We start from the raw sequence: 72,089 nt of genomic DNA, 5'->3' as shown, positions 1-72,089 counted from the left end.
CTTCTCTATAAAACACAAAATATTCTTTAGTGTGTACACAATTTATTCTGTTGTGTGTATTTTGTTTGTAAAACCCTTTTAAAAATAAAAAAACTAAGTTTTTTAAAATAATATATTTTCTCAAGTTCAATAGTTATCACTGAATCTATTTTTCAAGTTACAAGTTTGATATCTTTCTCAACATTCTAACATTCTGTCTAAACTGATTCAAAGTGTCTATGTCTAGATCAGCTACTCCACTTTTTAAACAAGAGAGTTTTTTAACCGGTTTTTAAAAATTGATGCACCTAGTCAAAATCAGAATTGAGTCCACATTTTAAATTTTAGACTTGACTTTAATTTATATGTCATATTTCTACACAAATTCATTTTCAGTTTGGCTCACAACATGGATGGCAATAATGAGCATTTCAATAACAATATCAATAACGTAACAATGTCATTCAAAATAATAAGTAATGGTTGAACTTCCTGTCATCACTACTTTGAATAACTCCACTAGCCTGCACTGAGCAGCTGAAATAGTGGTGAAAACTTAAGATTTTCTTTCCACCCTCAAATGGGCTCTAGACCATGATGAATTAGATTTATCATGAGCGTCCTTCCACCATGGCCCCACTCATTACATTCCCTCCAGCTCTGTGGTAAACCATAGAATCATATGAGCTCTAGTAGGAGGGTGAGGGTGTTTGGAATTGATTATGTTAACTAGCATGTCATCTCCAAATTCCAGAAATTAATCAGGTAATTGACAGAACTGTAGGAATAGTAACAAAAATCCCCAGCACCATCAGAAAACCACTTGGATCCACTGGACTTCAGAGGTGGATCATCCTAATACAGTGGTTCTCAACCTTTTTTGCTCCATTCCCCCCTTTCACCATTGTTCAGAATATAATTCCCCCCTTCCCAAGATAGTCTCTCATAGCGTGTTGACGTTTCGCAAGTGACGGTGGTGTTTCTTGTGAGAGAAAAATTTCTTAGTTTATATTATAACAGAATTTCTTGGAGCACTTTCTGGTCTTTAAATAATAATTTAATTTTGCAAATGAAAATAATGCTGCATGTTCAAGAATCGATTTTAATCTGTGACATTCAATAAACTTTATTGAATGTCGCAGATTAAATTAAAAACAAACTACAATTTTACAGATTGGACATAATCTACAGGACATCACACTTTTCTGAATAGCGGTCCTAATTCCCCCCCGGAACCCTAAAATCCCCCCCTGGGGGGGAATTCCCCCCTTGTTGAGAACCCATGTCCTAATATGCTTCTCACACCTGCAAGTAAAGTCACCGTAATGACAAGGGGTGCACAAGCCTCCCATGCCCTGCTACTGTCAGGTTTACACCCATACCTGAGGTGGAAGGAGGAGATCTGTCCTGGTGGTGCATGGTGCAGCAGCCAACCTAACTCACGTCTATTGCACTGCCGCCAACATTAGAAAACCAGGACATTGGCAAAGTGCAAAACAAGAAACAGCAATGGAGAACAACCAAAGGGTGCGAGGATGAAAATTCTTCTCTGCAGTTACAGGCCAGCAGAGTGGACACCAGCCACAGAGCTCCCATCTCTCAGTCAAGATTAGGGATGGATGGATCCCTTAAAGTCCAGCCCATCCCAGTTCTGCATGGGGACAGGACTGTTACTTATTTATGTTTGTATATACCACTTAATTGCCAAGGTGGCTTCTAAGTCCCATCCAGTTATTGTGCAGATTAAGTGGCATTGTTTTTTTTAAAAAGATTTGCAGGGAAATGTTTTGTAAAATAAATAAAAGTACTTATGAGGCAGTCCAAGGTCCTGGCCACTTCCTTTTACATTTTTCAAGAAGATAATCCAGCTGCCTGGAGTCCCCCTGGCAGCGATGGGACTTCATGGACTGCCTACTGAGTGTATGTGTGTCTGCCTGTCTGTGTGGTGAATCTGTGTGTGTGGTCTGTATGTGTGTGTGTACTTCATGTGACTTCATTCACCACACCCAATTTGGCCATGCCTATTGCTGGCCTTTGGAGAGGTGGCCAATACGCAATATGGCTCCTAGACTGAGAAAGATTAGCCACCTCTTGTGCATAGGGTTACCTACAGTCCAAGAAGGAGCCATACGACAATGGAACCAATTACCTAGAGAGGTAGTGGGCTCTCCCACACTGGAGGCATTCAAGAGGCAGCTGGACAGCCACCTGTCGGGAATGCTTCAATTTGGATTCCTGCATTGAGCAGGGGGTTGGACTTGATGGCCTTATAGGCCCCTTCCAACTCTATTATTCTATGATTCTAAGGCAATGCAAGAGAGGAAAGATGAAATTATTTAATAATAAATTAAATAAGTTTTAGAGATTAGTTTTTAATACTTAAATGGGTCAACTTTATGAGCATATTCAGGTTCAAATCCCCACTCAACAATAAAGCTGGGTGACCTTGGGCTAGTACTAGCTGTCAGCCTAGCCTACCTCACCAGGTTGTTATGAAGATAAAATGAGACCACATACGATGCCTGGAGAAAACAGGCAGGTTATAGATGCAATAAAGAAACACAGTAAATCAATAGGGAGGAGCATGATTCTCTGACCCAATCATATCTTTTGCTGTCATTATATTTGACCATGTAGGCATGAGTATTCCAATTGTATTAAGAATGTATGGTTCTGCACCTGATGGCTTTTAGATAATCCAAACCGAACCAATACTAGACTTCGCACATCACTCTGCCCTTCTACATAGTATTTAAGAAACTACAGAAACATCACGACACCATGGGTCATTTGATTTTGATCTGAAGTACTGGTACACAGTACTATCCTATCACGGAACTGAATCAAGGGGGGGGTCATTGTCCTCAACTCTAGAGCTATGTTTGTAGGATAGTGTACAGAGATGCTGCTACTTCTTGTCCATGGACATACAACTTGTGCTACTGCAGATCACTTTGTGCAATTATTCTCAGGGATGATGTTACCCCATTGTTATGGGTGTTGTGTGGGGGTGGAATGATTGTGGGTGCTCTTTGGTGAGAGGATAGAGCTCCAGGGGTGGGGAGTGTGTAGTGTTGCCCCACTTTTTGGTGAGAGCGTAAGTTGGAGTGGTAGCAGCAGAAGTGGGAATGATGCTGCTACCTGTACAAACAGGTGTGTTTGGTGGGTGGGGTTTTTGTCTTCCTGGAATATTTGTGTTTTAATCTGTTAGTGATTATGATTTATTATGTTAGTTATTTTAGGTTATATTAATGTTTAAGTTTTTTTAAAAATGTTTTGTATTGTCTTAAATGTGTAATTTGATTCTGATGACTGTTAATGTTTCAGATGGTTTATTTAAAATGCTTTGTATTTTTTAAATGTGTAATTTTGTTTGATTTTTTTTTCAACACTGTAAACCGCTTACAGGCTTCTTTTCAAGTATGAAGCAGTATACAAATTAATTAAATAAATAAATAACAAAGTTGCAAGATTTAAAACTTGTGGGTTAATGTTTAAAATTCGCGGTGGCTAGTCTTCGGATTATGCCTGCATGTGACTGTGCCTGTACATGTGTGTGATGGGTGGATGTGCAAGGCTGCCAGGGATGGGCTTATTTATCCCAGTATCCCAGCTGTATTGACCCTGCCAGTAACACTTCCAAAAGGGCCCGAGCACTACAGATGTAGAAAACATGCAGGACGATGGACCGAGGATCGCCGGATTTGTTTGCAGAGCTGTGACGCCTCCGTCTGACTGCCAAAGCTACCAGCAAAATGCTCTCGGAGAAGCTGCGCGCCACCTCGAAAGCGCGGCTTGGATCTGTGTATGTGTGTGTGCGCGCCCTGGAGGACACATTCTTCCAGAAATCTTGCAATCGCAAAACGGATCCTGTGTGTGTCTATGATACGCGCGCAACGCAACACGCTGGTGCGCATGTTAAATGGGAGAAAGGCTTGGATAAGTTACCCCTTGCTCAAAAGTAGTACTATTGAGGATCTTAGTCTTACCACGTGCTTGAAGGAAACGCAGCCATTGTGGAGGAGGAGGAAGGGGGCAAGCCTCCCTGAAATCACTTTCTATAAATTTCGTGGGCTTCAGAGCTATTTCTTTTCAGGACTGGAGGAGGGTGACAAAATATATTAAATAACAATTAATAATACCCATATCGAATCACCCTGAAATAAACGTCCCCGCCTCTCTGGGAATCCACGAAGATGGCACCTAACAGCGAGATAGGTACGAGTGAAGGAAGGCATGTAAATAGATCACGACTGAACACAAGAAGCAAAAGTGACGTCCCCTCCGTTGCGGTGAGCAATGGCTCTCGCAGCGGTCAGGGCTTCTGTTTCCTCTCGTCGCTCTTCCCACCCAGCAGCCTCGCGATCCATTTCTGTGAAATGGAGGTCCTTAGCAAATCGCGCGGACCGGAGGACATCAGCAAACCCACGTGTCGCTCAGCCAGAAGGAACAGGATCCTTTGGATTCCTTCCAGTTCCGCCTGGCTTGTTTTTTTCTCGCTTGCTCCAGGTTTTACTTCTGGTTGCCTGTGAAGGCTTTCGCTCCTCCCTTTTGAAATCCTATATTAGCTGTGGCCAAAGCAGGGCAGGAAATACAGCTCATTGTTGGCAAGTGCTGATGAGAAACAAGCAGAGGAGTGAAAGCAGCGGCTGTGAGGCTTGTATACGCAGCAGCCGCAGCAGCAATAATAATACTAATACTCATAGCAATAACATTAATAATATAATCCGCTAACGCAAGCACAGAGGAGAAGAAAAAAAGAACTGATTGCTCTATGCTGGGAGATTTTTCCTGACTGATTTTACCAACACCTTTGGAGGAAAAGAAGAAAGAGAGGGCGTGAGGTGAGTGGAGGACCAAGTGATTGTCTTTTTTATTTTTTGACGAGGGGGTGCTTCTTCCGGCAATAACATCAGTAAGGATGTTTGGAACGGAGGGCAGTAAATTAGTGCATTTCAGCAGGACCCTTAACCCACTTATACTTGAATTGCAAACAATCCTTGAAGACTTTAAATTCCCAAAGTTGTTGTTGACAAGGATGAGGGAGAAAGACGGACTGTAATTCTTATGTAAGGGTTTTGTGCAAAGACATATTATTGTTTCATTTTAAAAAAAACCCAGGTGAACGTGCTCTGTAAACCAAGAGTGGAGAGAAAGAAATGTGGGTTGAGCCAAAGGGGGGGTTGTTGATGGTGTGCACGCTCATTTAAGCTAGTAGGTGTGCACGAGTTGCGGCTGGAGTGGGGGGGGTGTATTTTTCCTCTGCGTTTTGCACAAGGTCCTTCCTATTTCAAGCTGAAGAAAGCAAACCCAAACCTGCCTTAACTGTGAGAAAATGTTACTGTAAGGAGGAAGGATCTGTCCGGGGTGGGGTGGAGAGGGACCCCCACTTCTTCAGACTGTTTCCTTTAGATAGATACAATTCTGTAAGAAAAGCAGCATTGGTTGGTGGTACAGGCACAAAATGTTTCATCTCTCTCTCTCTCTCTAAACATTAACTATTGAAGGCTGGAAATGGCAGACCACATGATGGCCATGAACCACGGGCGCTTCCCTGACGGAACCAATGGACTTCATCATCACCCTGCACATCGAATGGGAATGGGTCAGTTTCCTACCCACCACCATCAGCAACAGCAACACGCCTTCAGTGCCTTGATGAGCGACCATATACATTATGGAGGTGGAAATATGAATGCAAGCAGTGGCATCAGGCATGCAATGGGTCCAGGGAACATGAATGGGGGACATCCTCCAAGCAACATGCCACCGACAGCAAGGTTTAATAATTCCCAGTTCATGGCTCCTACGGTTGCCACCCAGGGGGGGGCCTTAACAGCCAGCATGCAGTTGCAAAAGCTAAACAACCAGTACTTCAGTCACCATCCGTACCCTCACAACCACTACATGCCGGACTTACACCCTGCCAACCATCAGCTAAATGGAGCGACCCAGCATTTTAGAGACTGCAACCCAAAGCACGGTGGTGGCAGCAGCAGCAGTGTGCCTGCCTCTGTGCCCCACGTCCCTGCAACAATGCTGCCTCCCAATGTCATAGACACTGACTTCATAGATGAGGAGGTCCTTATGTCCTTAGTCATAGAAATGGGCTTGGATCGCATCAAGGAGCTTCCTGAGCTGTGGTTGGGACAGAACGAGTTTGATTTTATGACAGACTTCGTTTGCAAACAGCAATCCAGCAGAGTGAGCTGCTGACTTCTTGCCAAACATAAGGACTTTTTTTATCTGTATGAATGAAAACATTCCTTCTAGACACAGTATTTCAAAGGCTTTTAGGAGCTCAAGTATCTGGGAAGCAGAGTAAACTATAAGCTTTTATAATTTTTCCCTTTTTATTTTGCTGCCACTTCTTCCTTAAGTGTGGACATTCCATTATGCCCTTCCTTCCCTATAATAATTTTAACTGATTCAATCTTTTTAGTAATTTCTCAGTGTCTCTCTCTGTGCTTAATTTCTTCACTGGCAACATACCATTTATTTCAACTGTTAGATATGAACATTGGCAAAATGCTTAATCTTGTGGATTTTCTGTAGGCTGTCATTTCAGATGACTCAAAGTGCATTCAAATTCTGAATTAAAGGACAAGAATATTGCATTAGTTGGTTGCATGAACTTCAGGGTAGATTCCTGCACAAATACTGCCCTCTTGCTTTGTTTTTAACTATGCATTGCCGTGATACCAATTTTTTTAGTCTGCTAAACTGGAAGCTTAACAGATGTGGGCCAAACCCTCTCTGGTCAGGAAAAATAATACTGTTACTTAAAACTCTGCTCTCTGTTCCCTTTCTTTCTTCCTCCCCCTGCCTTCCCCAAATCTGTATAGACAGTAATATAGTATGAATGGGATGGTGTCCAGTTGTTTAGGAAAGCATTTCACAGGTTTTAATTTAATCTGATTCTATCTTCAGCAGTTTTGTTTTGTTTTGGCATTGTGCTTACATAGTTTATTCAGTACATGGGGGGCAAACTACTGTGTTGAAAGCTTTTTAGGAAATTTAACAGTATTTTTGTACAACAATTTTTTTGAGAACATACTTGTTAATTTATTCTATTTTAATTTGCCAATGTCAATAAAAGTTACATGCTTTAATTTTTCCTAAATATCAATTACCCTTTTTTGTTTAAAAAATATTTTCCCCACCCCACAAATGTTTGATACATATAACCCATTTAACTTGTTTTGAGCTGTTGGGTTGTGTGAAACATTCTGAAAGAAAATCTACATGACACCATTGTATGCCTATATGTCATGATCAGTGCAGAAGGTTTAAAAAAAGGATTTAAGCCTAATTATGACATCAGTCTCATAAGTAACATTGTGACATGCCTGTGTGATTTTATCTAAAGTGAAACTGCCAAGAGGCAACAACTTGTGATTTGCTAATTTACTTGCTTTAAATGTAGTCGTCCAGAATTATGATGCATAAAACTATTTATTCTATTTATCTATTAAACTTTAATTTTATAAATACTCTCACTTATCTCTCTATAAGACTTGGTTCTTCATGTAAATTTATTTGCTGCCATGCAGAAGGGTTCCACAAGAGACAGCTTTTGTTTTATCTTTTAATATCTCGTGCTTTTAGCAAATTATTAAAAACTTGTATTCCATGAGATCTCATTGTTAAGTGGTGGGTGAGGGCAGAAATAAGAGAAACTGAACTCTGGTGTTAGTTGTTTTATAGCCTAGAAGGTGAACGCTGACACTGACAATGAATAACTTCCACATTTTGGCATGGTAGAGCAGAAACAAAATGTACATTTAAGGCAGGAGTATGCACTACTTTTCCCTAATAGCTAAGATCAGGTAAAGTGTCACTTAAATACTAACATGAGTAAAGTATCTAGTATCTTAGCAATGCTTATAACTATGTTTAACAAGGTTCCAGCAGCTGAATGCTGACCTGACACCACACGCACCTTGTTACGTGCATTTCAGTTTTATTGTACAAATTGGGACATATCCACCCCTCTCATAGTATAGTAACTTCCAACACAGATGTGGTAGTTTGTAGTGTTTCAAACCTTCATGTGGGAGAACATGAAGGTAACATAAGAGTTATTGCATTTAAACTCCATTGTACTAATCTAGTAATATTGTTTATACATAAAAAAAGATGATGGGTTTTTAAAATGGAAGAAGTAAGCTGGCTGAGATGTCTAACCATTCTTACTACTGCATCTAGGTAGCAGTGTGTGTTTTCTTGGTTTCTATGCCTTCCCTCTTTAACAGAGGCCTTGCCTACATTGCCCAGAAACATTTTTTTCTTTCAAGATGCCCTTCTGTCCGTGGCATTGGGCTAGGTTGCTATACAAGGGAAAGGGATGATGGAGGATTGGATGGCTCTGCCTTGAGACAGAGAACTGGACTAAACCTTATTTTGATTCCTTTCAATCTTCAGTTTGAAGATAATTCAAAACATTCCAAATGATTTCTACACATGCATCAACAAAATGGGTGGACTATAGGGTGGCAAGGGCAATTGAGAGCAAGGATACTGATAAGCAAGTCATCAATATTTTGGGTTGTGCATGCTTAGTTTCAAACAGTATTTGCATAGACCTCTACCCACCTTACTGTTATGATTTAGTATTTTTGTGTGCATGTGCTATTTATAAGAATACAAATACAGCTGCATTGAAACCTTGCATCAGTTTATTTTAAGACTTGGTAATCTGCATCTTTGACAAAGACAGCAGAGGTGAAATTTTGACCTGGATGGCTAGGGGTATTTGGCCAGGTACATATCCAAAATAGTTCTAAAAATATCTGTCAGGCTTATGAATCACCTTGTTGATCCAACTTTACTTAAAACATGTTTTTAACTAGATGGTGTGCTATTTAAATATTCTCTATAGACTTTATGGTTTCTATGGTAGGTGATCGAGCCAAGAGCTATAAAGTTGTTAGATTGTAATACTAGTCATTTAACTGACAGTAAGCCCTACTAAAAAGTTCTCATGTGAAGTATTTACTCCTTTAGATCTTCCATAAATGGGTATTTTTCAGCCATACAAGGAAAAAAATTCCTGTTTACATACACCAACCTACATAATAAACTGTTTGTGTCAGATGCTAGCACTCTCTCACACTGGTGGATTTTTAAAAATAAAAAAAAGTTTAGGGTTTAACTAAACTACTTTAAAGAGAAGAACAATGTCACATTATGTCCCAACAAGCTCAGATTTGCAAGTATATGTACATTTGACAGGGAGCTATAGCCAATTTTGGCTCTGAGTTTGCATATGACAACATTTCAAAGGTACACCTACAATGCAATCCTTTACTTGGTAGCAAGTTCTGTTAAATGCTTTTAGGATTACAATCTTAAAAGAAATTAGTGTACGAAGCAACCCTTAGCTCCTAGAGAAGCTTAAAATATATTGGGAGTTGAATTACTCTAGTGTTTGTTTTGCAATAGACTACCATGCAGGGCCACATGCAGCTGGAAAGCAACATTTTGAAAGCATTCTTGTGAACCCTATTGCTAGGTCTCTGAAATGAAGTTTGGGGGAATATAGTAAAGGCTTGAATTAACTTTTGGTAGAACAGATCAGGTCCATGCAGCTACATACTCTTAGCCACAAGTTTCCCTAAAAACATTCAAACACTTACACTGGACCAAAGTGTATAATGATAATGTGAGCAGTGACCTAGTTTACCAGCCATTGCCAGATTATTTTGCAAACAAATCTGGGGGTACAGGGGTAGGGGTACTGTTACGCTCCTGTTCAAGTTGCTTATAGCACAGGAAACTTGACCTCTGTACTTTGGCTGTTTTTCAGAAAGTTCTCATGTGGTACATATGCTCTACTGTTCTTTAAGCCATGGCCATAAATAGACACAGTACTTTATTTGCAATGGAGATCAACGATAAGCCACTGTGTGCAGAAGCAACACAAAAGACACTTGTTAAGAAAATAGGTACTGATTAATAATAAAGCAAAGTTACTCTCTTGCAGTTGGAGGAAAAGCAGCGGTGACAGTCACTTTTACTGGTGCTGAGAAAAACGTCTCACTGCTGTGATGCATCTGGCAAGAACAGTTAGCTTCTCACAGCTGTTTATGAGGTGCTCAAGGGAGGCACACTAAAAATAAGGTGACATCTATTGTGCAGTTTATAGTCTGAGTGACTTTTACAACTGCAAAAGTCTATGCAGCGCATAAATTGATGTCAACAGTAAAGGCCAGATCCTTTAGAGCAAAATATTAATCTGCTAATCTGTTACGGGCGGTCAGCTTTGAAACGTAAACACTCTTCTTCATGCTTGAATATATTAGGTGTTGGTGCCACCTTGTGGAATGCAAATTAAAATAAAAATTCATAAAAAGACTCTTCCTCACCCTCCACATGTAATAGTGAAAGGAGCCATATAGAGATGTTAGGCAAATAATATGTCACTGAACTACAGTAATTCCTGAAGCAACAATAACTCAGGCCAATGTGACATTTAGTTTATTTCCATTATTTTAATATCCTGAAGGATAAAAATAAAATGCCATTCAGCACACTCCTGGATTAGTTGATCCCTGGACTAAATTACCAGTGCAGTAGCATTGGGTTTGAGACTTGGAGTTTATATTCTAACTCAAGGCTAAATCACACATTACATTAATAGCATGTTTGGGAGCAGTCATACCTTTTTTAACGACTGTGGTCTAGATTGGGGCTGCAGCACAGAAGCATGTTTTTTATCCTTTCCCTCTGTGGCATAGCTCCAGTACACGTCAAGGTCCCCCACAGATGCTTTTTGTTAAGAAAGAAGTATGGCCAGTTCTAAACATGCTGTTTAATGTAACATGTAGTTTGGTCCTTCAGACGGTTTCATGGGCTTAGCTGACCACAAGCAATGGACTTTGCTCTGACGAAGCTATGTACATGAAAACACTTTAAGAACTTAGGTGGCACCTTGTCCCACAGACTTTGAGTCACATATGTATAGGGTGCCACTTACTGCATCACCACCACCACCCAAAAAGGACAAAAGAGGATCAGATTTGCATATGCTAATTAACATAATGACAAATGCAAATAATTACTATAATTTAACTAGAAATACATCTGATCATAGTAGGGAAGACTGAGATCAATTTAATTCTGCTGGCTAGGTGCTAATTGTTGGGCAAATTTAAGGCATCTGCACTTACTTATGAGACCAGAAAAATGAGAAATTGAGAGAAATGAAATTGCCAGATCCTTCCATCCCTACCCACAGCAAAGAAATCAATTGTTATTGTGTGGCCCTATCTGAATCACTTATTGTTCAGTTTCCCTTATGTAAAAAATCATGATGGCCTCCTGCTAGCTTGCTTGCTTACAATGACCAAATAATAAATTATGATAAATACAAACTTTTTTAAAAAGCAAACTTAAACAGACCACTTTTTTTTAAAAAAAAAAGGTAGCTCCAGAATGTGCTCCCAATCCAGTCAGGGCTTCACATCAGTTTGCTGCTGAAAAGCGTCCTTCTCCACTGCTATTTGGCCTCAAACAGCACCTTCAGGGGCAAACAGCAGCTGGGGAGGGGATTTTCAGCAGGAAACCAGTGTGGTGGTTCCATCCAGGTCAGAAGCCTGTTTCAGACTGGGGTCCCCCATGATTGCTCTTTCTTTAGTATTAAAGTGACAAGTTGAAGCACACTTGATTTATTAAAAGTATTTTGTCTGCTTGTCCAACCATCCATTCCTTTCTGTGTAATGCCAAACACCCATGCAACCAAAAATGTAGCCCAGGGCAAGTATATGTAAATGAAGAGATAGGGCTCCATTCTTAGTGGCTTCCATTCAGTTACATGGAAGAAATTAAATGCACTGTAAAGTAAAACTTGCTCAGAAACAAAGACAGTGGGCAGATTTAGCACACATCCCAAGAGTGTCCACAATTGCATCCCTTTTATCACATATGAATGGATTGCTGCTCTGTGTGTAGTTGTGTTGCTTAATTTCGTTTAAAAGCAACACCACAGCAGCAGAGAGTAACAACAGATGTTGAAATGCGAGTGTGCCAGCGTGTGCGTGCGTTTGCCTAAGAAAGCAGGCTTTTACCCAGCATCAGCATCACTGAGACTGGAGACTTGATAAAATAAGAAAAGCTACTTTATTTATAGAAATACATAGTAGATAGAAGCATACCTAGTTCTAACTAACTAGCTAAGTTGGAGGCATAACGCCTAGGTGTAGGAGTTAGCCCCATGCTTGGAAAGAGAGCAGAGACAAAGGGATGTCTCCTCTCTCCCAGACAGCCAGAGAAGAAAGGAGTGGAAAGGGTGGAAGGAGGAGGGGCAGGTAAGCTTCCCTAAAGGCGTCACAGTCTAGCAACAGAAGGAAGTCAGAGCATCACAGGTAAAAGGTAAGTAAAGCCTATCCATCTGGAGGACCCTAGCTCTATCTTCCTTCTGGAGCTTAAACAAAAGAACAAAACAGGAGTTGCTCTTGCCCCACTTCCAACATGGATGACTACCACCCATGCCTATGAGGAAGAGGAAATAGCTGTACTTTACCACAATGCTAGCAAACTATATGGCTGAGCAGCGATCCCAAGGGGTAGTGTGATGGGTTTGGAATATCTACGGAGAGTACTGGCAGCAGAGCGAGTGACCATAGAGTAATGCAAGCTTTGCACCATAATAGCTATCATTTGTTCCATTAACTAGAACATTCCTAACCAAAGGGGTCAATTAACAGATGCTGTCTGCTAACATGTAAAGAAATAGCACAACACGTGCCATTAACTAACACATTTTGTGCCTTCCGAATAACCATTTTCACATAAGTATACTTATTTCAGATGATCCAAATATCTTTTCTCGGTGTAATGAAGTTGTTGCAAGCATCCTGGGATCTTTTCTCAAAGCGCTACTTGATCTCCATAGGGGAAAATTGTGTCTCCACCCTATCCCTCACCATCACTTAAGCCACAAAATGTTGCTGAGAAAATGTCAATCACCCTCCCATAGTACTTCCATTGTAATTTATTGAAATGTTTAGGGTCATCGGTGCATATTTTACAATAGGATCAACTTTTCCCCCCTCTTTTTTTTTAAATAGAATGCTGAGGTCCACCAGAACCAAATGGAGCCTGGTGCAAAACAGTAGCTCAAGTGTGTGGGCATATATTAAGAAACATGCATAGTCCAAGAATTTGTGATGAGTATCAGAAGCAAGGATACAAGTTAAAAAAAACAACTTCTGGTTTCCCCTCAAATATTCTTTTTCAGCAACCTAACTTAGGGTCAGAAAGTTTTTTATTTGTCACTGTTGTTAGGAAATTGGAAGTCAGAAGCCCTGGCCAATCTATCACAAATTAAAGAGACACCTATCAATAGATCCTAATCTAGCCTCTACCTGCCTCCATTTTACAGAAAAAAGAGCCCTTTGAAGAGTGGAACAATAACTCACCACCTCTTAGCCAGTTTCCTTCACCTTGTGAAGACCTTTTCTTTTTCCATCATGCATTTGACATGCTGACTGGAGCAGGGCAGCATTGCTCACCTGACTTCCCAAAGATGAGCATCACTGGCAGTTACTGAAGGGAGGAGGGGCCAGGAAGCTTACATCCAGAGTGTGTTTTATCTCAATTCTAGGTTTACATAGTTCAAACAAAATAGGAACAACCTGACCTGATAGATTAAAAACCATGCCTGTGGGAAATTTGCAGTAACCGGTCTGCTGCCACTAGGTGGAGCTGGCACTCTGTGCACTTTGGATATTTGGTTATACATTGATTTCTAATACAAGCCTGCATTTGTGCTGCTCAACCCAATTTCACATGTACTATTTAAGTGTTTTTCATTCTCTTCTGCTATTGGTATGCATGTGTGAAGGGCAGAGAGGCAGTTTTAAATGCTCTTGCATCAGATTTCTAAAATGAACTGATAGCCATAAAGGGAAGGTGAATTTACAACCACGAAAGGTATTTTTAGTCCTCCACCAGTAATCTTGTTCCTCATTTGGAAACAGTAGTAGAGACAACTCACTGTCCTGTAGATCTCCACCTCTCCTTTCTGAATGGGGGCATACAACACTAGTCAAACCCTGCCCCTTTTTACTGTAAGACCTGGTGGGATCAGCATGAGTACAATTTTTTAAAAAATCAGCTTCAAAGAGATTTCACAACTGATCGACACAACAACCCATTCCCCCTCCAGGTGTGGCCAATAGAAAAGCTTTGGTGTCCAGTTCTTGCCTGGAGACTCTGGTTTTTGGGGGTCCTCTCCAGATAAGTCACCTTAATCTCCAGACTCCTAGCTTTCATTTTAAAAAAATTAAGTTTCTAGGTGATCTGGGTCAAAAGATATAAACCAAAATGTCAGGCACTCCCGCAACTTCTGTTAATACCAGCTGCTCTAATCGCTGCCCTTTCAGGTTTTTAGCCAATAGGTGAAGTCAGGGTTGTGATTGACAAGATGTGTTGACCCCTGGCAATACCTAAACCCCATTTCAAGTTCTGAGAAGAGTTTCCTTTTCCTGCTTGTCTCACATGAGAAATTCAGTAAAATTTTAGCTTTCAGCGGCATAAAGAGTACTTTTGCTGTACAGCATTGCGACTTGCTTCTTTTTTTTTTTTTACAATAATTTTTATTCAAATTTTCATAAAACATAGAAAACAAAATCATAAAACATTCAAAGACAAAAAACAAAACAAAACAAAAATGATTAAACAAAAAAAAATAAAATGTTGACTTCCCATTTGTCACATATCAAATCAGTTATAGGTCTACAATATATAACAATCCTGTCTCTTAAATCATATTATAAAATCACTTTCCTCCAGTAGTTATCTTAATTAATCATCAAATCTCATAAACATTACTTTATTCTTTCCACAAAAAGTCAAAGAGAGGTTTCAATTCTTTAAGAAATATATCTATCAATTTTTCTCCAAATAAACATGTCAATTAATCCATCTCGTTAATAATTATAATAATCTTATTGTCATAATCATAGTCCAAATAAACATTTCGATTAATCCATCTCATCAGAATCTGTTAGGTCCAATAATTTCAATAGCCATTATTCCATTATCCCTATTAGTTCCATCTTCCATCTTCAATAGTCCTGTTAAGTCCAGTAATTTCAGTGTCCAATCTTCCATTATCAGTATTCCATAATAATCTTGCTGTTGTAGCCATAGTCATATAATAAGAGTCTGATGGGAATTTCCTCTATCCCAAATATTTTCTTGCCATCCATTCTGAATAAGTTGCTGAAACATTGTTGTAAATTCATATCTGTGTTCTTCTTTTTTAGAAAATGCACTGGCTCATCTCTTAAGAGTTTTTCCATTGTCACATGACTGCAGTTAATTCCATAGATTTTCTCTATATCAAGCTCCATCACATCATTCCAGTCCAGAAGATTATCCAAGCCATTGATAACTTTATCTCTAATATCTTCATTAATTTCTTCAGAGATAACGTTAAATTCCAAACAGTAGATTTTATTTCTAAAATCCATAAACTCCAGATCTTTTTCCAATTCCACATTTGTTCCAATCTCCAGGGCTTGTATCTTCCCTTTCTTTTTTCTTTTCTCATCTCTGATCTCATTCTCCTCTCTCACAGGGTCCCCTATTTCTTTAAACTCCTGCGTCATTTTGCTCAGTTCAATTTTCAGCTCCTTACTACCCTGTCGCAGGGTTTGTTTCGTTATCTCAATCTCATCCATTATTTTCTGAAACATAATTACTTCCAGATTCTCAGCCACTTTCTTGATTGCCATTTTTAAAACCACGAAAACAAAGCAAAACAAAAATAAAGAACCACTTCTTATTTCAGCAACAATTGGGTTAATATTCCAGGCTTGATGACATCACAGTATAAACAGAGCAACCTGCCTTATCTCTCTATGTTCAAGAATGCAAAATAAATTTAGTTCCCAGCATCAAAACAGTTAGTGGCGTCGTGAAGAAGCAGATTCGTCAAAATAAAATAGACCAAAAAGAGAATAGTCCCAGACAATATAATATTCCTCGGAATAGAAATCAGGAATAGAAATCCCTCTTCTGTTTATTATCTTTAGAATGCACTTCCAGGACAGCTTTTTGCGACAGAAACAGAGATAAGCTGTTAATTTCGTGAATAACAGAGAAGAGCTATATCTCACCCAGAAGTTGTCCAAAGCCGATCAATCTGACAAATCTCCTTTTGCTGCATCAATTTAAACCAAGTAAAAAAATATAATAGAAAGAAGGGTGCTTGCCTGTTAGTCCGTTCTCTCTTTCAAGAAAAGATAAACGTATCGCTTAAGCAGATAGAGCTTGTTAGGAAGTCCGTCCGGCATTGTTGGCTGGACCTTATCTCATAAATTAATGAAATCCAGTCCTCCCAACAAAAACAGGCTTTGAGGTTGATCTCTACGTTTCTCCCTGCCCGGGAGAAATTTCATCAGTCAAAAAAAAAAATGTTCTGACTGATTTATATCTGAATAAGCTTCTTTTGAGGCGGGAGCCCGTCCCAAAAGCAGGCACAAGCGAAGTCACCCTTCCCGGAAGTCAGCATTGCGACTTGCTTCTGAGTAAACATGCATAGGATTGCACTACAACAGATGATCACAGCAAGATCTTGGTGGGCATACACAATAAACAATTTTAGTTATAATTATAATAAAAGTTTGCATGCAGGTTTTTTTTAATTACTTGCAAAAAAGGCATATTGTACATTTTATCTTTCAAATAATTTTTGAACAGAAGTTTTAAAAAGTGTACATGCTGCAGTGTTATACTTTTCTAATTAAAGAGTCAAACAAGTTTGACTGGTCTGTTAAAGAGGGCAGTTTATTTTTCTTATTCATAACCTGTTTTGAAAACCTTTCCAATATGAAGCTTTTCTGGGAGTAAAGCTGCAATGCTAATTTCCACATAGCTGGGAGTTAACCCCACTGAATTCAGTAGGACTTACTTTTGAGTAGACATAGTTAAGATTGTGCTGAAAATCAGTAGGACTTTTGAGTAAACATAGAAAAAGATTGTGTTGTAAATCTTTGTCTCCCCCTCCAATCCTTTTTTTTAAAGCCCTGCAGTTAGGCAAGGCTTACTTAAGTGTAAGTAAGCTTTTATTTGGCAGAAAACTAATACTTTTTAAAAATAAAAATGTTCTGCAATGGCCAACTGGTTTTGACAATAAACTATTATATGGGGTGTATGTATCTTCAATGTATCTTCAATGTGTATGTGAAATATTTCCAACAACCCTGTGAGGTTGTTGGAAATAACCTCAGGCAGCTCACAACAATAAATAAAGCTATTTAAAATATAATAACCATAAAACAAGTATAAAACAGTTGCAAAACAGCTGAAAGCGGCATGATTCTGAATTTTGGATTGGGTGAGTGAAGTTCCTTATCATTGAATTGCCATCCTGTACATACTTCCCTGTCTGATTAAACCCCATTGAATACATTGGGACTTACTTCTGAGTAAACATGCATAGAATTGCACTATAAATATCTCTATATTTGTGTTTGTGTAAATAATAAACATCTTTGACATTCATGCTTATATAAATATTTTGTCATACTATGTCTTGATATATGTCTGATTACCACTATGGCTGTAAATTATTATTTACAAATTGTTATTTCTTCTACATTTTAAGTGTGCCCTTCTTCCTTGGGGTAGTCCCCCTTTCTTGATTTCACCCTGAGGGGCAGATTAGGCTGAGAGATGGTGCGTAGCCCATGGTCACCCAGTAAACATTGTTGCTTATTTCAATTTTAACATTTAATTAAAATGATTTATTTGCAGGCAAAGTTTATGAAGTAATGCAGATCCACAGAATACATTTAAAGCACATCCAACTTGCATTTAAAGTGCATGACTTCCCTCAAAGAATCCTGGGAAGTGTAGTTTCCCCCTCATAGTTATAGTTCCCACCACCCTTAACAAGCCACAGTTCCTGTGATTCTGTGATGGGATTCATGTGCTTCAAATGTATGTTGAATGTGCTTTAAATGCATGGTGTAGATCTCCCGTAGTATATTGTGCACCCATTAGTGAACTGAAAAGAACAATTTTAAAAGAGTCTTTTTAAAACAGGACTGTAGCTCAGTGGTAGGGCACATGCTTTGCATGCAAAGGTCCAAAGTTCAATCTTTGGAAGAGACTATTACCTGGAATCCTGCAGAGCCAATGCTAGTCCATATCGTCAGTATTGAGTTATATGGTATCAAATGGCCTGAGTGGGTATAAGGCAGATTCCTTTCTGCCTAAAAGAGGAAAGAGACCCAAGGGCAACAGTGACTCTGAAATTTATTTATGTACTGTATTTTATTTACAACATTTATATACTGCTTTATTGTAAAACAAAACAAAACTCAAAGTGGTTTATTGAAGGAATTAAAACAATAAAATTATTGGCAAAAACAGTTAAAGAGGTATTTAAAAAAATTCAAAATAATCAATAATGAGTTAAAAACAGATAAAAAACACAGTATCTTCTACATGCCTGGGTAGGCTTGCCGATGCAAAATCACCCTCCCATAGTACTTCCATTGTAATTTATTGAAATGTTTAGGGTCATCGGTGCATATTTTACAATAGGATCAACTTTTCCCCATGTTTTTAGCGAGTGCCAAAATGAGTACAATGAAGCGCTACCTAATGTCAGTAGGCAGGGAGTTGCAAAGCGTACAGTACATATTGCCACATTAAAGGATGGATTTCTTACAAGAGCAGAACAACTACTATGTGGAACCCGTAACATGGCAAGCACATCTTTAACTTGGCCTGGTAGCAAATTGGCAACCAGTGCAGATTTCAGAGCAGAGATATTATGTGCTGATAGGGTCTCACTCATGTCAGTAATTGTGCTGCAGCTTTCTGCACTAACAGCAGACCCCAGGTCAGGTTGTGCTGCATGGGGATTTCTGTGACCTTGGCTGACTGGCTGCCAGGATTTTTTTAGGTTTGATTAGGAACCCTGACTGGTTGAGGGATGCTGAGTTTTCTGTCTTACGCATAGGAATTTTGTTGTGGTCGGTGTGGTATTGCATTTAGGAAATCACTGTCTTTTCTTTATCTTTTTCTATTTGCATTTCATTTACCTCTGACCCTTACATCAACAGAAGCAACAACAGTGGTTCCATTTGGTCAGCTCAATCCCCTTAAACACACTGATGATGCACCTTGTTATTTGCATGATGGTTTGTTTCTTGCCCAATAGTGGTAAAATAGAATTCACATACTAGGAAGTGTGGCTTTAATTGCTGTTGTTCCCAAGCTACTGCCTGTGAAGGTAGACCAAACCATGTGTGCTTTCTCTCTGTCAATTCTCACTGGAATTGGGTTGGCTGTCAAAGTGAGTTTATAAAAGCCAACAGAGTAGGCAGGAAAGAATAGAGAATCTTCTTAAGTGTTATTCATTTCTCAGATCTCTTTCTACAGTGAAAGGTCAAGTCTGTAAAGAGATTTGGAGCAGCCACTTTAAAAGGCAGGCAGGGCATTCCAGGCAGGGAATTGCCAACACTACTTTGATATGGATATCTTTGCAAAGGATCCCTAGTTAAGCCTTACCAACAGCACAATCATCACAAACTCTACTCAGAAGTAAGTCCTGTTGAGTTCTATGGGGCTTAGTCCCTTAGTAAGTGTGTTTAGAAATGCTGTCTTCAGGAAATCCATCTTTACACCTGAGTGCTCCCATCTAATCTCCACAACACTAGGCTTTCTTCCTACAGTGGCCTTCTGGTGACTGGCCTGGCCTGAGGACACTTAAATCCTTTTTGCCAGAAGCAAGTACGCTAGATTAAATGTTCCTTACCCAGGTTGTAAACAGGTGAGAAGGAATTATCCTGTCACTTCAGCTGGACCTGCAAACACCCTCATTTAGCTAAGATTTCTATCCTAATTTTCAATCAGATTTTTTTGTTTGTTTGAGTGGTATGCTCCAAAGCAACTCTGGTTGATGCTTAATGTATCATGCCCCCATGACAACACTAGGGCATGCCCCTGAAATCTCAAGGTTTGGGATACTTCTGACCTGGCCACCCTACTTCCCACAGATATAGGGTAGAAACACACTCACTGGTCTGCTGGTTCCAGTGTCTCTCTCTCTCTTCTGAAACCCGGGGCACACGACACTACTCAAACCCTGCCCCTTTATACTATAAAACCTGGTGGGAGCAACTTGAGTACTTTTTTTTAAAGTCAGTTTTAAGGAGATTTTGCAACCAAAAGGTGGATCAATCCGTTGCCCTCTGGGTGTGGCTAATGGAAACACTTTGATCTGGCGACTAGCGTGTTTATAGCCTTACACACATCCATTCATAGAAAAAGTCAGCTTGTGTGGCAAAACATTCTTCCAGCCCTCAGGCAGAAGAATAGAGTGACTCCTGAGAATGTAAAGATCAGCCATCTGAACCTACAGTAATGGATTCAGTGACAGTGGAAACACACTTTGCCCAGTAGAATCTGCTATTTTCCAAGGAAAGTTGTCAGCTTCAGAGTGTTCGTAACAGTCCATCTGTGCAAGTTGTAGTGAAAAGTCATTTTGGCTGAGTAAACCTTTTATATCTGCCCTAAGGACAGTTATGTGAACAATGTACGGAGAGTGAAGAAAGGAAAGCCCAGTGGGAAGAGGACCCAGAACATATGGCTATGGAGCAGGGAGCAAAGAGACAAGAGTGCCTGGAAGAAGGGACAGAACAGGCAGTGGACTGAACCAACAGAAGCCTGGTGAAAAGAGGAGCAGAATAGACAGAGGACCAGCGGCGTCACTAGCCAGGGTGACACCATGAGAGGGGGGTGTAACCCAGAGTAGGGTTGCCATATTGCCCGGTTAGCCGGGTTTTACCCGGATTCTTTGCATGCCACCCAGCACCCGTTTAGCCCCTTAAGTGGGCTAAATTTTAAAAAAAATTAAGTTCCTAGGTGGTCCGGTTCTCGAGATATACATAAAAACGTCAGGCCCACCCCCCCATTAAATCTTTTTTTAAACTACTACTTTTTCCTATTTGCATTTCACTTATCTTTAACCTCACTCCGTTACAGCCATAGAAGCAACAGCAGCACATGCAAGATAATTAACTCCCATTAGTGATAAGAGCAAGAACATAATTATTATTTTAATTAAAACAAGAGGCTTATGAGTACTTTGAAGAGGACCTTTCTGAGCCTAGGACTGGGTCTTTCATGATGCCCGGTGTGGGGGGGAGCAGGAGAGTAGTCGATAAGACGGACATCCTGGCATTGGTAATCTAATTAGCAAGGTATGTGTGGGGTTGTTGCACACTTCCAGGCCCAGTTTCATTTTGAGTATGGAGGTGGAACCTGTGTAGATGTGGCTGATCAAAGGGAGAAGAAATTTTGAGTTAAGCAAAGCTCTGCTTTTATAAAACCTAAGAAACATACAGATACTTTGAATGTCTGAGTGCCTGCACCAGTGGAATACTGGAGGAACTTGTAAAACTTGCTGCAACAGTATTTACAACTGAGCATGTGGCATGAAAGACTCCTTTTCCTAACATTTTGGCTTCTTGTTTTTCTCCACCCACCACATCTCTGAAATATATCGTATATGTAATGGTTAACCGTACTGCTGCCCTGACTTACTTTATGTTTGTTGCTATTTTGTGTTTTTATTATGTTTTTATGTTGATTGTGCATTTTTATTGTTTTTATTATATTTGTAAGCTGTCCTGAGCTCTGTTTTTAGCAGCAGAAGGACAGGATATAAATCCTCTTAATCAATCAATAAATATTCCATAGTGTTGGAAACTAGAGTCTAGGCATTTAAGGCTGAAAACGTTTCTTTTTTAAAAAAGATTTCTCACATCTTTCCCACAGGTTTCAGTTGCTGCCCCCGGCCACCGGCTTACCTCCACGAGCTTCCAATGCCGCCCGTACCCCACTGCTGCCTGGCGCTGAGTCCGCAGCCAAGGCTGAGCCTGAAAGCAAGTACTTGCCCAAACTCATGGCCGAGAAGGACAGCCTGGATCCTTCCTGCACCCTCATCATGCAGCTGCTTCAAGCGGCACTAAGATTTCAACAGCACTATCAGAAGACTCCCGGTAATTCATGCTGATTCCAACTAAATGTGCCAGCAACTCCTAACAACTTCAGTGACTCTGTCCTATCTATTTCTGATGTTATTCATGGCCTAGGTGACTGTTCACTGTTTCTCAGGTTCCATTTGTAGGGATAGGTGACAGTGCATACATCCAATCCAGTCCAGCAACATCTGCAGGGGTATAAGTAGTAATTGTTGTTTTTTTAATAATGTTGTAATTGCTGTTTTTTAAAAATAATGGTATTTGTTATTTAATTTTTGTAAATTGTATTGCCTTCATTGATGTATTTGTATGCTTGTACCTACTTTTTTGTAAGCTGCCTTGAGGGCCTTTGGCCAAAAGGCGGGGTAGAAATAAATTTAATAATGATAATAATAATAATAATAACAACAAATTCCAAATTTTAAGTAACAAAATTAAATAAATGCATCTATACAGTTTACACAAGAATTACACAGTCCTTTTATCATCTCATTACTTTCTAAAATCTCTGCTGCATCAGGGTGCAAAACTATTCCTAATTATTGTTGAAGTGCTATCTGCAGTGTCACTTGGGTCTATAATTAATATGGTTCAGTGGGCTTTTGTCATGAGTGGCATTGAGAATAAAGTGCTGGGCTTGGAAATTTAGGTTCAAATCCCTGTTTGTTCAGGATTATTAGGTGGCCTTTCCTTTTGCCCAACCCATATGGTTGTTCTGAGCTATTTAGAAATGGAATAGCCCCACATATGCCAGCCTGAGCTCTTTGGAGAATGGATGTCCTAGAAATCTGGATTAATGTATCTGCTTTCACTAGGTCTAATTTTGACCCCTTCCATTTTGACTAATGACATACTTACATTAAAGTTACCTTCAGTAAGTCTAACAGCAAAATTCTACAGCCAGAAAAAATCCTACACTCAGAAAAAAATCCCACTGAATTCAGTGGGGTATTACTTCAAGGTAAATGGATATAGGATTACAATTTAAAGCTCATGATTTGATTTGATTTGATTTACATGGCATAAAGACATAGTAACCCTTGGTCAAACCTAATTAATTCAAGGTTTATTTCATTCCTCAAATATTTATCATAATAACAATAACCCAATGAAGTATCTTGGAAATGCATCTGTGACTTAATCAGACATTATAGCATGCCTTACCCAAGGGATATACTTACAAATTCACTCACTAACAGACTTGAATAACACATAGTATTGCATAAATGAAACCATAACAATTGATTCCCACCCATCTTGAAAAACTTGGGGAATTTCTAAACTCCTAAGTATCTATAACTCCATTGTCAATGGAGAATTCCTCCACATCCTTGAAGCAGAACTATACATGGTCTTAGAATTACATTATTTGCAATAAATCTACCATATTTAAAGAGATTTCTGTGACAGCTAATTGGTTCTGCAACTGACTTAATAGCCACCTGGGTATTATCCATCACCTGGGTATTGAAGAAGAAAGCCTAAAACTTAAACCTTTTGGGATACTTAAAGGTGGAAAATTGGATAAATGGCTGTAATAAAAGAAACCCAATTAGAACCTTCAAAAGATGTATGTTATCCAAAGCACACCTAGTAACATTTACTGACCCCTACTGATGACCAAGTCAGTTTAAAGTTATGGTCAGAGCTTTTTTGGAAAAGATCTGTGTCCCATGACAGGGTTGTTCACTAAACAATTTATGCCAGTTCCTGGTATTGATTTTGTGATTATTCTGACTGTGCTTTTATTTTATTAACTGGATTTTACTGATTAGACTTTACTGTATATTATATTGTGATTTTATTAGGTGAACTGCTTTCATAGTTCTTCAAGCTATGCCTTCAAGCTATGCCTTATACTGGGGATGATCTTGGGGAAGTTGGGGAACGGGATTCCAAACCCTTTTCGCACTGGTTACTTTTTCACTTTACATCACTTTCCTAGACTGCCCCACACACACTATGGGGGTCCAGATACGTATTTGCAAACATACACACATTTATGACATCCAGTGAGGGAGAGGCAATTTGCAATAGATAAAAAACCCAACCCCACCAGCATTAAACATCCCTTCTCCTCCTTGCTTCTTTGCTCAAAATTGCTTCTTACTACATGCAGCTACATGCAAATAAGCAACTTGCCCCAAGACTGTAAATAAATCTCATGGGGAGAGGGCGGAATGCCACTGCCCAGGATGCCCCCTAATCTGTGAATAGCACTGCATTCTCCTTGCCTCTTGGAGATAGCATTACAGGGAAATAACAGCCAGATACCGAGGACAAGGCTCTTCTCCCTTGGTTGCCCAGAAGACAACTGCAGCTTTTCTCTGCCTGTATAGCAAAGTGCACCTGCTAAAATTCCTTCATAGTTCCACACAGCTGTTAAAGAGCCAACAGGCCTGTTCCATTTTGCAGTTGGACTTGCATTCAAACTCTGGAGAGGTGTATTCTTGCCTGCTGTGTCATCTACTCCCTCTGGCAGGAAGGGAGGACAAGTGTCCGCTTGCTGTTGATTCTTTCTGTCCTTCTTTTGGAGCTCCTTCAACCATTTTCTTTTCCTCTGCTACTTTTTCTCCCCCAGGTAAGTGTGGCAAAGTCTTTTCTTGCTGTGGATATCTGGTGGCATGGTTTGGAGGCCACTGTGGAAGCTTAAATCTAAAAATTATGTTGGTGCTATTTGGTTCATGCTATAAACTTCAAACAATTTGACTATATGATTATAGGAGAAAGACTAAAGCTATAATGCTATATGTGTTTACTTGGGAAGAAGCCCTACTGAATTGAGTGGGTCTTACTGTTGAGTAGACACGTGTAGGATTGTGCTGTAAAATTAAATAGTCTTGCTTAGAACTTCCATTAAGAGACCAATGTGAAATTGATGTGTTTGGAGGAAGAGAATTTAAAGGAGAAGTAGAGCTAAGACTGTTCTTACTTGGTATGAAAAGGTTATAGTGCTTTTGCAAAAAACATATAACTTTAGTTAAGATTTAAGTGCAAACCAGAGTCCCTACGCATGTTTCAAGAATGGTGTTTTTTTTAATGGAGACTATTTTGTAATTCTGGCACTATGCATATTCTTGAATTAATTGTAAAAGAGTGCCTTTCTGAGGCCTGTTTTGACATTGTTTGAAATGAACTACAGCAGTTAAAGAGTTACAAAAATAGCTCATCTGTAATTCTGTATACAGGCTAATCGGCAGCACAGGACATTTGACATGTTTGTTTCCTTTTGAGAACAAGCAATAGTATGGGGGGATACTGTAACGCTTATGCTTTAACAATCCGCACTGAGTGACTGAGAGTATAACCCTATGCCTGTTTACACAGGCAGTAAGTGACATTGAGCACAGTGGGATTTGTTTCCAAGTAAACATGCCTGTGAAATATTCATATGGTGAGCTGGCATGGTGGAATGTTTTATTTGTTTAGTGGAGTGAATATTGAGAATAAAGGCAGTATCAAGGGTAATCCGTGTCATCCTTTTTTAGATGGGCTTAAAATAATCTATGACTTCAGAGCAGGTGCTGTGTGTCTTTCTATTGGATTCAAGGGTGGGGAGTAGCTGCGACCTAAAAATAGGCAAGTCCTGCAAACTCTTGAACTCTTCTACTGAAAGGGGGGGATCTTTGTGACAGGGAAAGTGGCATTTTTTGACATTCAACCGTGCAATAAAGAGGAAGGCTCAAAACACATTTTTAAGGCAGCTTGCCTTTCTGGTCCATCAGTTATTCAAAAGCTGCCTTAACATGAGTACCAAATATAATGAATTGATAACAGAAGGAAGGTTACAGTATTATGTTGCTCTTAGAAAGGGAGAAAACTGTAGTTCTGATCTTTAACAATAACACTCTCAGGAAGGAATGTTTTAAATAGCTGCTATGTTTTTAGCGGTAAACAAACCTCAGCTATAGCCTCCTGTATAGGTCAAATGTGGACCAATAGCACAGGGGTTCCCACTATATCAGCAATTATTTCCCCATCAGTATATGGGATATTCTACCGGGCTGTGGTGAGAGAGTGAATTGTGGGTGTATAGATCAAAGTAGTACATGGCATGGCTCTGCTATACACATTTAAAACACATGACTTCTCCCCACCCCAAACATCTTGGGAACTTAAGGATGCTGGGAATTATGGCTCTGTGAGGGCTAAACTACAGTTCCCAGGATTCCTTGGAGGAAGTAATGTGCTTTAAATGTGTGGAGTGTGTGCATTCTTAAAATAGTTCAGTTTCCTTTCTGCCTCAAAAGCTGACATGGTCAGCAGGTCATGTGGCAGATTGGGAGATTACGTTCATGACTGGTGTGGGTTACAGATCTGCAGTCTATTGTCTTTGAAATATCATCTTTTTTATTTTTATTTTTGTATTTGGCCATATATGGGGCCCACCACTTAGTAAGGAGGCTGAAGCCTTTTAGCTTCAACCCTAGAATCTGACATTGATCTGGAGACTAAATAACAGCATATGCATTCTCCATAGAGATGCCCTCGAAGGCTGTTTGGAATTTGTATCTGTTGTAGCATAGGGTGGCTTGTCTTTTACTCCTACCACCATACCATAGAGTAGCCTTCCCCATCCTGATGCCTTGCAGATGTTTTGAGCTACATGTTCCACCAGACCAAGATGGCATTGCCAGTAATTGGGAACGATGGGAATTGTGGTCCAACAATAGTGAGAAGATAGCAGATTGGGGAAGGTTGCTCTACAGTATGTTGGGTCCAATCTCTCCTTCCAATCACAATCTCTATGATTTGCTAAGATTAATTTCTTGATGATGCCCTCTGTTTATTGAAGACAAATAACCACTGAAGGTCAAAAACAGTTTTTACTATTACATCTGCTAAAAAAACTGAGATCGTATAAAAGATTATTGAACCCATAGCTCTCATCTTTAGAGTTATATTGGGTCAAATAAAAAGAAATATAACTACTGGCTACTAAGAATTTGTGAATTCTTATACAGAACTTCAGGGTAAATTACTGGGAATAAACCCCTTTGATTTCAGTACTTTCAAGTTAGATCTTGTGTACCAGGATAGAATCTAGATCAAACCAACAAACAAGAATTTAAACTAATTTTGCAGTCTAAAAAAAAATGATAGCAAGAAAAAAAATCCCTTGCTTAAGAGTGTTCTTTGCACTCAGGTCCTGCTTGCAACCTTTCCATGGGCAAGTGGTTGGCCACTGTGAGAACAGGATGCTGGGCTAGATGAGCCATTGGCCCAATCCAGCAGGCTTTTCTTATGTTCTTAACCAGAGCAAGTAATAGATTACATGATAAAATATGCTCAAAATATCAGAGAAAAAATACTATTAAATATCTAGGATAATCTTTAAAAAAAGGCCCATAAATTCTCTTTAAATGCAGGAATAAGGGGAAATTGTTTTGAGATCATGATTCATTACCCCAGTTCAGATACAAAAACAAAAGAAATTACCTTACCACATGTCAGAAGTGCCAAAAAAGGATATTTCTTTAACATGTGGTGAGAATGTAATATAACAAAAAAGTACTGGAGAAAAATTAAAGAACAAATTAAAACAATCTTAGGAGATGAAATCCTCTTCGTCCAGTTCTTTTTATTAAGCTATGTGGAAATTTTGGCCATGCCAGAACATAAAGTATAAGCTTCCTAAATGTTACCTGCAGCAAGAATATTTTTTTGCCAGAACATGGACACTGGCTAATACACCGTTTATTAAAGAATGGTTGAAGAAGCTTTGGGAACTCTTGATAGCTAAGCTAACTCATGATCTTCCATTTAGAGAACAACAATAAAGGCATAAAAACTTTCCGGTAAGATGGGAAACGTTTATTGAGCATAGCAACAATAAATGGTTGTGGCCAAATGTCAGTTTTTAATGCATTAAGAATGACATGAACAGGTTTGTCTTTATTGTAATTTATTATTTATTTATTTCCTGAGCATTGAGCTTCCATGCAGATACACTTCCAGTTGTTCGTGAAGATCACTCATACTCCTTTTACCTAAAGCAAGCATATTTTGTGTGCATATCTATCCATCTATCCTATTTTGTATAGCAGGCTGGTATTTTGTACAGCAGGTTGCTATCCTGCTTTCCTTGTTCTTGGGAATCACCAAATTTTCTAACATTATGACTGCTCTGAAGAGTTTCCAAATTAAAGATGAAGGAAGAGCAAGAAGATTGCTAAATGTCGGTCCCACTCTGACTTCATGCAGTATAACTAATGTATATGTTGTTCATCTTTCTCCAGAGAGCTTTGGAAGTCTAGACTGAGACACTTAATGTCCTGGCCTATCCTGTTGGAATCAGACTCAGAATCACTGATGTTTTCTCCATTATGTTTAATGCGCAATTTAACACTACAGCGGTTCATAGATCAGCTTATGGGTAACACAGGGCTCTGCGACATTACAAAAGATTACAAAGCATGGTTACTCAAGTGAAGACATTGTCACAGCAACCCAATACACCCCTGGGACCACTTAAATACAGTCGGGGCGGGCTCACAACTTGTTCAGGAACTGTCTCTCAGATCGGAACTGGGCAAGCAAGCAGTTGCTTCATCGCACTGGCAGGGGAATGACCTCAGACTGTTGCACCTCTGCAACCACTGATGCATCCTTGGTGATGGGGGAGGAGATACATCCGCCAGTTCTTCCCTAGTCCTCTCCTCCAATCTCACCGCCTGTTCCTTCCCCTCTGGAGGTGGAGCTGGGGATGGCTTGGGAAGGCTGACTGACTCGGAGACGGGGTGGGAAGAGGCTTGTAGGCTGGACCTGTCTCTTCAGTAGCCATTGGCGGCTTGGGGGTGGAGCTGTCACTGACTAGACTACTGAAGTTTTCTCCAGTTTCAGCCCCATCCCTGTGCAGCCCAGAGACCTCCCCAGGATCCCAGTCCTCCTCTTCCTCCTTTTGCTCACTTTGCCAGGAGTTCTCTGTGAGGCCCATGACACCAAAGACTGAGCAGCGTGGCTTCCTTCTGTTTTCTATTTCTATTCCTCTCATCTCTCTCATATCTTCAAATACATATAGAGAAAACTAATGTCAGGGAACTAGGCTAGAATCCTTCTCCCGTGTCTACTAGGAATGTGCTAGAATTATGCTCAGTCCAGATTTGGTACTGAATTTTCCATTAATTAGCTTATTCTTAATTGCTGTGGATTGGATTTTAATGTAGTGAGCTATTTTGAAAACAAACTTTAAAAAAATCCACCTCTAAAACATAGATTGTAAGAATGAAAAAATATTGATAATCACTTTTAAAATATCAATATTTCCTTTAAAAATATCAATATTATATCAATACTTTTTCAAAGCAAAAAAGAACACAGATCAGTAAAAGCAGCAGACACCAAACAAACTCTAATTGATGCCAGCCTATTAGGTCATCAGAATGCTTTCCAACTGGTACCGGCCAATGGATCACATCCCTAATATCTACTCTACTTTTTCTAGGCCACATTAATTCCTTCCTGCCATCTGGACTTGGATTTACTACCTCTTGGAAAACTATGCCTATACATTGCAATTTTCCTTAACTCCTTGGCTTATTTAGTTGTTGTTACATATCTGAAAGGCATTATAGTCTCCCTCTCACTTTTGATTCCCTGATCTTGTAATAATTTTCAGAGGGATAGCCATTTTAGTCTGTTAAAACAATACCAAGCAAGAGTTGTGTGGCAATTTATGGCTTAAACTCTTCTGGATTAAAATCCACTTCATCAGATGCTATTTTCTCATATGCCTTGAAGTTCTCATCATCCCAGGAGATAGGTTGAATTGGATGTTACTCATCTAAGATGGGATGATGATGATGCATGTTTCTTTGCTTGAGAGTTGCATATCAGAGTCTTTGCATGACTTGTCATCACTTTATATCTGCAACCTATCTCAAAAATGTACTGGATGTTCTTCATTAACTTTTCTTAAATGGCTGCAAGCTCTTCCAAGTTACAGTTTTTGGTTGTATAGTTTATTTATTTATTATTTGATTTATGTCCCACCCTTCCTCACAGCAGGAGCCCAGGGCAGCAAAAAAAAGCACTAAAAACACTTTAAAACATCATAAAAACAGACTTTAAAATACTTTAAAACAAAACATCTTAAAAACATTTTTCTAAAAAAGTGTTCAAAACATCTTTAAAAAAAGGTTAAAAACATTTTAAAAAAAGGTTAAAAACACTTTAAAAAAAGGTTTGAAAACATATTAAAAAGCAATTCCAACACAGACACAGACTGTGTTGGCAAGATGAACATGAAGCTAATCAGCCGAAATAACATAGAATCATAGAGTTGGAAGGGGCCTTGTAGGCCATCGAATCCAACCCCCTGCTCACAGCAGGAAATCCACAGCTAGAGCATCTCCCGCAGATAGCTGTCCAGCCTCTGCTTGAAGACATCCAGCGAAGGGGATCCCACCACCTCCCTAGGCAGTCGGTTCCATTGCCAAACTGCCCTTACTGTCAAGAAGTTCCTTCTAATGTCCAATCTGAATTTACGCTCCTACAACTTAAAACCATTAGACCTAGTCCTACCCTCTGGGGCAGCAGAGAACAAATCTGTACCCTCCTCTATGTGACAGCCCTTCAGGTATTTAAAGAGTGCAATCATGTCGCCCCTCAGCCTTCTCTTCACCAGACTGAACATGCCAAGTTCCTTCAACCTTTCCTCATAAGACTTGTTCTCCATACCGGCTATCATCCTTGTCGCCCTCTTCTGAACCCGCTCTAACTTGTCTATATCTTTCTTAAAATGAGGTGCCCAGAACTGAACGCAGTATTCCAGAAGAGGCCTGACCAATGCAGAATATAGTGGGACTATTACTTCAACATACATGTCGTCACTTTATAACAGAGTGACTGCTTAAACTAGACTACTGGAAAAATATTAGTCAGTGGGGGAGAGGGAAACATGTCTAGCATTAACAGAAAAATATGTGAATACACAATGCCCTTAGCACAGTATATATTATCCACAAAATAGAAGGACATGTGCTTGCTGCCAAAGGACTGCTGGCTGCAGAGGACTAATGTGCTGACTACTTTTATGAAACAAAAAGAACTCCCACAGTTTTGAATGGGAGTGGGGTGTGTATGTAGAAATGCTGGACAGGAAGTGCTCTTGGCTCCCTGATTTGCATACAGACCATCCCAGCCTCAGTCTTGGCCATCCCAGCCCAATGATTTCTGCTAGCATGGCTGCAACACCATTATTATTATTATTATATTATATTTATTAGTCGCCCATCTGGCTGGTTATCCAGCCACTCTGGGCGACGTACAAGTAAAATACGTTACACATTACAATATTAAAATATAAGAATATAAAAACCGACAATAAAAACTTAACCCAATCCAAAGGCTTGTCTGAAAAACCAGGTCTTTAAAGTCCGGCGGAAGCTCATCATCGAAGGGGCATGGCGGAGATCATTTGGGAGAGAATTCCACAGGGTGGGGGCCACTATTGAGAAGGCCCTCTCTCTGGTCCTCACCAGTCTGGCTGTTTTAACCAGTGGGATCGAGAGAAGGTCCTCTGAGGCTGATCTTGTTGAGTGGCATCCCTGCCGATGCTGGAGGCGCTCCTTTAGATAGACTGGTTCGAAACCATATAGGGATTTAAAGGTCAAAAACAACACCTTGAATTGGGCTCGGTAAGCAACCGGTAACCAGTGCAACTCTTTTAGCACTGGGGTGATGTGATCCTGCTGGTGGCTGCCTTTAATCAGATGAGCCGCTGCATTCTGTACCAGTTGCAACTTCCGGACCGTTTTCAATGGTAATCCCACGTAGAGCGCATTACAGTAGTCTAGGCGAGAGGTGACTAGGGCATGTACTACTGGTGGGAGCAGATGGTTGGGAAGGTAGGGGCGCAGCCTCCGTATCAGATGGAGTTGATACAGCGCCGCCCGGCTCACAGCCGAAACCTGAGCCTCCATGGACAGCTGGGAATCAAGAATGACCCCCAGGCTGCGGACCTGGTCTTTCAGGGGCAAATGTACCCCATTGAGCACCAGGTCAATATCCCCTAGCCCTCCCTTGTCTCCCACACATAGTACCTCGGTTTTGTCTGGATTCAGCTTCAGCTTATTCCTTCCCATCCAGTCACTCACCGACTTCAGGCACTTGGACAGGGTTTCTACAGCCAACCTTGGTGAAGATTTAAATGAGAGATAGAGCTGTGTGTCATCCACATATTGATGACACCGCAGCCCAAAACTCCTGATGATTGCCCCCAGCGGCTTTATATAGATGTTGAACAGCATTGGAGAGAGGATGGAACCCTGTGGCACCCCACAAGTGAGAGGCCAAGGATCCGACACCTCCTCCTCCAATGCTACTCTTTGGTACCTACTAGAAAGGAAGGAGTGGAACCACTGCAATACAGTGCCCCCTACGCCTAACCTCTCCAGGCGGTCCAAGAGGATAGCGTGGTCAACGGTATCAAAAGCCGCTGAGAGATCAAGGAGGACAAGGAAGGTGCATTCGCCCCTATCCCACGCCCTCCTCATATCATCCACCAAGGCGACCAAGGCTGTTTCAGTTCCATGTCCAGGCCTGAAGCCCGATTGAGATGGATCCAGATAATCTGCTTCCTCCAAGTGCGCTTGCAATTGCTTTGCCACCACCCGCTCAATCGCCTTGCCCAAGAATGGTAAATTTGAAACTGGCCCCAGAGACAGATACAGAGAGATAGGCAGCCAGAACAGACAATCTTGACCTAGATCAGGGCAGGGGATTTGTGTCCCCCACAGCTGTTGGACTCGAGGTACCATTACCCCTGCCCCACATGGCCAATGGTCACAGGTGATGGGAGTTGTGGTCCAACAGCTTCTGAATGACCACAAGTTCCCCATACTCGGGCTAGATAGAACAGTGGTGTGACTTAGTACGTGGCAAGTTCTTTTGCTCATATGCAACATGAACACAAGCATGGGAGAAGAGAAGCAAACCTCCTCAAAGAACTATTTGTAAATCCAAAAGAAGAAGGGAAAGCAGAGCATTGCTGAGAAGGAAGCATAGCCTTGCCGCTGTTCATCAATTGTTTTTTTAAAGGTTACTTACATGTGTTCACACTTTATTAGGACAGAGTACTCAACCTTTAATGAGGTTTTAAAAATAATGAATAATTAAACTTTTAAACTGTTCTGTAAAATGTCACATAATAATTAGGGAGGTGGGTTGTGACACTGGCCCTCAATTACAGACACTATCAAAGAGATGTCTTGATGTTTGCCCAAAAATTATAAAGATACCAAAATATGTTCGATGGAGCTCTCACTTTCTCCTAGAAGAGGCCACCGGCAGGGATTTGGAGATGAAGAGCAAAACTGATCTAGACAACCAGTTTAGGACCACCTTGGTAAGCAGGCGAGCTGATGACAATCTGATGTTTGCTCATTTATCCCAGTTTCAAGCACACTTGTTCTTCTTTACACTTTGGTGAGATGCCTATTACAATACTTGGTGGCATTATAAGCCTTTTAAGTAGAGACCTTATTCCAGTCTGCGTCTATGTTGGAATTGCTTTTTAAGATGTTTTAAAAGCTTTTTTTTAAATATGTTTTATTTTATTATATTTTAAAGTCTGTTTTCAAGATGCTTTAGAGTGCTTTTAGTGTTTGCTTGCTGCCCTGGGCTCCTTCTGGAAAGAAGCATGGGATATAAATTTAATAAATAATAATAGTTACAATTATATAAGATTTCTCTTGTAGTTCTTTGTATTGGGAGGAGCAAAAGGCTGTCTCTGAGTGGCTGTAGTGCAAAACTTTTTTTTTTTACTATAATGTTTTTTTCTGCTACTGTGAGGTATAATCAGGGCTAGTGCCAGAGGGTGGCCAGGTTGGGGCCTGGCCAAGGGCCCCTCCTTAGCATGGGTGGGTGGGTAGCGCTTCTGCCAACCAAGATGGCAGCCGAGGTTTCCCTAAGGGGCTGATTCCCCTTCTGCCATCTTGGTTGATGGCAGGGATGCACATGTGCAGCACGCATGCTACACATGTTGGCGGTGGAGGCATCAGCCCTTTAGGGAAGCTTCAGCTGTCATCTTGGTTGATGGCAGGCATGTGCCCGCAGCGCAACCAACATCAACATCAAGGTAGAGGTAGGCGGGACATGCAGGCGGGCATCGTGGGCCTGTGTGACAGTGGGGGGTGTCTCTGAGCTCCCACTGTGCAATCTGCAGCAGGGCAGGAGCTGACGCTGCCATGGATCGCAGAAGGTAGGTAGGTGGGACATGCATGCAGATGCTGGGGCCCGGGCAGGCTGGCACCCAAGGGCCCCAGCATGCCTGGTGCCGGCCCTGGCTGTTATGCTGGGGAAAATGGCATATAAATAAATAAACCATGGTTTACTGTTAAGTAATTGAGCAGTGGTGAGCCTCAGATCTCCTCTTCTTCTCTCCTCTTCTTGCATGCAGCCATTTCCCAATCCTAACTGACTTCCAGGACACAGTCACACCATACATTTAAAGCACATGGCTTCCCCCAAAGAATCCTGAAACCATAATTTGCCCATCACAGAGCTGTAATTCCCAGCACCCTTAAGAAACTATATTTGCCAGGATTCTTTGGGAGGTGCAATGGGCAGTATTACTCTAAACTCCTGTGGTAACAGAACAACTTTAACTATTGTGACTAGACTTTCCTCTTCTCCTCCCCCCGTGTTGTCCCCAAATCTGCTTTGGAGGTTTGGGGAAAACCGCAGAACAGATTTAGGGGGTGTGAAGGGGGGAGGAGAGGGAGAAGCATTCTTCCATGCAAGGAAAAATCCTTGAATTTTTGTTACATTTAATACAACCCAGTGTATTTTAAAATGTATGTTGTAGATGTGACCACAGTTTCTCAGCAGCCCATAGGTTGCCATGGTATGTGAATGAGGCAAACTATGGCTTGCGCAAACCATGATTTCGCTGCTCAAACTAGGATCCTAAATTATGTTTTGCCTCTGATGCTCATGCAGCATATACAAAAGCCCTAATTTTACCTCATGTGATTAGTATTGCAAGGGAGAGTAGGGGCAAGCACACTAGCTCCATTCTCTTTGTTGCATCACTATGCTGTTTTCCCACTATCTTCCATGTTCAGGCTTCTAAAGCCTACATGGGTACATCAGGCCCAGCGCTGCAGACATTTGCCCTCCAACCTGTGGAAGAGAGCAGAGACAGGCTTGGTACAACCGAGGGGGCAGAGCTAGCGTCCTCATCCACCTCATCACATGAGAGAGAGAGAATACTTGAAGAGGGCTAGTGTTTCAGGACAATGGATGTGCTAGTTGAAGGGAAGTGAAACCTTTTTTTCCTCCCAGCAACATAATGCTGTGAACTGTTGATTAGGGAAATAACAATTTTCCTGTAATATTAATTCTAGGTGCAAAAAACCTGGGTATGCTTGGGTTTTCTGTGGGTATGCTTTAAGGTGGATTTCTGCATTGAGCAGGGGGTTGGATTTGATGGTCTTATAGGACCCTTCTACTCTACTGTTCTATGCTCCCTATTCAGCTTCTCATTCCTTGCACAACAAAACAATCCTCTGGAAAGCCTTTGAATTAGGCTCAGTCTAAGTGATGTAAATAGTAAACAAATGAATCTTGTTTGGATAAATCTACTGATGCTAAAAGGAAGACTTTGGCCAAGAAATTTCTGATTAATCACCATGGACTGGGACAAATGAAGTACTGCCAGCTTTTCCAAATGGCTAAAGTGACTGGCAGAACTGTCTGAATGTGTCAGCAAAGCTTTTCCATTGGCCACACCTGGAGGGGGAACAGATTGATCTGGCGATCAGCTGCAAAATCTTTTGAAGCTGAATTTTTAAAGAAATGCACTCAAGCTGCTCTCAACAGGTTGTACAGTAAAAAAAGGGGCAGGGTCTGACTAGCATTGTGTGCCCCTGTTTTCAGAAGACAGAGATGGAGGTACACTGAAACTGCAGAACAGTGAGTGTGTCTCTACTCAAGGACTATGTATATTGTGGAATCACCACTATTGGCTTCCTGCATTCATATAGTTGGGCGTGAGGAGACATGTTGGCTGCCTCTTCTGCACTACAGCACCACTGTCTTAGTAAGCTTTATATCCTACCTTGCAGCATCTTAAAACTGGGGAGAGCAGGAGAGAGAAGATATGTGAAAGGTCTAAATAAATAAATATGGTCATAGGTTAAAAAAGAGACTCCAATTAATATTAAAGTTTATATTTGCTATAAGCTATCATCTGCAGCAGCCTACACTGGCAGTTTTCACTCAATTCTTGATCACCAGTGTGAATCAAACCTAACTTTGTCTCAAACTTAACTTTGTTTGCTGCCAGGTAATATCCCAAGAATGGAGCATAACCAAACTGCAAATCATCAACCTGACCAGCAACCATCGCCTCCCATAAACAGCTCTGAAGCACTACCTACTGGGAATGGCTTAGAGAAACAAAGTGAAAAATCACCTCCAAGGCCTCTGTCCCCAGAGAATGCAGTGCATTCTCCTCCTGAAATGAAGCTCTGTGATATATCTGAAGAGCTGAGCCGACAGCTGGAGGACATTATTAAGACCTATGGGTCAGCTGCCAGCCTCATGGAGGAGAGAAATGTTAAAGTAACAACAGACAAATCTGAAAAAGGAGAATTCTGTAATAATGAAGATGGAGAATATGAAGATGGCCATGATGAGGCTGAGAAAGAACAGGCAGCTTCTGGAGATGCCTCTGGTTCAAAGGAGTCCAGTATTCATAAAGAACAAAAATTGGAAAAGAAAATCCTGAAGGGTCTCGGTAAGTAGCTACTTGCGGAGCAGGAATGTAGCACTTAATATAATTCATTGACTATAGCCTGAAAGGCACCACGGTGGTCTCTGTAGAATTTCAGTGTTTGATACAAATAGTATTCTTTTTGTCACTGGCAAGAAAGTATGATTTTGTTGAAAACAGTGCGTCCTTTGGCTAGTCAATTTTTTTTAAAAAAAAAATATTGGGTAACAAATGGGTGTCACAATAATGGAAATACATGACAATTAATCGATGGTTCAGTCTTGTACATCACACCCCAGACTTGTGTATTTGTGTGTGTGTGATAATATAATGCAGCTTTTTATTTATTTATTTATTATTTGATTTATATCCCGCCCTTCCTTACAGCAGGAGCCCAGGGCGGCAAACAGAAGCACTAAAAACACTTTAAAACATCAATAAAACAGATTTTAACATACATTAAAACAAAACAACGTTAAAAACATTTTTTTAAAAAGCTTTAAACACATCTTTAAAAAAGGGTTAGAAACATTATAAAAAAATATTAACAAGCAATTCTAACACAGATGTTAGACTGGGATAGGTCTCAACTTAAAAGGCTTCTCGGAAGAGGAAAGTCTTCAAAAGGCGCCGAAAAGATAGCAGAGATGGCGCCTGCCTAATATTCAAGGGGAGGGAATTCCACAGGGTAGGTGCCGCCACACTAAAGGTCCGTTTCCTATATTGCGCAGAACGAACCTCCTGATAAGATGGTATTTGGAGGAGGCCCTCACCTGCAGAGCACAGTGATCTGCTGGGTATATAAGGGGTAAGATGGTCTTTCAGGTATCCTGGTCCTGAGCTGTATAGGGCTTTATACACCAAAACTAGAACCTTGAACTTGTCCCGGTAGCAAATGGGTAGCCAGTGCAATTCTTTCAGCAGTGGGGTGACATGTTGGCGATACCTTGCCCCAGTGAGCAGTCTCGCTGCCACATTTTGCACCAGCTATAGCTTCCGGGACAACCTCAAGGGCAGCCCCACATAGAGTGCATTACAGTAATCCGGCCTGGAGATTACCAGTGCATCGACAACAGTTGTCAAGTTATCCCAGTCCAGAAACGGCCGCAGCTGTCTTACCAGCACTCCTAGCCACAGAGGTCACCTGGGCCTCTAGCAGCAAAGATGGATCCAGGAGCACCCCCAGACTACAGAACTGCTCTTTCAGAGGGAGTATGACCCCATCCAAAACAGGCAACTGACCAATTATCCAAAGTCGGGAACCACCAGCCCACAGTGCCTCCATCTTGCTAGGATTCAGACTCAGTTTATTGGCCCTTATCCAGCCAGTTTATTGGCCCTTATCCAGTCCAGGCAGTGGTCCAGGGTTTGCATGGCCTCTCCCAATTCAGATGTTATGGAGAAATAGAGCTGGGCATCATCGGCATACTACTGACACCTCGCCCCAAAGCTCCTGATGACTGCTCCCAAGGGCTTCATATACATGTTAAACAGCATGGGGGACAAGATGGTACCCTGCAGCACCCCACAGCACAACTGCCAGGGGGCCAAAAGGCAGTCACCCAATGCTATTCTGTGAAAGTGACCCTGGAGATAGGATCGGAACCACTGTAAAACAGTGCCTCCAATTCCGATCTCACCAAGTCAGCCCAGAAGGATACCATGGTCAACGGTATCAAAAGCTGCTGAGAGATCAAGTAAGAGTAACAGGGTTGCACTTCTCCTGCCCTTCTCCCGATAAAGGTCATCCATCACGGCAACCAAGGCCAATTCAGTCCCATAACCAGGCCTAAACCCAAACTGAGATGCGTCAAGATAATCTGTTTCATCTAGGAGTACTCGCAATTGCTGCGCCACAACCCTCTCAATCACCTTCCCTAAGAAGGGGGTATTTGCAACCGGTCGGTAGTTGTCACAAACCAATGGTCCAGGATGGGCTTTTTCAGGAGTGGTCAGATCACCACCTCTTTCAAGGCAGCTGGAACCACTCCCTCCCGCAATAATGTGTTGACCATACCCTGGATCCACTCGGTCAGACTCCCTCGGCAAGCTTTAATAAGCCAAGAAGGGCAAGGGTCGAGAGGACACGTTGCTGGCCGCATCATCACAAGCACCTTGTCCACGTCATCAGGCCGCATCAGCTGAAACCATTCCCAAGAAGTTGCAGCAGACATTGCACTGGACACCTTGTTGGGGACTACAGTAGATGTGGATGGGGCACCAAGACTGCTACGGAGGTGAGCAACTTTACCCTCAAAGAGCCTTGCAAACAATTCACAGTGGGCCTCCGAAGTGTCTAAAACTCCATTTCCTGGAGATGATGTCAACAGACCCCTGACAATATGGAAAAGCCCCACCAGATGTCTACTTGAGGATGCAATAGAGGCGGAGAAGTGGGCCTTCTTCGCTACCCTCACCACCACACAGTAGGCACAGTTATGTTTTACTCGTGCCTGATCAGCTTCACAGCACATCTTTTGCCACTTGCGCTCTAGCTGTTGTCCAGCCTGTTTCATTGCCCTTAGCTCACTGGTGTACCAAGGTGCAAACTGGGCTGCACAATGCCAGAGAGGGCGCTCGGGGGCAACCGTGTCAAGAGCCCGAGGTGCCTTCCTGTTCCACAGTGTGACAAGGGCTTCAACAGGGTCACCTGCTCTATCTACTGGGAACTCCCCCAGGGCATTCAGGAATCCTGTGGATTCCATTAGGCTCCGGGGGTGGACCATCTTAATCTGTCCACCACCCTTGCAGGGAAGGATCGGAGCCATAAGTCTAAACTTCACCAGGAAGTGATCTGACCATGGCAATGGGGTGAAATCCACCACCACCCCATCTCCAGACCACCCCTTTCTCCATCTGGAGCAAAAACCAAGTCGAGGGTGTGCCCTGCCCTACGTGTTGGGCCAGTAATAATTTGAGACAGCCCCATGGCCGTCATGGAGGCCATCAAGTCCCGAGCCAGAACACTAGAGGCAGCCTCAGCATAGACATTGAAATCACCCAGCACTATCATTCTGGGCTCTTCTAACAGCACAGCTCAGACGGCCTCTGCCAGCTTGGTCAGAGAAGCTGCCGGGCAGCAGGGTGGACAATACACCAGCAGCAACCCTAGTTTACTGTCTCCTTGGCCAGACACAAGGTGCAGGCCCTCATAGTCAGCTCCAAGACAGAGTGGTTTCCTGGTGACAGAGATGGAAGTTCTGTAGACCACAGCAACTCCTCTCCCCTGTCTCTGCAGCCTATGCTGGTGCTGCACCGAGTATCCACGTGGGCAAAGTTGTGGCAGAACAATTCCTCCAAGCTTACCCACCCAGGTCTCAGTAATGCACGCCAAATCGGTACTTTCATCCCACAATCAAATCATGGATGAGAGTGGTCTTATTGTGTACCGAACTGGCGTTAACAACACACACAGGCCAGTGGGCACAGCTGATGAGCAACAAGGAACCCATCCATGAGAAGAGTGGCAGCAAGGAACAAGGTGCAGATAGCCTTGCCCTCGTCTTCTGTGGTAATTGACCACATCCCCATGGCTATATTTCCCTCTGCCCGTAATCACTGAAATTGGGGTGGCATCACCCATGTTCTTCCATACTAAGACTCCTCCTAAACACCTGATATGGACCCAACATGAGCCCACCAACAAAATCCTCCAGAGCGAATCATCCCAGTAGGCCTCTGCGAGAATTGGGAACAGTCATACCCATTCAAACTTTTTCACACAGGGCCCATCTACTCCCCCTTCTGTCTCACACCCAGGGAGGGCCAGCCTTCTGCCAGTTACAGACTGTCACTCTGAAGGCATCTGCTGACTTTCTCCTATCATTCAGTTCACTGCACAGGCTCCCACCCTGTGCAGGAATTATACATGCACCACACCCTCCCCACCACCAATCTCCTTTAGATTGGTTTAACAGAAAACAAATTTTAAAAGAAAAGGTAATATAAGAGGGTAGCACCCTCTCCCTCAGGACTCCCTAAGGGACTCCCCAAAGGGCAATCCCCTTCGGTGTTGCCCTTTCGGTGGCAACCCCACCAGCGGCAGACCAGCTGCCCAAGGGCAGCTGGGCTTTTATGTCTCCTGACCCAGCCAGCAGCTGATGCAAGAGGCTGCAAAATTAATTGCAGCCTTTCTCTGGAGCAAGGGTCAGGCAGGGGGTCCCAGTCCTTGCAGCACTTACCAGGGACTTCAGCTGTCTTGAGAGACAGCAACCCAAAGGAGCGAGCAGCAAGCATCCAGATGCTCAAATACTAAAACCCAGGGCAGGTCTTCTTCAGTCCCGTAGTGCTGCAGCTGTTCAGCTTTTAGGTGGCAAATATTATTATGAATGAATTTATGTACCGCTTAATTGCCAAAGTGGTTTTTGGGTATGTGTTTCTACAATGGGGGAGCCTACAGATGAAATATTTATTTCCATCATTCTTCCAGCTTGTACTTGCACAAAAGAGCATATTAACAATTAGTGTGGCTTTTTGGCAAAAATGTGGAAATGGAATCACTACAACAGAGATCGCCGATCTTTTGGGGCCCATGAGCACATTTGCAACCTGGAGAAGCTGTTGTGGACACCACACATGAACCACAATTAAGCACACATTGCAACCTTGGCTACAACTGAATGCTTCTTTCAAGCCTGATTTCCATGGGGAAAGGGATCCTGTGGGCGCCAGCGAAAGCAATCCCTATACTCCAGTCACACACAAAAGAAGGCCACCTTAAAAGTTTGCTTCTCAAACACCTGGCAGAGACTTTAAGAGAAATGTTGCACACAAATGGGATGTAGCTCCTAGTTGTTACAAATGCTTGTATTGTCTTTATTTGTCTGAAGTACTCTTCAGTGAAAATGTCCTATTGTTACTTCAGGAAAAGAAGCTACCCTGCTGATGCAACATTTGAACAAGCTGAATACGCCAGAAGAGAAGCTGGACATCTTATTTAAGAAGTATGCTGAATTGGTTAGTATAGCAGCTGTGGAGAATGGACAGAGAGAGCTCAAAATGTGTACAGTTCTGGTCACTGCACCTTCAAAAGAATATTGTAGATTTGGAAAAGGTTCAGAAAAGGGCAACTAAAATGATCAGGGGCCTGAAGCAACTTTCCTCACACAACATTTCAACATTTGGGGCTTTTAAGCAACTGAGGGGGACATAAGTGTTTAAAATGAGGAATTTTAAAGAAGCTTTCTCCCACCCTCTTAATAACAGGACCCAGGATCATCCAATGAAGCTTAATGTTGGGTGACTCAAGACAGGCAAAAGGAAGTATTATGGCATTCACTTCCATAAAATATAATGATGGCCACCAATTTGGACAGCTGTAGAAGGGGATTAGATACATTTTTGAAAGATACAGCTATCAGTGGCTAGTAGTCATGATGCCTATATATACCTCCACTGTATATACCTTACTGAGGAACATGGGCAGGAGAGTGCTATTGTCCTGGTTGAAGGCTTCTTGTAGGCATCTGATTGGCCGTTGTGGGAACATTGGGAAAGGTCATAGCTGAGTGGTAGAGTGCCTGCTTTGCATTCACAAGGTCCCAGTTTCAATCCCCAGCATGTCCAGGTAGGGCTGGGAAAATCTCCTGCCTACGGAGCTGCTACTGAACTAGATGGACCAATGGTCTAATCTGATATAAAGCAGCTTTCTATGTTCTTCATGTAATACTGGACTTGATAGACCTTTGGTCTGATCCAACAGGCAGCACTGTTCATATGTGTTTATGTGCCATGTTATGTAGGGTTACCAGGTTGCAACTTGGAGATTGATATTATACCTTTTTGAGGTCAAATGTTGGAGTCCTACTTCAGATAGCAACTGGAAGAATGAGTAATAGACCAGTGAAAAACAGATTAAAACAAATAAAGCCACAATTTAACAAAACATCAGTCAATAGGAGCACAAAAATCCTACATAGTTGAACAATGTTATAAAAACAGAGATCAATTTCAACAGCTGCCATATAATACAAGAGTCTTATAATATAGAGAGCTCTACAAAATAATCCTCATAGAACTAAAAACCACTATCCTAAAACCACTATGAAATGTAGAGACATAAGAGATTAAAATTAAAAAAATTTAAAAGGCTTGTATCCAGACTACTTTCCAGTGCAAAATTTGCCTGGGGGAAGTTGTAATGACATATAGGATAAAAACCTTTCAGAGGAGACAGTGAAAGAGGCAGAGACTTGATGTGGCCGAATGTTTGCAATGTAAGTGAAGCACGTCTATGCTAGCTTGATAAATTTGGACAGGAATGACTGAAGAAAACTAGTTTTGACCACCAATGCAAAGCCTTCCAGCTTTTCCAGGGGGAAAAATGACCACAAGTAAGATTATTATTTTCCTTTCAGCATGTGTTAAAATTACTTTTATCATTTTTTATTAACAAGGCCAACCACAAACCTCAAACCATCTATTCTGAAGTGAACACTTACAGCATCAGGTTACAGGGACCAGACTTCTATCGAACCTCATATTTCCTTTGGCCAGCATCTACTTAATTTGGAACAATTTATTTTGGAGCTATCTATCTTTAAGTAATGTTTATTGAAACCCTGGTTTTTCAGGAGCTTTCTTTTATCATTGTAGCATGCTGTGCCTTAGGAGCGATGACAACCTAGCAAAATCTATGCCTGGGTTGAGAAGAGTGAAATCAAAGGAGCTAGTGAAGTGTTTAAGCAATGAAGTCACGAGTTGAGCCAACTTTTAAAACCATTTATGGTCTTTTGCCTCTTTACCAGCTGTGCAGCCATTAGTAGGTGATAATGTTTATCTCAGTTCTGTGAAAAGCTTGCCTGGTGGATTTCTGCATATCAAGCTGTTGTTAAAAGGTACAAGATCAGGCAGCCAGGTCAATTTCCTCCATGCCCATGGCAGATGAAACCACTAGTCAAGGCCATCATCCAAGAGTCCTGCTTTCTGGAGACAAATAGCACTGTTTCCTAACAACTACAGCTATTGGCCTGATTTGCTAGAAAGCTGGTGTCTCGGGAACAAAGTAATTGTTCTAGCAACTTTTTTTCTTTTGCTTTAGGCTGAAAGCACAGTTTACCTGGGAGCAAGGACTATTGACTTCAGTGGAACTTACTTCTGAGTAAATCTGCATAGGAACATACTGCAATTCTCTCTTTTATATCCTCTTTTTGGGGCCAGTGAAATGTTGTGAGTTACATAAATAGCTTTTATGTGTGAAACTAGCCTTCATCCTTACTGAATGAACAATGAGTTTCTTCCAGAAGTTTGGATTCTTAGCACTGGGATTCCTATTATCGTTTCAGGTTTTAAAATGGCAATGATGATACAGCATTAAAAATAAAGGTGTGACAAAGTCTAATGAAGAAAGGTATTTAAGATTGCTCACCCAATCACAGAACATAAGAACAGCTTATTGAAGCAGGCAAAAGGCTTATCAAGACCAGCATCCTGCTCTTACAGCGGCCAACCAGATTCCTATGGGAAGCACGCAAGCAGAACCTGCACAATAGCACTCTCCCCACCTGTGATTCCCAGCAACTGGCATTCCGAGGCATACTGCTTTCAACAATGGATGTAGAACATAATCATTGTGACTAATAGCCATTGACAGTATTCTCCATTAATTTGTCTAATTCTCTTTTAAAGCCATCCATCACTACCTCTTGTTGGGAGTGAATTCTATAGTTTCACTATGCATTGTGTGAAGAAGTATTTTGTTTGTCCTGAATTTTCTAACATTCAGCTTCGTTGGGGGTTCTACAGAATGGAACACTTGCCAATAATGTCATCACTTAAAAAAGCATATACCTCATGTAAAATCTGTTTGCTGTAAAAGCAGCAATGTTTCCTAATGGTCATGGAGGGGAAATTATTCCAAGTGTTCCCTGTTGCAAACCAGGACTCCTTTTCATTTTACATAAAGTGTTAGTGCTGTGTTTGACCTCTCTTCTCTCTCTGCATACTTTTAGCTGGAGGAACATCGTACTGAACAGAAAAAGTTAAAATATCTGCAGAAAAGGCAGGCTCAGCTCACAAAAGAGAAAAACCAGTTGCAGAGTGAACATAGCAGAGCCATCCTTGCCCGAAGCAAATTGGAAAGTCTCTGCAGGGAGCTCCAAAGACACAACAAAACCCTGAAGGCAAGACTGATAAGAGCACATTGATAGTCCTAACCAGCTTTAAACCATCCTCATTCCCAGTCTAGAAGGCCTGGCAACTGTGGTCTTGTGAAGCAGTAAAATCTCTTTAGCAAGGGATTCTAAACATTCTCAAGCTGTGGTTCAGTGATCTTTGGAATTGGTTGTGACACTACTTCAAACCGGTTTAAACGTTTTGTTAGGGCTGATGGCCAAGGATGCTAGTTAATGGTCCACTGATATTTTTTTCAATGGCGGCCAACATCTGGCAGACCATTGGCACCCTCTGCTGTGCTTTGAGTGTGCCTGTGCAAAGGAACAGCAGTTTTATTTATTTATTTATTTATTCAATTTATATCCACCCTTTCTCCCAGAAGGAGCCCAGTTCTTACATTTTTGGAACAGAGAGAAAGAGAGCTGTGAATTACCTGGAATCTGGAAACAAGTAAAGAGCCACTGCCTGATGGGGCAGTCTGCCTCCATTTTTACTTTATTTGGACATTTGCAAACAAAACAAATATTACAAAAATGTGGGCATCCAGTGCTCCAATATGCTGCCCATGCAACTTCACAGTAGTATAATGTAGATGTGCCCTGAAGGAAATTCCCAATGAATGATATATATATATTTAGTGATAGATACGCTGACATGAGTGCTCCTACCAGTTACATGAATAGTGATAATTATCTGCTGGGTAGTGATTGATGCTGTACTAAAATGGCAATTTTTCAACACTAATATTGTTTCTAGCTTTTACAGTTCTATGCTGAAATATGTGAACCATAAGCATAGGAATATGGCCCATGCTCAGCTTATGGTAGACTTACCCAGCATTTCTCTGGATGAGATCCCCATTGATTTATGCATGGCAGGAATGAGAAATCTATGGCCTTCCAAATGTTGCTGGACCACAACTAAATCAACCTTGACCATTGGCCATGCTGCCTGGGGCTGCTAGGAGTTGGAGTCCAACAGCATCTAGAGGGCTACAGATTCCTCAGCCCTGATTGTATGGAAACTGGTGCCATGTTACAGTGCTTTCGATTGCTTCTTGATGGGGGAAAAAGACACCTCCAGCCCTTCAGCTTTTCCTGAAGAAAAACAATTGCAAGACATCTTGAGTTGGGGGGGTGGAATCTGCAGACAGCTAAAGGCCACTATGTGCTCTGCTCATTTGGGTTGTACCAGTGGAGCAAATGACAGACTTACTTGTATTGCTAGGCCAAAGTATTTTCTAAGCATCTGTTCCATTCTTGCAAGCAGCATGTTAGCACTGAAGCACTTCCTTTGAAATGAAAATTTGCAGAATGGTCATCTGTTCCAGTGGGCAGCAAAAAAAGAGGTGCACTCAGTACTGGTGAGTTGCTGTTGTTGTTATGTGCCTTCAAGTCGATTATGACTTATGGCGACCCTACGAATCAGCGACCTCCAGTAGCATCTGTCATGAACCACCCTGTTCAGATCTTGCAAGTTCAGGTCTGTGGCTTCCTTTATGGAATCAATCCATCTCTTGTTTGGCCTTCCTCTTTTTCTTCTTTTTCCCAGTATTATTGTATTTTCTAGTGAATCATGTCTTCTCATGATGTGTCCAAAGTATGATAACCTCAGTTTCATCATTTTAGCTTCTAGTGACAGTTCTGATTTAATTTGTTCTAACACCCAATTATTTGTCTTTTTCGCAGTCCATGGTATGTGCAAAGTTCTCCTCCAGCACCACATTTCAAATAAGTTGATTTCTCTCTTATCCGCCTTTTTCACTGTCCAACTTTCACATCCATACATAGAGATCGGAAATACCATGGTCTGAATAATCCTGACTTTGGTGTTGATACATCTTTGCATTTGAGGACCTTTTCTAGTTCTCTCACAGCTGCCCTACCCAGTCCTAGCCTTCTTCTTATTTCTTGACTATTGTCTCCATTTTGGTTAATGACTGTGCCAAGGTATTGATAATCCTTGACAAGTTCAATGTCCTCATTGTCAACTGTAAAGTTACATAAATCTTCTGTTGTCATTACTTTAGTCTTCTTGACGTTCAGCTGTAGTCCTGCTTTTGTGCTTTCCTCTTTAACTTTCATCAGCATTCATTTCAAATCATTACTGGTTTCTGCTAGTAGTATGGTATCGTCTGCATGTCTTAAATGATGTTTCTCCCTCCAATTTTCACACCTCCTTCATCTTGGTCCAATCCCGCTTTCCGTATGATATGTTCTGCGTACAGATTAAACAAACAGAGTGATAAAATACACCCCTGTCTCACACCCTTTCCAATGGGGAACCAATCGGTTTCTTCATACTCTGTCCTTACAGTAGCCCCTTGAAAAGAGTATAGGTTGCGCATCAGGACAATCAGATGCTGTGGCACCCTCATTTCTTTTAAAGCATTCCATAGTTTTTCATGATCTACACAGTCAAAGGCTTTGCTGTAGTCTATAAAGCACAGGGTGATTTTCTTCTGAAATTCTTTGCTCTGTTCCATTATCCAACGTATGTTTCCAATATGATCTCTGGTGCCTCTTCCCCTAAATCCAGCTTGGATGTCTGGCATTTCTCGCTCCATATATGGTAAGAGCCTTTGCTGTAGAATCTTGAGCATTACTTTACTTGCATGGGATATTAAGGCAATAGTTTGATAATTACTGCATTCTCTGGGATTCCCTTTCTTTGGAAGTGGGATATATATGGAATGCTTCCAGTCTGTGGGCCATTGTTTAGTTTTCCATATTTCTTGACAAATTTTAGTCAAAATTTGGACTGATTCAGTCTCAGTAGCTTGTAGCAACTCTCTTGTTATGCTGTCTATTCATGGTGATTTGTTTCTTCCAAGAATTTTAAGAGCAGCTTTCACCTCACATTCTAAAATTTCTGGTTCTTCATCATAGGGTTCCTCCATGAATGAATCTGTCATCCTGTCACCTCTTTTATAGAGTTCTTCAGTGTATTGCTTCCATCTTCCTTTTATTTCATCTCGGTCGGTCAGTGTGTTTCCCTGTTGATTATTCAACTTCCCTACTCCTGGTTTAAATTTCCCTTTCATTTCTCTAATCTTTTGGAATAGGGCTCTTCTTCTTCCCATTTTGTTGTCCTTTTCTATTTCTATACAATAACTATTGTAATAGTCTTCTTTGTCCCTATGTACTAGTCATTGTATAGTTGCATTTAGGGTTCTGACCGTGTTTCTATCTCCTTTTGCTTTGCTTTCCTTCTCTCTTTAACCATTTTTTTTCAGTCATTTCAGTCATCCATTGAGGTCTTTCTCTCTTTTTAACTAGAGGTATTGTCTTTTTGCATTCCTCCCTGATAATGTCCCTGACTTCAGTCTATAGTTCTTCTGGTTCTCTGTCAACTAAGTTTAAAGCCTCAAACCTGTTCCTTATTTGATCTTTATATTCTTCTGGGATGTTATTTAAATTGTATTTTGGCATTATGAGTGCTTTGTTGTTCTTCTTTAGCTTTACTCTGATTTTCGATACGATCAGTTCATGATCTGTACCGCGGTCTGCTCCTGGTCTTGTTTTGCAGAAAGTATGGAACTTCTCCATCTTCTGTTGCCAATTATATAATCAATTTGATTCCTATATTGACCATCTGGTGATGTCCACATGTACAGTTGTCTTTTTGGTTGCTCAAAAAATGTGTTTGCAAGAAACAAATCATTGGCTTCACAGAATTCAATGTCTTTCTCCTGCTTCATTTCTGTCACCTAAGCCCCATTTCCCCACAATTCCTAGTTCTTCTCTGTTCCCTACTTTTGCATTCCTGTCCCCCATGATTATCATCATATCTTGTTTTGGTGTGTGATCAATTTCCTCCTGTACTTCTGCATAAAATCTCTCCAATTCTTCTTCTTCTGTGTTTGATGTTGGAGCGTAGACTTGGATGATGGTTATGTTAATAGGTTTCCCATTTAATCTCATTGATATCACTCGCTCAGACCTTGCATTGTAGCTCCTAATTGCTCTTGCTACATCACTTCTCACTATTAAAGCAACCCCATTTCTTCTTGATTTCTGATTTCCTGCATAAAATATTTTGTAGTTGCCTGACTGAAAATGTCCTATTCCCGTCCATTTTAATTCACTCACGCCAAGTATTGTAATGTTGATACGTTCCATTTCTTGCTTGACAATTTCTAACTTTCCCTGGTTCATGCTTCTCACATTCCATGTTCCTATCATGTAAGTCGTACAACTCCGGACTCTCCTTTCGCATCTGTACACATCAGCCTCTGGGCATCCTTTCGGCTTTGACCCAGCTGCGTCATTGGTCACAGTGCTACTCGTACTTGTCCTTTGTTCTTCCCCAGTAGCTCGGTGAGTGCCTTCTGACCTGGGGGTCTCATCTTCCAGCACTATCTCGTGTTGCATTTTGGATACTCTGTTCATAGGGTTTTTGTGGTAGAAGGTATTCAGAGGTGGTTTACCATTGCCTTCCTCTGAGTTTGGATGCATGTTAGTCTGGTGTCTCAGCTTTGACCATTTTGCCTTGGGTGCCCCTGCTAGGAGTCTAGCCTCTTGGTCTAGACTCCTGATGGCATTGCTGTCAGCTTCTTCGACACCCTCAAACCCCCTCACCACATTGTTCTCTATCCCAACCAAAAAAGACTGCTTTTTTAAATGTACTTTTTCTCCGTTGGGGGTACCCGATACTTGTAGAGGGGGAATCCTCTTTTTAAAAGTACTCAGCTGGAGTCCTTAGGCTTAATTCAGTTACTGCCTTTGTTGTAACCATAAATTTGTATTTGTGTTGGTCTGCCTTGACATATCTCCTTTTTCCTTTCAAAACTTCTATCTCATTACTGGTTGTTTTCATGCTCATTATCTGGCATATTCAGCACACTCCTCTTGCTGGCCACACTGGTGACAACTTCATTTGCTGTGCAGCAAAAGTGAATCCTATAAGCAGCTGCCCTGCCATTTTTGATCCTGTAAACTGAATTAAAGCAACATGTTAAGTCTGACAAGTGTTATGCTTGTCTACCAGCCAACCTTTGTCTTGAGAAAACAATACAGGGCCTAACTCCACAACTCTGCCAATGCCGCATCAATGGCCAGGTGCTCCGCCAGGCACCATGAGACCAGTTCATTGATCAGGTCCAACCACCAGCACACTGCCACCAGTTATTGCATTTTCTGGTAGGAAATCCTTTGTTCTCAAATGCCATGTACCCTAAGAATGAAACGCCAGCTACAAATGTGGGCCATTAGTTATTGCCTTCTTGATCAAAGTACTGCCAGCTTTTGTCTGATCTTGGTAGAATGTGACTGGCATGAAGGGGTTGCTGCTTAATAGGAAAACTCGGTGTGTGTGTGTACATGCGCGTGCGTGCGCTCTCTCCCCCCACCCCAAACCTCCTAAATGCTGGAGACGAAGGGCTATGCACAGTGGTATAGTGATACATTTTGAAGTGCAAGAGCTCGTACTGAGAGCAAAAGTATGTTCCCAAGAAGAGTCCATAGCCATGTCCATAATACCCACTTTGTTAGGATCTGCACAGCTGCAATCTGTACAGAATTTCCTGGAAGTAAGCTCCATTGAACTCAGTGGCACTTGCTGCTGTCTGCTTATGTTCCGCTGTGTGAAAACACAGTAGAGTTTTAACAAAAGATCTTCAGCCAGCCAAAATGCAACCATTGGCTTTTTAATTAGAAATGCAAATGATCTTGCAAAGAAATGTTACTATTTAAACTGCTAACATGAAGCCCTTCAAGGGACAGAGGAATCCAGCCTCTGCTTGCTTATTTTCTTCTTGTTCTGACTTCCTCTATTATGCTAATCTGATCTTCAAGTGATCTTGAAAATCTTATCACCTCATTCACCTGCCAGAGCAAGGAGAATCCATTAGTCTGGCAGGTGATGATGATGGTTTTATTAATTCATGAGTCACTTTTCATATGGGTCACGAGGCAATTTACAGTTCTAAATAAAAAAACAACTAAATTAAAAAGCAACTTAAGGTTAAAACAGTCCAATAAACACCCAATTATTTTCATATAGCTGGAAAAGCTTGTTAAAAGACTAGTCTCTTCAATTGTTTCTGGAAAGTACAAGTAGTGGACACCTGTGCAAACAATGGGTGCCTGTCGTAACTCCACAGGGATGCTGTTCAACAAAACAGGGGCAACCACACTGAAAACAATGCTCTTGAGTTGCTGTGGTGTGGGTTTCTGATATTTTAGGACCTTCAAGGAATACTCTCCTGAAGAACATAGTGACGTACTGGATATATGACAGTTTCTCAAGTAAGCTGGTCCTTAGCCCTGTAGGGCCTTGTAAGTTAGTACCCAAACCTTGAACTTGGCCCACTAACAGATTGGCAGCCAGTACAGATTGCACACCTGAGGTGATGTCATCCCTGCAGCTTTTTAAAAAAAGTTATGGAATAGTGTTCCCCCTCAGCTATACCCACTAGCTATGCAAGCACAGTGTCTTTGTGATGCTACAGAACCTGAGCAGCTGAGAGGAGGACCACCCTGTGGCAGGAGGTGGGGAGAGTTGGACGAATCCCTCCTTCTCATTTGGGTTGTACCAGTGGAGCAAATGACAGACTTGTATTGCTAGGCCAAAGTGTTTTCTAAGCATCTGTTCCATTCTTGATAGCAGTGTGTTAGCACTGAAGCACTTTCTTTGAAATGAGAATTTGCAGAATGGTCATCTGTTCCAGTGGGCAGCAAAAAAAGAGGTGCACTCAGTAAGGCTGCATCTTTTGCTCATCCACTGCATCTCACTCATTCATTGAAATAAAATAATCTGGATGCTAATTACATTCCAGGGAAATAAAAGCATGCATATTCATTTAAATATTGCATTACAGGAGGAGACTCTTCAGCGAGCAAGAGAGGAAGAGGAAAAAAGGAAGGAGATCACTAATAATTTCCAGGGCACCTTGAATGATATCCAGGCCCAGATTGAGCAGCAAAGTGAAAGGAACATGAAGTTGTCCCAGGAGAACACTGAGCTAGCAGAGAAATTGAAAAGCATCATAGATCAGTATGAAGTCAGAGAGGAGGTGAGAGCAACATGGCCCCACACTCACATGTACTGCACAAACTTCTTGCAGATTTCTCATCCTGTCTGCATTCCTCTTGCAACTGTATTTAGCTCTGCATACCTATGGTATAGATGCATCAACCCTTTTCAGTTAATTGAGAATCAGTTTCAAAAGGTAGCCATAAATAAATGTGCAAACTGAGAATCCTTCTCGCCTTATGTGTCCAGTTTTGGAGCACAAATGATTTGATTCTTTACTGTTTTATTGGAGTATTCTCCGTATTGGGGGTACTTGAGATAATTAAAATGTAAATATCTTAAATATTTATTTTTAAAAATCTAAATCATCTGTTTTCTACTTCCACTAGCACTACCTGTTTGGAAGATGATAATAAATCTGTATTGATCCTGGTAATTTTTTTATGTTACACTTACTCAGATATAAATCCCACTGCGTTCAGTTCAGCCTACTCCCAGGTAAAAATATATGTAGGAATTGCAACCTTATATAGAATTTTTTTTTAAAGTCCATATACTTCACTGTAAGTATGAAATCACTACATCTAAACACAGAATGCATAAGTCTATTTTTTTTTCTTCCAGCATCTTGATAAGATATTTAAGCATCGGGAGCTTCAGCAGAAACTGGTGGATGCTAAGCTGGAACAGTCACAAGAAGTGATGAAAGAAGCTGAAGATCGGCATCAACGGGAGAAAGAATATGTAATTACTTACCATCCGTTTTTTACTCCTAGGCCAACCACAGGTCTAAAATAACAACTTCATGCTTTAATTAGTTGTTCCTGGGCAGTGTGGTATAATGGGTAGAGTGGTGGACTATGACCTGGGAGACCAGGTTTCAAATTCCCACTCAGCCGTGAGGCTCACAAGGTGACCTTGGGCCAGTCACTGTCTCTCAGCCTAACCTCTCTCACAGGGTTGTTGTGAGGATAAAAGAGGGGAGAATCATGTATGCAATCTTGAGTTTCCTGGAGGAAACGGGTGGCATATAAAATGTAATAAATAGATAAACTGAGACACAGGGACTCCCAGTAATATCCTATCCCAACAGTGAGTTGGATCCACCCTTGCTTATCTGTAAAAAAGCCAGGTTTCTGGTGCTCCCATGAAAAACTGTATTCATTTACCACAGTGATATACTACTTTTCTCTGGGTACACATGTCCAAGCTTCTACTCACTATAGTCTTGTCATGTCTCTCAGACAGAGATAGGAACAAGCCCAAGGTCACCAGTGGAGATCCATGGTTGAGAGATTATTTTGAATCTTGATTTCTCCAGTCCAAGCATACTATGCACTGTGCTACACTAGTTCTGTTATGTCTGTGCACCAGGACACTCAGAAATCATAGCTATCAAGAAATGACACTTTCAAAGGCCACCTGACAGCTGTCATGTCTCTGGTTCTGTGCAGTAAAATACTTCCTGATGGTTCCTCCTCTGTATTATGGGCCTAGTCCACAAGCACGGTTTTCTGGAATTGTGTCTAAGCTAGGGTCAGGGTCTGGAACTCTGGATCCATCATCAACACTACAGGCTCCTGCGCTACCACATGCACACTGTGAAACTATTTAAATGGACATTTTTCGGGAATTCTCTTGCACACCAGCAACATTTTGTGCCCTTTCGAGTACACAGTAACTAGCACACAGCGTCTCTCTAGATCAGTGGTTCTCAAACTTTTTTTGTTCGTGGCGCACTGTAAAACATATAAAAATTTTCTGGCGCACTTCGTACACTTAGCCCCCTCACTCTCACTCTCTCACTCTCTAGTTGTAGCTGAATCTTCCCAGGGGGCTCAGCCCCAGGACATCTTTCCTGACGGGCAGAAAACCTGAGTGGGCGCGAGTGTCCCTGAGCAGGTGCAGAGCACCTTTCGCCTCCCACGCAAAGGGGAGAGGAGAGGAGAGGAGGGGTCTCCCATCCCAGGCAGGCCTAGTAAGCCCCGGCACCTTTTCTCTCCCCCTTAGTCTCCCACAAACCCCCCCCAAGTTTACCGCTACCCTCCCCCTCTCATCCTGGCTGGCTTCAAACCACTTCCTTGGGGGGCGGCCCCAGAAGAAGAGCCAGCGGGGTTGATTTTGGCATGGGGCTCCTTTGGGGGTGCCCCCAGTGAGCCCCCCCCAGAGCCCCCACCCCTGTCTTTTAAGGGCAGGTTCCACGCCATGGCTGCAAAATTACCTGCGAGTAACGGATTGATTCTCTAAGGGGCCTAGCCTATCATGGATGTAATATTTGCGGCACACCTAGCCACCTTTTGCGGCGCACCAGTGTGCCGCAGCACACTGTTTGAGAATCATTGCTCTAGATGCTTCCACACTGTTGCTATTTTCAGGTGGGATTCAATCACAAACCAGCAAATTCATGTAGTACAATTATAGTTTATTGGGAGGTCTTGCACAACAAACACATTTTCTCTCCCCCCTCCCCAATTAAACTTTTTGTGCTATGGGAAAATGCACTGGAAACTGCAAGATAACAGTACAAACAAATCAGAATGAATGTTCAGTAAACAGATGGTGTCTAACAAAACTTTTGCAAACAAATCAGGATAAATGCTGAATGAACAGGTCATCTGGAAGCGACCTTTATTTCAAAGGGCAAATTGTGTTTTGCTCTCAACCAGCTGAAGAGCCGTCTGTTTTTTGCATTGACAGTGGAATAACTCTGCTGCCTCCCAGTGGTCTAGCTGAAGCTTTCTCTCCCCCCCCCTTTTTTGTTGTTGTTGCTTGCCCTGGAGACGTGACAAACCCAGATGAATTACTAACTCTGTATAACTAGTATAACTGAGAAAACAGCATTGGTCATGTTATTAAAAATGTAATGTCTGATGCAATGCTCTTGTCCTTAAAACATTCTTTGGGACACATTTTCCAGTGATGCACATTGGGTAGTTTTCATGAATTTCAAGATCACACTATGCATTTTAATTTCTCATCACACAATTGGCAACTACTCTTAATTGCTGAGGCAGGGACACCCCCACCCCAAGATACACCCCCCATTTTTTTAATAGGCCTTGATTCATACTTTAAATCTGTAATCAGTTTAGCATTGGCACAGAGAGGCCTCGATCTAGCACTAATCCAGCTGGTCATCAGGTTTCATCAGCATTATACTTTATCCCCAGGATGAGGTCTAGATGGATTTGAGTAAATGCCTACACCCATACATACCCTCAGAGGTGCTGTTACCCTAGGAAAGCCTGTCCCTAGGCCAGCTATTAAACCAGAACTGTCACTAGAAGCTAAAATGATGAAACTGAGATTATCATACTTTGGACACATCATGAGAAGACATGATTCACTGGAAAAGACAGTAATGCTGGGAAAAACAGCAGGGAGTAGAAAAAGAGGAAGGCCAAACAAGAGATGGATTGATTCCATAAAAGAAGCCACAGACCTGAACTTACAAGATCTGAACAGGGTGATTCACGACAGATGCTCTTGGAGGTCACTGATTCATAGGGTTGCCATAAATCGTAATCAACCTGAAGACACATAACAACAACAACTACGCCAGCTTCAGCATTTCCATACAGCAGTCACTTCAGGAAACAAATTCTAGTGTCATTTACCACCACCACTCCAAAAAACCAGCTAGGGAGGAGTTCTCTTTCAACTTTTTGCTAACCTTTTGTCAGCAGGTGTTGTCTTCACAGGAAAAGGCTTTTGGAGAATGCTAAGGAGGGACAATGATGTAGTACTAAAAGATCCAATGTGTGCCACAGTAGATAAAAGCTGTCTCATCCTATTAGTCATATGACTGTAGAAGACTCATAATACCCTGGTTCTTAAGTAACTGCTGCTACAATTTCACATCCTGAGCCTTGAGATTGTAAATTCGGTCTCAAGCGGGACTTGAGTTTGTAAATTCATGATTAGGTGGTTCTCTAGCCTTCTGAATCCAGTGAGCTCATGAGAACAGAATTGCACATAACAAACATTGAAAATGGTACCCTTGTTGCTTATGATGTGTAGTTCTGCCCTGAGGCTCCAAGGAGCTAAGAAGACACAACAGTTCCATGTCACAAGCACTTTGGGGAGCCTCATGACTCTGTATGGCCCCTTGTTTTCTACAGTGATAGTAGCATTCGCTCTCAACACCAGTAGTATCAGGTTCTTAGAATTGCAAATGAAACCCAATTGGCAACTTGCCTTGGACCAGCCTTTCCCAACTAGTGGGCCACCAGATGTTGTTAGACCACAATTCCCATCTTTCCTGACCATTGACAATGCTGGCTGAGGCTGATGGGAGTTGTGGTCCAACAACATCTGGTGGCCCACTAGTTGGGAAAGGCTGCCTTGGACTATGTCTAATAAATTCACATGTCTTGAAATTCATCCATAGGGCCTTTCTGGAGCAATGAAAATGGTTTGTGGGTATAAGAAGTTTGGAGAAATTTTTCTCCAAAACATATACTTACTCCTGCTTGTATTTTAATTGGAGTACCAGTTTGGATAGGGAAAGTTCAGGCAGAAGGGAAATAAGAGCAGTCCCTCTGAAGCTAGGCTAAGCCTAGCCTCAAGCAGTTCAGTCTTAACAAGATTCTTTGGACATTTCAGTAATTCTAGGAACAGACGAGAGGTGAAGAGCAGGCTTTCAACAGTGATGTATTCTGTATGAATTGGTTTCTGCTTTGAGTCCTTGTTTCTGCTTCATATTTTATTAATAAAAATGCCAATATTGTGTCTGGCTAACCAGTCTGGTTTCTGAACATTAGCACAGGCTGCATTTTAAAAAAAAAAACCCTGCTTATTTAAAACACCGCTTTGAGCTCTTGCTTCTGTTACAAGATAACTCCGATGATAATTTTGTTTTTGTTTTTTACCTTTAGGAACAACTCAAAATACATCAATAAGACTGGAGAGAAAAAAGCTCATTAGTGAGCCACAGCAGATTACAAGGAAAAAATATTTGTCTCATCAGATCTGTTGGTTATGGCAGAGGCCTTTTTTATCCAACAGGAAGCTTCTTCTGCATCCTAGCTGAATATGTGACAATGCAGCCCTGATTAAATTCTTAAGCATTGTCAAAGCCCAGACAGTTTGCAGGATTAATGACTAGTTTAAAACTTAACTTGGCCCACAGGCTATTCAGAGTTTTGTGTCATACCATTAAACACAACCAACCTGTAATTCTCCCAAAAGTTTTTATTTTTCTTCTGTTGTTTTAGGTTTTTTTTCTCTGATGAAGGGTTTTTTAAAAAGCCCTATTATTTTGAAAACCACATGAAAAGCCCTTGTGTATGTTGTTACCTGTGTTGCTCTAGGATTTAAAGTGGTTATTTTGAAGGTGCAAGAGAGAGAGAGCTTTACAAGTAGCTGCATTTCTAAGTGTCTGTATTTCTTTTGATTGAAATGAAGTTTAACTTTTCCATTGATATTCTTTTTGTGTCACATATAGTTACTCAACCAAGCTGCAGAGTGGAAACTGCAAGCAAAAATGCTCAAGGAGCAAGAGACTGTTCTCCAGGCCCAGGTGAAGTAAGATGGATGACTGTGTAGTGTACTTCTTTATCTGAAACAAAACTAATGTGCTAGAGACATAAATCTGGAAAAACTTCACATGTGCTTGGGTTCCATGCTCCATTAAAGAATATCATCTGCAAGCATACATCAGAAGAACACACCATGTTCAACACTTGGGAAATATTTGCATGGGGCAGTCCATAATATATGTCTCATCTCAAGGAGTAGGAAAAATCTACACATTTGTAACCACTGATGACCAGGGTCAGATGACTATTATCATTTTACTGTATTGGATTAATTTCAATTTAACTTTACACCTGCAAGAATTTGTTTAGTGCTGGAATGGGGCCTTTCCAGATCTTGTTGAACTCCAGCTCCAGCTAACATGGCCAATGGATAAGGGGGATTTTGTGGTCCAGCAAAATCCAGAGGGGCATAAACACTCTTAGTGTTTTCTTCCATTAGCCCCATGTCTGACACTGTTGATGCTTTGTCATCTCTTCTTTTATTACAAGCCATCTTAGGTGCATTTTAAAATTTATTTATAAATAATGGGTAGCTAGCCCATTGGCTGCATCCAGCCTCCCTGCAAGAGGTTTTTGGTCCGCTAACACCCATTTCCCCCCCAAAGTAATTAAAAAAACAACACTGACTGCCAAAAGTTTTTTGTGACACCCCCCCCGGCTTCCTACTAATGTGCCTTTAAAAAAAAATGGCAGTACCCACTTTTACACTTGGTCGTGCCCATTTTGGCATACATACCCTAGGGTTGATCATGGGTTAGTGCAACCCTCAGCCTGAAAAAATTAGTCACCCCTGATTTATAAGACTTTATATGTTTTTATGATGGTTTAATGTTTTTGGTGCTTTTGTTTGCCACCCTGGGCTCCTGCTGGGAGGAACGGCGGGATATAAATCTAATAATAATAAAATAATGATGATAATAATAATATGCTGTTTTTTGATCAAATGATTCTCAAGGCAATAGATTATAATACACACATGCATAGCATAGACACCAAAATACAGACAGACATGGGACAGATCACATGGCAAAATGAGAGTTTTATTTATATATCAAGGAGAGCTAACCATTGCTGGCAAACTTTGAACATCTTACCAGAGCCATCAGCAGGCCTCCTGTTACAGCATTTCGCCAACCTCCTAATTTGCGCAGACTGTTGGTGAGAGCTGTGCTTAAGCCACCTGTCACCAATCCTGGGTCTCATCCTTGTCACTCCAAACGCTGTATCACCTGTGTGTACCTCAGGGAGACAGCCACTTTTACAAGCACTAGGACAGGCAGGACATATTACATCAAACAGAACATCACCTGCAGGTCCTGCAATATAGTTTACATCATCAAGTGCAAAAGACCAGGATGTCATATCCAATACGTAGGAAAGACCACAACTGACCTACGCTTCAGGAACCACAAGTCAGCAATTTTGACAAAAAAAGCGGAGCAACCAGTTGCAAAGCATTTTAACATCGAGGGTCACAGCCTGTTGGACTTTTCCATTACAGTGATAGAGATGCCAGCAGATCCAGCAGCATTGACCAAAAGGGAGAACTTTTGGATTTACTCTCTGGACACATTGGCACCACATGGCCTGAACCTGGAGGACAGCACAAACATTGCTTAGCTTCTGCAAAGGAAGCCCCTCTGAGCATTCCATCCTCAAAGCTGTATAACTGCCACCTTGGTAACAGCATTTGTACGTTAGCAGCTGATGAAGGTGGAAGCTGAAACGTTTTGTTAATACAAGAAAAAACTCTGTTTGGTTAATCACAACTATGTTCATATATATACATATACATATATACATATATTTATAAGACAGTTTTGAAAGCAACAGAACTTCACTCAAGCTTGCTCTGGATCCCTATAAGGATTCCGTTAATCACCTAAAATATATGAATGTAATTTGATTAACCAAAGAGAGGTTAACCTCTGTTTGGTTAATCACAATTACGTTCATAAAAGGAAGATGGAAGCAATACACTGAAGAACTCTATAAAAGAGATGCAAGGATGACAGATTCATTTATGAAGGAACCACTTGAAAAGACAATAATGCTGGGGAAAACTGAAGGGAGTAGAAAAAGAGGCAGACCAAACAAGAGATGGATTGATTCCACAAAGGAAGCTACAGACCTGAACTTACAAGATCTGAACAGGGTGGTTTATAACAGATGCTATTGGAGGTTGCTTATTCATAGGGTTGCCATAAGTTGTAATGGACTTGAATGCATATATATATATATATTAGAGGGGAGGAGGCATTTCAAGGGCTTAACGGGCAGCAAATTTGTAATAATTCTGTCACTTTCCCCCCATGTTTACAATAAAATAGGTTGAATTACACAAATACTACAATTTTTTACTCTTTTAATAAATCAGTCCAGTATCTTATGAAATGATAACAATTCATTCAAGAGAGAGCCACCCATGCTAGGTTATGTACTCTGTCCTTATGACAAAATGCCAACAGGCCTATGCAGTTGTTTAAAAATTTCTTGAGTAGCCAGTCATTTTAATGATTGATCTGTACTTTTAACCTTTTTTTAAGCTGCTTGCTGTACACTGCCTCTGATGTGCTGTGAGAGGGCATTATATAAATATTTTATAAATAAACAAAATAGCAGAGGTGAAAGAGGAACTGGATTTCTGGGATTTTACTGAAGACAGTAAAGGGGGAGTGGTTTGAGAACAAGGTTTGTCCATAGGGAGAAAAAGAGACATGTGAAAAACAGAAACGTCTCTTGCCCTGACCACTAGAGGTCCCTCCTGGACCTTCTCAAGCTTCAGAGCATGAAGCAGATATTTTTCATCTACTTGAAGTGTTCTTAGTGTGTTTTTAGCCACTTTGGCCACAAACTGCTGGCTATGATAGATATCCTGCTGGAAGACAAATTCCATTGTCTATATCTTGACTGCAACTATATACAGTAAATTAGCATTCCTGCCTTACTTTGTTTTCTCCTGCATGATGCCCCCCCTTTTCTCCATCCTCTCAGCCTACCATAAGACACGTAAGTGCTCTGCCACAGTGGAACCTAAATGTAAAATTTCTGTTTACGGTGTTATGCAAGTTCTGTACACCAAGGGCCTTTAAAGAACAAACTGGTACACAGTGCTGTGGAGTTTGATCCTAGAGTGACAATATTAGATGGTGGGATCCAGGAAGAAAATGAAAAAGATAAATAGGGAAAGCAAAGACAAAGTTAAGAATGAAAACAGGAGAAATAGAAGACAAATGTAAAGATGGGGAATAGGTAAAGCAAATATGTACACACTGAAATGGAAAATTGCTGGAGAGAGCAAGGAAAAGAGGAAAGAAGCTACAAACATCATAAGTAATAAACCTGATACAGATAATGCAACTTTTTTTTGTATTAATTGTTTACGGGGGATGTTACTCTCTAAGAAAATGAAGGCTGGAGAAGGTAAATAAAGGTGTGTGTTTCCATAGAGCTAAGAGAGATTGAAAAGTGATCACACTGCTCAATTTTTGCCTTGGGTAAACAGATTTTGCAGGCTTTTGTATTGTTTCAAAAAAGCCCTCCAAACCTATTTGGTCCGAAGTAACAGAAGGACAAAAGCAACAAGCATGTATACCAGTCTTTCCTACCCTGGTGCTCTCCAGATGTTGCTGGACTAATTCCCATCATACCTGACCATGCCTGCTGGGTGCCAGCAGAAGACCAAGGATAGCAATTCCTCTTCCCTACCATTTCAACTTATTCTTAAAAGTACTGTTTGTCTCCATCATACTGGAACTCCTAGTCATCATTTGAACCTGGGGGATAAGCTGAGACAAAGGTCAGGTGTATAAACAGCATAGGAGGAGACATGGATCCTTCTGAAATTTGTAAACTAGGAAATAGGTAGAACATGGGACCAATTGCCTTCCCTGCAGCACTGTTCCAGATGGTCACTTAAAGAATTTCTATTATGAGGCAGCTAACAAATGTAAATAGTAAATAAACGGTTGTCTGTGGTCACCCAGTGGTAAAGCCAGACTTTCTGGGGCCTGTTTTTCAAATGAATCAAGTAGCTGTAGCTCTCGTGAGCTACTTTCCAAATCATTTGCCTGGGCATACATAAATAAAGACCTAATAGCACATTTGTCTCCAAAGCCATTTTGTGTTTGTTTTAATATTTGAGATGCTTGTCTGAAAAGATCCAATGTCTCAAAGACCAAAATATTCTGTAAGTATTCACATTTGTTAAGAATTGTAGTTTCATATGACTCTCTTACTGCAATCATTTGAAGGTTTGGGGGTTCACCTTTATTATCATAAAAATACGAATGGGATTTGTGGAACTGACCCAATTTTCTTCCTGTGAATGCAGCTTACTCTCTATTCTGAGCGATTTGAGGAATTTCAGAAAACCCTGACAAAAAGCAATGAGGTGTTTGCCAGCTTCAAGCAAGAGATGGATAAAGTGAGTTAATATGTTTCATTTCTAAAATCTTTTCTTGAGAGTCTCCTTTGGGGTAGGGGAGGCCACTGAATTTCCTTCAGGTTCATATAGCATTAGCTATTGAGACTTTAATGCCATTGAATCAATTAAAAACAAATTGTCATTTTTCTATGAGATACTGTATTCACCAGTCAGAACCAAATACAAAACAATTTTGTGTGTGTAAATAATTTCTGATACTATTCTTATTTAGTAACAAAACTGAAGTAATAGCATCTGCAAGACCTCTTATTTCTTTCAGTGCCTCAAGGCTCTGAGGATCTGCTTGACCAACAGCTGCCCAATTCCAATGAGCAAAAGTAACACATTGCACAGCCTTTCTTGATTATATCAATTCATTTGTGTTGAATTGTGTAAAAGCTTTCCTACAACCTTGAATGTGAAAAGTTAATATGTCTTTTTTTTTCAATTAATTTTTATTCAAATTTTCAAAACCAGAACAATACAAAAAAAACCACAAATCAATAACTAATACAATAAAAAAAAGAAAAGAAGAGAAAAAAATATAAAAATATTGACTTCCGATTTGTCATAGTTCAGCTATAGATCTATAATATATAACAAACCTATCTCTTAATAGATTATAAAATCACCTTCCTCCAGCAGTTATCTTAATTGGTTTCAAATCTCATTAACATCATATCATTTTAATCTTCCACAAAAAGTCAAAGAGAAGTTTCCAATCCTTGAGATATATATCAATCAATTTTTTTTCCTAAATAAACATGTCAATTAATCCAACTCATCAAGTCTACTAAGTCCAGTAATTTCAAATCGCTCTTCTGTCTTTATCTGTATTAGGTCCATCTTCCATCTCCACGCATCCAAAAATCTTGCTGTCATAGTCATATAATAAAAGTCTGATAGGAATTTCCTCCATCACAGATATTTTCTTGCCATGAATTCCGAACATATCACTGAAGTATTGCTGCAAAGCCGCATCTCTGTTCCTCTTTTCCACATGATACACTAGTACATCTCTTGAAGATTTTTCCATTGACACAAAACAGGGATTAATTCTGTTAACTTTCTCCATTTCAAATTCCATCAAATCCTTCCAGTCCAGGAATTTTTTTGAACCGATAATATCTTTATCTCCAATCTCTTCAATTCCTTCAGGGACAGCGCTGAATTCCAAACTATAATATTTGTCTCCAGGATCCGTCAGAGCCAGGAAATCCAAATCTTTTTTCATGTCCATATTTAATCCAATCTCCAAAGTTTGAACCTTGCCTTTAATTTCTCTTTCATCTTTTTTTGGTTTTCCAGATCTATCTTTATTCTCCTTTCTCATAGAATCCTGAATTTCTTTCAGCTCCTGTCTCATTTTGTGAAATTCAATTTTCCACGCTTGTCTATTATTTCTCAGTTCTTGTTTTATTGACTTAATCTCATTCATTATTTTCTGAAACATGTCTAAAGATAAAGTCCCTTCTTGTACATCCATAATCTTCTTAATTGTCATTCTTAAAGCCAAAGGAACAAAACTCATTCAATTTTCAATGTCCCAAGCAAAGAGCAGTTTATTTCTTTATCCAGTTACAAAGGAGTTAATCTTTCCAACCAACTGACGTCACACGCTAGACAGTCCTTATCTCTTATATGCCCAGAAGTGCAAAAACAGCTTTAGTTCACAGCGTCCAAATAACTAGTAGCAGGGAGAATGAGCAGATTCGTAAAAAAAAAAAGTAGATCAGGAAAAATAGTCCCATGCATATATTACACAAAAGTCTTATAAATCAAAAAGATTTTTCTTATCTCTTCCAATCAGAAATCCCTCATCCGTTGTAATCTTTAAAATGCTATTTTCCATATCAGCTTTTTGCAATAAAAGAAAGATAGGCTATTTTTGTTTTCTTCCCCCTTAGTTCCGTGAGTAAAGAAGGAAAGTCATAACTCACCTAGGTTATCTTAATTGCTGTTACTTTGACAAATCTCTTTAGCTGTATAGATAAGAAAATGATAAGCATAGACAGGAGGATGTTTGCCTGCTAGTCCGTTGTTCTTTAAAGAAAAAAAAAGGGTCACTTATTCAGCTGAGCTAGCATAGAAATCCTCGCTCCGTCTGAGCAGCTGGAAGCCTTTCTTTCGCAGACAATTCTGACGAATTCCAGACTCCCACAGTCACGACAAAGCTATGTGGGAAATCTCACGTTTCTTCCTTATCCGGAAGAAATTATCCCCAGTCAGAAAAGACCCTTCTGACTGAATTTATAGCTGAAAAAGTTTCATCTAAGACGGGAGCCAGTCTCAGAGCTACACAGGCGGAGGGATCCTCCTGGGAAAGTCGAAAAGTTAATATGTCAAGAAGAAAGTTAATCTAAATCTCTTCTTCCTAATATGCTAACTTTCCGTGTGCAGGGAGGTTTTTTTTATATAAGGGAGCAATTAAAAATTGAAGTTACCCTAGCTTCCCTATTACTAAACAATAATAGAATATCATAACAGTAATAGTCTCATTTATAGTTGGAGCCCTTAATGCAGTAACAGAGCTCAAACAGTGTTTAGTAGTGGTAAAAACAAGGGATACATATCTTGTGTTGCTCTTCACCCTGCGTAGTCATTTATACCAGTGCAAAGTGAACATATATATTGCTACTGCAGTTGGACAGGGGTAGGAAACTTCAGGCTTCTACATCTGGCCGGTCCACACCCTCTTGTGGCTCTGCTGTGTGTCCTTCTTGAATGTGTTGGCCTGGTCATTGAACTGTGATCATTCCTTTTGCTTGCCTCGATGGGGAGATGTATGTTTGGAAACCTCTGACTTCTTCATGGCTCAAATGTAGCCCACTGTAGAAAGGTAAGAGTTGCATTTATTGCTTCATCCACTTTTGCCTCTGGCCCCACTTCCCACTAGCATGCGGCCCCAAGAAGGTTGTTTATGAGACAATGTGGCCCTTGAGCTGACGCACTCCCACAATTGGGGATTGTCCCCATTTTGCAGTGGCACATTTCATTTTTACAAGATTAAGGGCAATGGGAAACCTGATCTCTTAGGCAACCAACACTAAGAGATGTTTGCTGGGACCATGAGTTTCATAGCATTAGTATAATAAATCTGCAGAATGGTCACAGACACAACCACTATTTTACTAGTAGTCCTTTGTTTAGCCCCCCCCCGCCTTCCTCCTGCAAACTATTTCATTTGGAGAAGGTTGTAAAGTGCCTAGAGCCAGGGTATGAAGAGTCTGTGGCTCTCCAGATGTTGCTGGACTACAACTCCTATAATCCCTGGCCATTGGCCATGATTGCTGGGGCTAATGGGAGTTGTAGTTCAGCAACATCTGGAGGGCCAGGTTCTCCACACTTGGCCTACAGGGACTCGTAAGTAAGAAATAAGATGGTTGCTTTCCACCTAACAGCCACAAACAACTTTAGAGGAGCTCAGATCCAGTTCAAGGACCAGAAACAAGAAGACGTTGGAGAAACTCTCATGTAGTTCTTCAACAAAAGACTCTAATGCTAAAGTGAAAATGTGGCTAGCCTGGCCTTTCTGTCTTCCAAACTGGTGCTTACTTGTCTGTGCATTTTTACCTTGCAGTGTATCATTCTGAGCAGGGTGTCCTTGCTAACACAGTACCACAGTTATCACCCACTGCATAAGTCACACATTCTGTGTGCTGCCTTGTATCCTCTGCCAGTACCTTCTTGCCCTGCCAGAGCTGCTGTGGCTACATAGGACTGAGTTGTTCTGCCAGTTTATCATTCATTCAGAGATTATAAATGTGAATCAGAACTCTAACAATGAGAAGAACCTGCCATTTTATAACAAGGTGTTTGGTGCTGATGACACTGTTGCAAACTATCTGGGGGCAGGTTGTAATTCTCTTAAGACTGATTTCCAAGTAGTAAATTATTTCCTGCGTTAATTATCCACAAAACTGCCCTGCCATTAAGGTGCTGTGATGTTTGTGGTATTCATTTGAATTAAGTAGCTACTTTATTGAAAGGAAGAGCTAATAGAGTAAAATAACTGTAATGGGTTGGTAGTGCTATTATAAATTAGGGTTGTGATTGCAACAAGCTTTTTGTGAAGTCACTGACTGACTCCTGCCTCAAAGAAGTAACATCTTTTACATAAGTGCAGTATTGCTGTGCGCACACCTAGAGGTGTGTGTTTTCAGGTGATCTCCAAAGAGGAGGAAATAGTAAATCTGACAGGCATATACCACTTGGAAAGCTGCTCAGGTATGTATTTTTATTCTGAGGCCTTTATTACTATTACTATTGTTATTACATTTGTATACCGCTCCATAGCCGAAGCTCTCCGGGCAGTTTACAACAATTAAAAACATTAAAAACAAATATACAAATATAAACACATTTTTTTAAAAAACCATGCTAAAATGCCTGGGAGAAGCGGAAAGTCTTGACCTCGCACCAAAAAGATAACAGTTTTGGCACCAGGCGCACCTTGTCAGGAAAATCATTCCATAATTTGGGGGCCACCACTGAGAAGGCCCTCTCTCTTGTTGCCAGACTCCCAGCTTCCCTCCGAGTAGGCACCTGGAGGAGGGCCTTGGATGTTGAGTGTAGCGTACAGGTGGGTTCATGTCAGGAGAGATGTTCCATCAGGTATTGTGGTCCTAAGCCGTGTAAGGCTTTATAGGTCAAAACCAGCACCTTGAATCGAGCTCGGAAACATACAGGCAGTCAATGTAAGCAGGCCAGTATCGATTTTATATATTCAAACCGTCTGGTCCCTGTTACCAATCTGGCCACTGCATTTTGCACAAGCTGCAGTTTCTGAACCGTCTTCAAAGGCAGCCCCGCGTAGAGTGCATTGCAGTAATCTAACGTGGAGGTAACCACAGCATGGACAACTGAAGCCAGGTTATCTCTGTCCAGATAGGGGCATAGCTGGGCCACCAACCGAAGTTGGTAGAAGGCACTCTGTGCCACTGAGGCTACCTGAGCCTCAAGTGACAGATGGTTCTAGGAGAACCCCCAAGCTATGAACCTGCTCCTTCAGGGGGAGTGCAACCCCATCCAGGACAGGTTGAACATCCACCATCTGGTCAGAAGAACCACCCACTAGCAGCATCTCAGTCTTGTCTGGATTGAGCCTCAGTTTATTAGCCCTCATCCAGTCCATTGTCACACCCAGACACCGGTTCAGCACATTGACAGCCTCACCTGAAGAAGATGAAAAGGAGAAATAGAGCTGCGTGTCATCAGCATACTGATGGCAGCGCGCTCCAAAGCTCCAGATGACCGCACCCAACGGTTTCATGTAGATGTTGAACAGCATGGGGGACAGAAATGACCCCTGTGGAACCCCATACTGGAGAGTCCAGGGTGCCGAGCAATGTTCCCCAAGCACCACCTTCTGGAGCCAACCTGCCAAGTAGGAGTGGAACTACCGCCATGTAGTCCCTCCCACTCCCAACTCAGCCAGTCTTCCCAGAAGGATAGCATGGTCGATGGTATTGAAAGCCGCTGAGAGATCAAGGAGAATCAACAGAGTCACACTCCCCCTGTCTGTCTCCCAAAAGAGGTCATCATACAGGGTGACCAAGGCTGTTTCTATGCCAAAACCAGGCCTGAAACCCAACTGAAATGGATCCAGATAATCCCATCAGCAGCATTTTAACATGTCAAGAGTACAGTCACAGAATTTTGTGAGCTGTTCACAGATTTATATCCACCTACTTTCATAGTATGATAAGCGATCACTGCCCTGAGTCAAAATTTGGATGCATGCTAGAACTCTTGACTATCATCAAGGCTGGGATCCATGCTTCTTCACATAATCCTGGGATGTGTGGATGCTGGCTTGGATCCTATGATAAGAGAATGGTCGGAAGTATGGAAAGTTTCCCATACCCTTATCCCTCCTCCTTCATTTGAACAATGTGGGATGGAGTGCGAAAGTCTGCTGGGGATTTGTGGAAACTCCAAAATCAGGAGGAGCTGCTCAGCTTTGGTGATTCTCCCCAACCTTAGGACCCCCCATCACATCCCACATTGTTCAGGAGGAGTCCTCATCATTCAGAGTGGTTCTGAGGAGTGCAAGCAGGGCATAGGAAATTCCTTTATGAACTTCCTTCTGTTCACTTATCTTATGACTCAAGACTTGAAGGCAACAACTTGGTCTGAAGCTCATCAGAAGAACCTCCATAAATGTTACTGGTCATGTTCCCGCAAAGTATATAATAAAAACTACGTAGGATTTATGTTGGAAGCAAGCCTTGGCTTTTAGAACATTCCTTTCCTAACATCTACATAAAACTGGGGTGGGGATAATTTGTCGGTTTGGGTTGCAATGTCATCAGTAGGTGGAAGGTGTACAACTCTACCTCTCATCTCTACCTACATATCCTGAAGAGGGTATAGAAGTGGAGGTGTCAGGAGGTAGTAGAGATGCTGTGTGTGGAAAAATCAGCTGTCAGCACCCCGTCTGAATTTTTGCAGTCTGGAAGTCCTCCCGAACTCCATATTATCTGTAGAAGCACAGATCACAGTGGTGACTAGGAGTGTCTTTTAGCAGCTTAGGTGGATTCTTCAGCTGCAGTCTTAACTGGACACAGGTAGTAATCCATTCCCTGATTATATCCAGACTAGACAATTGCAGTGCACTCTGTGAAGTTGCCATTCAAGATGGTACAGAAGCTTCAGGTGCTGCAGAATGCAGTGACCTGAATGTTGATAGGTACTAAATACTCAGAGCATATGATACTTATTTGGTGTCAGCTATGCTGCTGCCTGTATGTTTCTCTAGGCCCAACATCAAGGACTGGCAATGACCTTCAAAGCCTTTAATGGTTTGGGATCAAGTTACTCAAAGGACCCTATACGCCCATATGAACCTTCAGGAAGACAGGGACTTTTACAATGAATCAACATCAAAACCTAAAACTTGCAAATGGGCAGCCAGTGCAGTTTTTTTAACAGAGTTGTTACACATGCTCACATTAGGAAGTTCTACCAGCAAACTGGCTGCCCCATATAGAGCACATTACAGTTGTCCAGTGTTGGGTCACTGGCTAAGCTATCTCTCTCCAGGAACAGTCATAGCTGGTGCACCAACCTGGTAAAAGGCACTCCTCCCCACAGCATCCACTTGAACCTCCACTGATGAGGAGGAATCGAGCACTCCCAAACTATATACTATTTTACAGTAGTCAGTAAGACAATATCTCACAAAAGCAACAATATTAAAATGGCAGCAGCAGATAAAATAGTTAGTAAACCAGGGCCATCAATTAGATTGCCCATATACTATTTTCAGGAAAAGTTTCAGTAATCAGGAGGAGGGAAATTGCAATGAAGCAGCAGCAGATAGAGGAAACAAGGAAAGTGAACAGGAAACAAAACTGGTAAACATTCATGCAATTTAGAGGGAGTTTTCCTGGGGAATATTTTTGCTTTCAACTCCCAATCAAAAGGGGGAAAATACTTAGAACCTTAATTATATGTGCCAACATCCTTCTATACTGCTAAAGTATATCAGCTGTCAAGTGTTTGGTACCAATATCTTGTTCAGCTAACGTATATGATGCTCCTATACAAAGTCCATCAAAATACAATGGGACCTGCACAGGATCTGTATTGGTGTAACTGCAGATATAGCCTTAAGGAAAGCAAGATGATGTTTGCTTGTTTTTAAAAAAACTTTAGTTAAAGTTTAATGTTCCTGATGTGCTCTGGATGTTTCCCTTCTGTAGATGACAAAGAAAATGAAAAAGTTGGAAAAGGATACAGCTACATGGAAAGCAAGATTTGAGAACTGCAATAAAGCTTTATTGGACATGATTGAAGAGGTACAGAACATTTATTTCCTTGAACAATTTTTAATAAATTAAACCTGAAACCTGTAAATAGTTCTTAAAGTGTTTTTAATAACAGCCCTCTGGTACAGCTACTACAATAAGGTGTAGAGAGTATTCACAGCCACAAAGAGCCAGAGGGAGCTTGCAAGCAGAAGGTTGCAGGTCCAATCCCCAGCATCTCCTGCTAGGGCTGGGAAAGACTGTCAACAAAGGGGGGTATTCTTAAGAGTGGTTAAAAATGGTCATTTGCCATTCTTGAAAAGTTTTGGGAGATTAATTGTAAATGCAAATTTGTTTTTGGCTAACTAGTGGCAGCTAATAAATGGAGTAGTAGAGGGGGGTCAGAAGGTTATTGCATGTGGGAAGTTTAACATCTGAGTGACAAGCATAGGAACATAAGGCTTTCTGGAGGAAACAGATAGGTCTTTTTTTTTTTTTTTTTAGATGGTGGAGCAGCCATTATGACCTGGTAGGGCATTGACTTGAGTTATTTTGTGGCCACTGGGCTGTGGAAGTGGCTACAAAAAAGATTCACATTTCTTTGCATAGATGATGCTGAGTATGATTTTAAGTCATGACCTTAAATGCAATTCTTCTAAACTAACAGCCTCACATTGTAGAAGTGAAAGTCTGACATGGTATAGTTTGTCACTTCCCCTCTCCCATCATGCATGTAACATTGACTCCTGTAACATTTGTCCAGCTCCATAGATTTACATAAATCATTATAAAGATCCCAGGACCCAGGGACAGCTCCAGGAATGCCAGGGCCCTTGGACAACAGCTTGCCCTGGGCCCCTGGCGTGTGTGTGTGTGTGTGTACATGCACACATGCTACGCGCACGCATCTCTGCCATCAATTAAGATGGAGGCAGGGGCGTCAGTACCTCAGGGAAACCGCGGCCGCCATCTTCGTTAAGGGCAATGGTAAAAGACAGCAGACAGGTAGGTGGGGGGCATGGGGGGGTGTGGGGGCTACAGACTGCAGGAAGGGAGCAGAGGGGCGGTGGAGGGGCAGCTGAGGGGCCCCCTGTAGCTCCAGGGGCCATCGGGCCAGTGCCCCACCTGGCCGCCCTTTAGAACCGGCCCTGCCAGGACCTCACAACCCCAGAGAACTGTAACCTCTGCAGGAGTTGTAAGAAGTAGGGGTGTGTGGGTAGGATGTGTGAGGGAAAGCATGACAACACAGGACAGTGTCTGTGTTGGAATTGCTTTTAATATGTTTTTTTAAAACATTTTTTCCTAAACAATATTTTTGACTCTTTTTATTTAAGATGTTTTTAAAGCTTTTTTAAATAATGTTTTTAAAGTTGTTTTGTTTCAATGTATTTTAAGGTCTGTTTTTATGATGTTTTAAAGTGTTTTTACTGCTTTTGTTTGCCACCCTAAAGAAACAAACACTCTGCAGAAGTGGCCTGGCCACGTCTTGATTTGGGGGTGGGGGGGTGTATCATTTTTCAAGCAATGTTTTTAAACTTTCTTCAAAAGTACTGATTGCTTTGTTAAACTGATCCCTCCAACTGTCCTGCGTCATTTGTCAGCATGGCAGCCTTCACATGCTTTGTTTTCTTGCTCTTCCACAGAAAGCCATGAGGGCCAAGGAATATGAATGTTTTGTAGTGAAAATTCAAAGGCTGGAGAATCTTTGCAGAGCTCTGCAGGATGAAAGGAATGTTCTGTACAAAAAAATAAAAGATGCACAATTCCCTGAGGAGAAGGAGGAGGAGGAGGAGGAAGAGGAAGAAGCACAAGAACAAGCACTGACCGGACAGGACGACAGCCTGAAAAATGAGGCTAATCCAAGCCTCTCTGATGCAGCAGGCCCGGTTGCTGCTGAGCTATCTGCCACTAATGAGAATATTCTGAAGGATCTGGCTGCGGCTTTTATGGTGACCCATCATGAGGAAATGCCCCTGATAGCCACTAATGAAGAAGACACAGCTGAAGAACCACAGAACCTACAAGCATGTGATCCGATCTCTCTCACAGAGCCATCACTCTCCATGCATCAAGACACAGGGAATCGCCCCATACAGCCAGCAGCATCCACACCCAAAGCAGAAAAGCAGGAAGGGGACAAAGTAGAGCAAGTTACTCAAGATCATCCAGTTCTGCAGTTGCTAGATGCTGACATGGAAGGAGTCGATTAGCATAAACATGTAGACATTTCTTACCAAACTGCCATCCTCTCCTAAAGTGTTTGTTTTTTTAAATTATGTGGCTTAAAAATATTTTCCTTTTGATCCTCAAGATCATGAAACGTATCTTGCATCTATGGAATCAAATCCCATTAATAGCAATTGGCTTTCAATTTTCCCTCTTTCTCATCTAATCAAAGCAAAAAATGCTGTCCTAAAGTGTCACAAAACACATGGTCTCTGCCCCCACCAGTACATGTTGAAAATTCATAAGGCTTCCTACTTTAAGAGCTACTTTAATTCAACATACTGTCAAAAACACCCAAGCATCTTGGTCTGATGCACCACAATGTCATTTTTTAAAAAAATTAAAAATAGA

General features: G+C 41.3%; 2 protein-coding genes across 3 annotated transcripts; both read left to right on the top strand.

The window, feature by feature from the left end:
* Window positions 1-4,559: 4,559 nt before the first annotated feature.
* On the top strand, window positions 4,560-7,478 carry CITED2 (Cbp/p300 interacting transactivator with Glu/Asp rich carboxy-terminal domain 2). The gene is made up of 2 exons (XM_061624011.1): window positions 4,560-4,823; window positions 5,487-7,478. Exon 2 carries the CDS (start codon window positions 5,494-5,496, stop codon window positions 6,193-6,195), a length of 702 nt encoding a protein of 233 aa, XP_061479995.1. The 5' UTR covers window positions 4,560-4,823; window positions 5,487-5,493; the 3' UTR covers window positions 6,196-7,478.
* Window positions 7,479-24,212: 16,734 nt separating this feature from the next.
* On the top strand, window positions 24,213-71,822 carry TXLNB (taxilin beta). 2 transcript variants are annotated; one of them, XM_061624009.1, is made up of 10 exons: window positions 24,214-24,570; window positions 36,280-36,732; window positions 41,573-41,664; window positions 44,658-44,828; window positions 51,641-51,835; window positions 52,420-52,539; window positions 57,242-57,316; window positions 61,669-61,761; window positions 69,468-69,563; window positions 71,156-71,822. In XM_061624009.1, exons 2-10 carry the CDS (start codon window positions 36,294-36,296, stop codon window positions 71,720-71,722), a joined length of 1,848 nt encoding a protein of 615 aa, XP_061479993.1. In that variant the 5' UTR covers window positions 24,214-24,570; window positions 36,280-36,293; the 3' UTR covers window positions 71,723-71,822. The 2 variants fall into 2 exon arrangements, with proteins under 2 accessions (XP_061479994.1, XP_061479993.1); XM_061624010.1 differs by lacking the exon at window positions 44,658-44,828 and having other exon boundaries at window positions 24,213-24,570.
* The last annotated feature ends 267 nt before the right edge of the window (window positions 71,823-72,089 follow it).

Source organism: Rhineura floridana, chromosome 4 (genome assembly GCF_030035675.1).
Source record: "Rhineura floridana isolate rRhiFlo1 chromosome 4, rRhiFlo1.hap2, whole genome shotgun sequence".
NCBI classification, from domain to species: Eukaryota; Metazoa; Chordata; class Lepidosauria; order Squamata; family Rhineuridae; genus Rhineura; species Rhineura floridana.
Note: the sequence above shows the minus strand (reverse complement) of the source record. Positions and strands in the feature narration are given on the sequence as shown.

What these genes read in the sequence shown, in the direction of transcription:
- TXLNB (XM_061624009.1), top strand. Translation starts at nt 36,294, where the DNA reads ATGGAGCATAACCAAACTGCAAATCATCAACCTGACCAGCAACCATCG. An exon ending in TCAAGCAAGAGATGGATAAA is followed by an intron (nt 61,762 to 69,467) that starts GTGAGTTAATAT and finishes TCCCTTCTGTAG; the next exon opens with ATGACAAAGAAAATGAAAAA. An exon ending in TATTGGACATGATTGAAGAG is followed by an intron (nt 69,564 to 71,155) that starts GTACAGAACATT and finishes GCTCTTCCACAG; the next exon opens with AAAGCCATGAGGGCCAAGGA.
- CITED2 (XM_061624011.1), top strand. Translation starts at nt 5,494, where the DNA reads ATGGCAGACCACATGATGGCCATGAACCACGGGCGCTTCCCTGACGGA.